Below are 60,948 nucleotides of genomic sequence, written 5' to 3'. Positions count from 1 at the left end.
AAACATAGCTGGGGGCCCAGAGCAGTAGAGAAGAGCCCCTCCCCAAGCCCCTTCAAGGTGCCCTAAGCCCCAGGGGGCTGAGAGCGAGCCCAAGCAGTCTTGTGGAATGAGTATCCGCCAGCTGAACTGCTCTGTGGACCTAGTAGGACCCTTGTCCCCGTCAGAACATAAACCCTTGAGGAGTAGGATGGCTCCCTTCTGTGCCAGTGCCTGCCTGGCAGACTGCCTGGCACGTGCTGGGGGCTTAATAAATGAGGGTGGAATTTATTTCCATTGAAAATGGAGAGAAGGCTAAGCAGGCAGAAATAGCCCCAGATGTGGTCCAGAGCAGGGAGGTCTCTGTCTCTCCACAAAGGCACAAAGTCAGCCCCGAGACAGGCACCCTCAGCACAAGCCATCTCCACCCCAACCAAGGTCTTCAGGTAGAATCTGTTGAGAGCTTTGACAGACAGGAAGTATTGGGGTCCATCCTGGGAAGGGGGAAGGGGCAGGGACAACCTTTGGAGGTGCCTTCAGGAGGAACTGAAGGGCCGCAGTGGGAGCCTGGACGGAATTTGGCTCAGTGGGTCCTGGTCCTGGATGTTCAGACTGGGAGGCAAAGCAGAGATGGGCAGGAACTCAATCCTGGGGAATGGGCAGTTCCAGTGTTCCTCCATCCAGATTCTCCCAAGGGATGGGATCCATTTGGGCTTCTTTGTAAATCCCACAGCCCCAGATCCTAGCTCCCCTATGGGAACTTTGTCCTTTCATCCTCTGGAAGAGGAAAGGAGGGGCAAGGTTCAATTTTAGGATGGGAAGTCCCTCTCTCCTTCCTCCCTTCCTCCCTCCCTCCTCCCTTCCTTCCCTCCCTCTCTCCTCCCTTCTTTCCTTCCCTCCCTCCCTTCTCCCTTCCTTCCTCCCTCCCTCCCTCCTTCCCTCCTTCCTTCCTCCCTCCCTCCCTCTCTCCCTCTCTCTCTCTTCCTTCCTTCCTTCCTTCTTCTCTCTCTTCTTCCCTCCTCCCTTCCTTCCTTCCTCCCTCCCTCCCTCCTTCCCTTCTTCCCTCCCTCCCTCCCTGTCTCCCTCTCTCTCTCTTTCTTTCTTCCTTCCTTCCTTCCTTCCTTCCTTCCTTCTCAGGTCTCTTGACTCCCCATCAAGCCCCTTCCCTCAAACCAGGCCTCAAACCATTCCTTCCTTCCTTCCTTCCTTCCTTCCTTCCTTCCTTCCTTCCTTCCTTCCTTCCTTCCTTCCTTCCTTCCTTCCTTCCTTCCTTCCTTCCTTCCTTCCTTCCTTCCTTCCTTCCTTCCTTCCTTCCTTCCTTCCTTCCTTCCTTCCTTCCTTCCTTCCTTCCTTCCTTCCTTCCCCCTTCCATCCCTTCCTCCCTTCCTCCCTCTCTCTCTTCCTTTCCTTCCCTCCTTCCTTCCCTCCTTCCTTCCTCTCTCTATTTCTTTCTGTTTGCCTTTCCTGCCACCAGATTCTGCTTGTTGGCTGTGAAATATCATTGTCTAGATATGTGGGAAGAGCCTTGAACCAGGGGTTAGGAAAGCCGAGCTGCAGCCATTGCTCTCCCAATAACTAGCTGTGAGACGAGGGGCTTCAGAGTCCTTCTTTCTATGACAACTTTGGATGAGACGACCTCTGATGGAGTCTGGGACCCTGGTGGGGCCCTCGGCACTCTGGAACACCACCCAGATGTGGAAAGTTGGGGCTCATTCGACTTCAGGGGACTGAAGGTAAAGCATTCCTCCTTCTCCTTGGCAGAGGGGTGGCGGACTACAGGTATGGAAAGCGGCATGCACTGGCAGACACGACCAATGTTTCGTTTGTTCGGCTTAACCATACTTTATTACAAAAGGAATGTGGGCCAGATGGGCTGTTCTTAGAAGTAACAACACTGTAGAAAATCAATCAAGCTTTTAAAAAAGTAAGTGGGCTTTGGGAAAAGTTGGGAGAGAGCTGGCCTCCGGCCTCCAGGAGAAGGGCCTGTGTGCAACAGAACTTCCTCGAGACCTTTCCAAACTGCCGTTAGCTGGGCACCAGCCATGACTAATGGGAAGAAATGGGCCGCTGGCTCGGTCCGTTGGGAAGTGTAGAAACTGAATGGAAACTGGCTCGAAACTGGAGTGCCTTGGGACTAGCTGGTTGAGGGCACTGGAGTGGGGCAGGTGTGGAGCCAGGGGGTCGCTACTCTTTATGGCTTGCTCCTGGGTGGCAGGCTCTGCCCCCTCACCCATCTCAGTGCCTGGGACGGTGGCCTCTCCCAGAGTTCCAGTCCCAAACAAGGAAAACATTCCTTTAATGAGGCTTATCCAACCCACAACTTTGGATCTGAAAAAAATAAACAATAAACCAAGTTGGTCTGCATAAGCAGAGGGGCAGCCTGGTTTGAGGGAAGGGGCTCGACAGGGAGTCAAGAGACCTGGGTTCAAATCCTGGATTTGCCTCAGGATAACTGTAACTGTGGGCCAGTGACTTCCCCTCTTTGACTGAAGTCTCCAATTCTGGGATGGAGGTTGACTTTAATGACCTCAAACACCCCTTATACCCTGATCTCTTGGGATCCTTAGTAGGAGGCTCCTTGGAGGGGGGAGTGGTGGAGGCTGAAAGGCCCCTTTACCCAAAAACCTCTGCTCTCCACTAACTTGTTTCCTGAAAAATCCCTTCTTTGGGTTAAGGTATGGCCAGCTCCCAGATCCCCTCTTTTGAAATGCAAATGAACGGAGGTGGGATTCAGAAAGACCAACAGATTGAACTGGTTGTCCATTTGCTTCCTTCATCTCTAAATGAGTGGCAGTCTGTCACTCCAGCCACTCGATGAGGGCTATTTGGAGGCTGTAGACCAGCCTTGCTGGACCCAGCAGAGGATGTCGTGACCTGAAGGATAGAGAAAGGCTTTTCAGCCCCCACCTGCCCAGCCTGGTCTGACATTTCCACTATCCTAAGCAGCAAAGGTGGGGCCGTTGTCTCCAGAAGGCTCTGGCTGCTACTGCTGCTGCCTCCCAGAGAGCCTGAAACAAATTAGATCCAACGAGCGAGCTGGCATTTAAGAGTCCTTCAACAGGGGGACTCTGGAGGGGAAGGACCAAGGAGGGCAGACCAAAGGCGAGCCAGTGAGTGGTGGGTGACAGCTGAGGATGAGAGCCAGGAGTGGTGAAGGGGAGGCTGTGGCACGAGGCTTGGGGCGGGCAGAAGAAGGCAAGGAGTGAGGGCTGCCTAGAGATACACTTCACCATGTTGAAAAGGACTGAGCTCCACTTGTAAGGAGGGGAGAGCTTATGTGAGACCTGAGGATGTGAGACCTTGAATCAGTCACTTGAGGAGACAGGCACCAGTTGGATGAGACAAGAAGAGCCCAAGATAGCTCCTGGAACTTCTGCAGAGCTGCCTTTCACTAGTCCCCTGCAATAGTGGACTACAAAGTCCTTGAAGGCAGGGGCTATGCTGTTTTTTGTCCTTGTATCCCCAGCTTGGAGTAGTGTCTGGTACTTAATAGATGTTGCATGAAGATTCTTTGAATGAATGAATGAATGTATGAGTGAATGAATGAATGAATGCAATCCCAGAGCCTCCTGCCAGAGAGGACTTGCCAGCCCCAGGGAGGAGAGGATGGGTCCGACAATGGTGCTGGGGGCACAGATGCAGCACATGCAAGGCCCAGGAACAGTTCTCCTGCCTGGGGGGCTGGCCCCCCACTTCTCAGGAGGTGGGTCCAGCGGGCTGCATCTCCATGGCGACGGTGTTGGGGGTGTCCCCGCCCTCCTTGAGCTCTGCCCCGTCTCGGAGGGCTCTCTGGAAAACCACTCGGAGGGGCTCCCAGAATCTCTGCTTCTCGTCTCTCCCCGCCAGGAAGTAGACGACAGGCTTGGCGCTGCAGTTCACACAGATGAACAGGTCTGTGATGTATTCGGGGAAGGGCGCCGGGATCTGGAAGACCCAAAAGAGGAACCAGTCAATGCTCAGGTAGATGGAAGAGACCAGGAAAACGGCCACGATGGACAGGATGACGTTGTTGAGCTTGGAGGACTGATGGCGGCGCGGCGCCCTGCACTCCGCCTTCACCACGAGGACCAGGCAAGCCAGGACCATCAGGGGCGCCAGGATGAAGAAGAGCAGGATGCCCAGGGTGATGTCCATGCGGGTGCAGTCCCCCGCCTTGGGGGTGATGTAGACGCAGAAGTAGGTGTGGACGGTAGTGAGCAGGAAGGCCAGAGCCCAGAGCAGGGCACACACCAGGGCCGAGGTGTGCTTGGGTCGCCGATAGCAGTACCAGGTGGGGAAGAGCACAGAGAGGCAACGCTCTATGCTCACAGCCGGCAGAAGGCTCACGCTGGTGAGGAAGGCGGCCAGGCTTAGGATCCTTGACACAAAGTGGACGTAGGTGGGAAAGGAGCCTGGAAAGGCCCCGGCCTGCAGGACGGAGAGCACCGCCTTGCAGAAAAGATAGCCAACGTCGGCCACGGCCATGTGCAGGAAGTAAATGGAGAAGGGGTTCCTCTTAATGGAGAAGCTGAAAAACCAGAGGACCACTCCGTTCCCCACCAGGCCACACAGGCAGTTGAGCAGAAAAATGTAACTCATGATAGCAGGGGGTGGGAGAGTCTCAATCTGGTCCATCGTCAAGAAGCCTCGACCATAGAGTTCTGGGGATTCGCTGACCCCTGAGCACACCTGTGGGCAGAGGAAGAGATGGGCATTAACCTGTGGCAGCTGCTGGCTCATGCCCCAAGTCCCCACCTCAGCTCTGGGACCTGTAGCGGTCTCCAGGTGTTGGTGAACCTGGTGAGAGACTTCAAAGGCAAACTTCTAAAGTGGAGGAAGGAATCTCTAAGTCACAAACACTTGGAGCAGGAAGGGACCCTCCTGAGTCTGAGAACTCCTTCCTTTCTAGAGTGTTTCCAACAAGTGGTCAGGCAGCCTGTTTGACCTTGGAACAGCTCTCAATGAGAGGAAGTTTTGTTATGTCAGACCTAAATTTGGGCTTTGTGTCATTGCCCCTACCCTCATGGTACCTGGTTGGGTGCTGTCAACACAGGAGAAGCTCAGAAAACACTGGCTCCACATTTGTTTTGACTGGAAGCCTCAGTGAAAAAGAGAGGTCTGAGGCAGGAGATGGCATAAGGTGGGGTTGGAGGAAGGCAATGGGGAATCTCTAAGGAAGTAACCCTTGAGGCATAGCTGTTCCATGAAGTGGGGCAAGAATGGCAGGCAAATAGTCTCTCCCCAAAAGGGGCCTCTTTTATTGTCGAGTCAGGAAGACTCAGGTTAAAAGCCCACCTCTGGCACTGGCTAGCTGTGGGGCCATGAGGTGGTCACTTAATGTCTTCCTCATCTGTCCAATGGAGATAATGGCAGCTTCTCTCTCGCAGGGCTGCCGTGAGACTTGAATGAGCTGCGGTAGATGAAGCATGTAGCAAACTTCATGCCATTATGGAATGGCAGTGAGGAGGGGGATGATGGAGGCTGGATAGACTCAGCCCTTCTTCCCAGAAGGAAGGGCATGTTGGCCAAAGGGGCCAGCTGCCCATGAGTTTGGGGCAGAGCTCCCAACAGGGAAAGACTTTTGTCAACACCTCCTGTTTATCCTTTCTGATCAAAGGCACCTGGGGGCTGCTCTCCCTGGAATCTGGCTCCATTTCTTCTAGGGAGTATAAAACAGTATTCCTCCTAATGTCCTGGGGCCATTTTGGATCAGCCTGCAGCCCTGGGCAGTTATTTTCCTGGGCGGTGGATCAGGTGATCAGCTAGTGGCAGCCAGTGGCTAGCGTACTAGTCCTGAAGTCAGGAAGAACTGAATTCAAATTCTGCCTCAGTAATTACTAGCTATGTGACACTAGGGAGATCACTTAACTTTTCTCTGCCTTGGTTTCCTCATCTGTAAAAGAAGGGGTCTCGGCTGCTCTAAATCTATGGATCCTTGTAAAGTTTTACTTCTCAGACTGAGAACAATAAAAAGACCTGGTGTTGGTCACGTATTTCATGTGTGAGCATAGCAGTGCCTAGGAGGGTGTGTGGGACCCAGAGCACATGCTACCTTTGGTGTTCCCCTTCCCTGGGGGGGGGGGATGAGTTGCCCTGGAGGCATGCCTGTGAGAGTGAGTGTCACCAGTGGTTTGGACATGATCAGTGAAGACATTGATGATCTTCAGTTGTCTCAGTGCTTTGAGATCCCAACTTGGGCGCTCGTGCCCTTCATACATCTATGCTGATGTAGCTTTGGCTCTGGTTTTCAGCTATCCACCCCCTTCCTATTTCTCTCTTAGTTGCCTGGTGGCAATCTCAGTGATCCAAAGCCAGCCTTAAATGGCCACATCGAGTCCTTTGAACCCACCCAGGACTCTACTAGGGAAGGGATATCAGAGAAGCAGGCGCCATCAGGGCAGATCCACCCCCTCTTCCTGGGCCCTCTCCTTGGGGAGATGAGCCTGGCTACCCTCTTTATATAGCTGGAAGTTCCATGTTCTTCCTTGAATTGACTATCCGACAGCTCTTACCATTGGACTACTCGTCCTTCTACCTAACCTTGGTGCAGCCGGCATAGAGCCCTACCTCAGTGGGTCTGATTAGCCTTTCCAGTATAAGAGAGGTTAGTAACTTCCACTCATTCAGGGTCAAAAAGGCTGTTGGTGTTTGATGCAAAGATCCCTGGACTTGCTGTCCAAAGGGTTGAGTACTATTGAGTAACTCTGTGCCTTGGACAAGACACTTCACATCTGCGACCCTCAGTTTCAGCATCTGAAGAATGGGGGTGATAATGCTTGTGTGGATCAAAGGAGACCATGACTATAAAGTGTCAGCTCTCATCGGAGAGGCAAGCACCAGATGGGGAGTCGGGAAGGTCTAGAGTTCAAAGCCAAGCTCTTCCACTGTGTGACTGGGCAAATCAACACATCTCTGACCCTCAGTTCTTCCATCTATAAAATGGGCATACCCCAAAGGACAAATACAAACTCTCCAGCTTGAGATCCTCTACAATTTCTTCCCACCTGGTTTCCCATCATTACATCTAACTACTCTGCAATTTGGCCTTAGAGTATGGCAGCCAAACTGGACTACTGCCTGTCTCCACACTTGCTGGCCCATTTCACACCTGTGTGCATTAGCACAGGCTGTGTCTAAGCCTGGACTCCCTTCCCTCCTCATCCCTGCCTCTCAGGGCCCAGGCATTTCTTCAAGGCTCAGCTTCTCCCGCCCTCAATCCCTCCTCCCTTGTATTGACCAATTAGTCTTGTTGTATCCCTGCCCTCTTTCTCCAGCAAGTCTGTTTCATTTTGTGTTTTGTATTTGGTGCAAGGGACAGAGCACTGGGCTTGGAGTCAGGAAAATATCTTCCTGAGTTCAGGTCTTGCCTCAGACTCTCACCAGCTGGGTGACCTCAGGCAAGACACTTCATCCTGTTTACCTCAGTTTCCTCATTTGTAAAATAAGCTGGAGAAGGAAATGGCAGACTGCTCCAGTATCTCTGCCAAGAAAATCCCCAAAGGATGGCCAACCTCTCCAGTACCTAGGACAGTGCCTGGGCTTATAAAAATGACGTTTGAACTTGGTTCTGCTTTGATGTAGATTGTAGGGGATTCCTAGCAAGAGTCTTCCTTCCCATTTCTGAGACTGAACACACTGTAAGGTTGTGGGGGGCCTCTGAGGATGAAATGATTTGCCCAGGGTCACTGAGATTAAAGTGTGAAAGTCAGGATGCTGGGCACAACTGGCAGTTCCTTCCTTGAGAGAAAGCACACACACACACACACACACACACACACACACACACACACACACAAGAGACAGACAGTGGCAGAGACAGAGGCAGAGAATGGCAGAGAAAGATAGAGAGACAGAGGTAGAAAGAGGGGGAGGGAGAGAGGGAGAGGCAAAGAGGAGGGGAGAAAGAAAGGGGAGAGAGACAGAGAGAGAGAGAGAGAGAGAGACAGAGAGAGAGAGAGACAGCGACAGAGAGAGACAGAGAATGGCAGAGAAAGATAGAGAGACAGAGGTAGAAAGAGGGGGAGGGAGAGAGGGAGAGGCAAAGAGGAGGGGAGAAAGAAAGGGGAGAGACACAGAGAGAGAGAGAGAGAGAGAGAGAGACAGAGAGAGAGAGAGACAGCGACAGAGAGAGACAGAGAATGGCAGAGAAAGATAGAGAGACAGAGGTAGAAAGAGGGGGAGGGAGAGAGGGAGAGGCAAAGAGGAGGGGAGAAAGAAAGGGGAGAGACACAGAGAGACAGAGACAGACAGAGAGAGACAGCGACAGAGAGAGACAGAGAATGGCAGAGAAAGAGAGACAGGTAGAAAGAGGGGGAGGGAGAGAGGGAGAGGCAAAGAGGAGGGGAGAAAGAAAGGGGAGAGACACAGAGAGACAGAGACAGACAGAGAGAGACAGCAACCGAGAGAGACAGAGAGACAGAGACAGAGAATGGCAGAGAAAGATAGAGAGACAGAGGTAGAGAGAGGGGGAGGGAGAGAGGGAGAGGGAAAGAGGAGGGGAGAAAGAAAGGGGAAAGAGACAGAGAGAGACAGAGACAGAGAGAGAGAGAGACAGCGACAGAGAGAGACAGAGAATGGCAGAGAAAGAGAGGCGGGTAGAAAGAGGGGCAGGGAGAGAGGGAGAGGGAAAGGGGAGGGGAGAAAGAAAGGGGAGAGAGACGGAGAGAGAGAGACAGACAGAGAGAGACAGCAACAGAGAGAGACAGAGAGACAGAGACAGAGAATGGCAGAGAAAGATAGAGAGACAGAGGTAGAGAGAGGGGGAGGGAGAGAGGGAGAGGCAAAGAGGAGGGGAGAAAGAAAGGGGAGAGAGACAGAGAGAGACAGAGACAGAGAGAGAGAGAGACAGCGACAGAGAGAGATAGAGAATGGCAGAGAAAGAGAGGCGGGTAGAAAGAGGGGCAGGGAGAGAGGGAGAGGGAAAGGGGAGGGGAGAAAGAAAGGGGAGAGAGACACAGAGAGAGAGAGGGTCTCAGGGAAGGCCTTTCGCTTTCCCCAGTTATCTCTGGGCTTTTAAAAGCTTTTCCCAACTCCATCCTCCAGGGCCGGTGACGGATGGGGCCAGCCCACCGTCCTCAAAGCCCGCCTCTATCTAAGGCACTCTCTGGTCCGGGTCCAGCTCTGTCGTCCTGCCCCAGCGCCCCGCTCTTTGCGGACAGCGAGCATGGCTGCGCTCGCGCCCTGGGATGACCTCTTCTCCTTCCTCCCAGAGCACTCCGGAAGCGCGTGGGGTGGGTGAGGCCCCGAGTCCCGGGTCCGACTGCTGCAGCTGAGGGACTTCCTCTCCGCAGCCCTTTGCTTGCTGCTCTGCGGATTCAGGGGAGGGATGGGGGTCCTCGGCTGCCAGAGGGAGGTCTGCAGACGTCTTTGGACAGGGCTGACGTGAGGACCGTCTTAATGGGCCCCACAGCGCTGTTCCCGCGCGTTTTCCTCTTTCTCGCCAGGGTGGGACGAGCGGCGAGTGGCCAAAGGACGAGAAAACGTCGTTCTGAGAAGAGAAACTCCAAACCGCTAAGAGGGGAGAAACACACACGGAAACAGCTCCGAGGCTTCGCGCATCCCGGGGTGTCACCAAAAGTGATACACAAAACCGGGCAAAGATGAGGGTAACTGGAAAGAGCCAGTGTTGGAGGGCCCGAGGAGACCAGACACAGCGGCCGCCGCGGCCATCCCTTCTGAACAGGACGTGAATTAAGGGGAAGTGACAGAGCTGAGCATTTTGGGAATGTGAATGGAAAGGGAGGGGAATATGCACTTATACAGCACCTACTGTGTACCAGGCACTGGGCTAAGTACTGTACAAATATTACCTCATTTGATCTTCTCAATAACCTTGGGAGTTAAGTGCTATTATTATTTCTATTTTACAGCTGAGGAAACTGAGGCAAATAGTCGTAAAGCCCAGAATCTCACAGCCAGAAATGTCTCAAGCCAAATTTGAACTTGGCTGGGTTTTCCTAACTCCAGGCTCTGTGTTTTATCACTGTGCCATCCTGCCACCTAGCTGTAATATATACATATAATATACATGTACACACAGATATATACATATGTGCATGTTTGTATATACAGATATGTGGCTAGGTCGCTTAGTGGATAGAGCTCCAGGCTTGAAGTCAGGGAGATTCATGTTCCAGAGTTCAAATTCAACCTCCAGATACTTAACTGTATTTGCCTCAGTTTCCTCATCTATCAAATGAGTTGGAGAAGGAAATGGTCAACACTTCCAGGATTTCTGCCAAGAACCCCCCCCCCAAGTGGGGCCACAACTGAAAATGATTAAATAACAACATCATACATAGACATGTAAATACATACACAATACATATATAAATACACACATGCATTTCTATGTACATATAATACACACATATGTGTGTGTTACAAATGTGAGGAATTCAGAGAAACATGGGAAGACAAATGAATGGATGGAGTGAAGACAGAGCCACCATGCTGTAAGCAAGTGCCCTGTTGAAGTGCAGAAAGTTGACTTCTGGGACCTGGGAAGGAGACCCCTCCAGGATCCCTTCTTTGGGCAGGGAGGTGAGGACCAGGATCCACTACAACATGTACTTACCGTGTCTTCTGTTCACATATGACCTCACTGGGGATTTCCTTGGCAGAGATACTGGAGTGGTTCGCCATTTCCTTCTCCAGCTCATTTGACAGATGAGGAAACTGAGGCAAATAGGATGAAGGGACTTGACCAGGGTCACCCAGCTTAGTAAGTGCCTGAGGATGGGTTTGCACTCAAGAAGATGAGTCTCCTTGACTCCACCTCTAACCACTGGTGCTCTAACCATTGTGCAACTTGGCTAAAGCAATATGCTCCCAAGTACACCTTACTTGACAGCTGAAACTAGCAGGGGCATCACATACTACCTTTTTCAACCCCTTTATTTAGCAGGGAAGAATTGGTTCTGAGCAAGGATGTCAAAGGAGCCCGCATCTAGCATGGGAGGGGCCTGGATCTCCATCAAATCCTTCATTTCAGAGGGGAGGAAACTGAAGCCCAAAGAGGAATAGTGACTTGTAAGCACTGCAAAGGAGGCTTTAACCCAGATTTTCCAACTTTCAGAAACCAAGATCTAGAGAAGTGCAATGACTTGGCTTACGTCACCCAGTAGTTTGGGTCAGAATCCAAATCTGGCCCCAAGACCTCCCCTTCAGGGATGAGGTCTTTCCACTGAACCATTCTGCCTCCTTCCCAAGTTCAAGCAGCAAGTCCATGGCCTGCCAGGTTAAAACATCAAACAGCCAGACAGGGAGATGCCTTTGGCATCATGTCCCACCAGCCCCCTGGACAGGGCCTGAGACCAGGCACTGTTCAGGTCAGGCGCCCTTCCCAGCAGACCCGGCGGCTGCTCTGTCCTAGCACTTGCCTTATTCCTGTTCTGGGCATGGATCTCCCATGAGCAATTCCCGGCCATCTCTGGGGAGTGGGTGGCCACTGGTGGGCAGACACTTCACCGCTGACACGCTGGCACCTGTCAATCAAGGAAAGAAAGAGCCGCATCGCGAGTTTTAATTGGGGGCGAAAGGATTGTCCACTGCCAGCAACTGTCCAAACCGTCCAGTAAGCATCCAGTAAGCACCTTCTGGATACAAGATGCTGGAAGTGGGCAAGGAAAAAACCAAGTCCTGTCCTCCAGGAGCTTCCACTCTCCTGGGGAGACACAGCTAAACACCAGGAAATGCATGGTATTGGGAGGAAGGAGGGTGGGAGCTGCCAGGGGAGCGGGAGAGGCTTGCTGGAGGGGAGGCTTCATGGAGCCGAGACCGCAGTGAAACGAGGGCGCTCTTCCTTACTGCCCAAATTGTCCTTGTTTCCCAGGCTCCAAGTGTGGGGTCATTCACTGCATTTCTGGTCTCAGCTCCTCTCTCTGTCTCTCTGTCTCTGCTTCTCTCTGTGTCTGTCTCTGCCTTTTTCTGTCTCTGTCTGTCTGTCTGTCTTTGTCTTTGTCTCTGTCTCTGCCTCTCTCTGTTTCTGTCTCTTTCTCTTGTCTCTGTCTCTGTCTCCTTCTCTGTCCCTGTCTCTCTTTTTCTCTTTCTGTCTCTGTCTCTCTTTTTCTCTGTCTACCTCTCTTTCTATCTGTCTGTGTCTCTCTGTCTCTCTCTGAATCTCTCTCTTTCTGCCTCTCTCTGTGTTTCTGCCTTTCTCTGTGTCTCTGTGTCTCTCTTTCTCTTGTCTCTCTCTCTCTCTCCCTGTCTCTCTGTCTTTCTCTATCTCTGTCTCTCTTTCTCTGTCTGTCTGTCTGTCTGTCTGTCTCTGCCTCTTTCACTTCCTCTCCCCGTCCATCTAATCTGTGGCCAGATCTTGTCAGACATCTCGAGTATTCTTAGCTTCTCTTTCTAGGCAAAGGCACCACCTTGGTGATGGCACTCCCTCCTCCTTGCTGGCTCTTCGGAGGGGTTGGCTGGTCTCCCGGCCACAAGTCTCTTCTTACTCCAGAAAATCCTCCATTTGGGTGTCAGAATGCCCTTACTAAAGCCTAGCTCTCAGCCAGCCTCCCCTGTCTGCTCAGGGATCTTCAGAGGTGCCTTATTCCCCCAGGATCATTTGGCATTTCTAGCCCTTCCATGCCTGGCCCCTCCTGATCTTTCTAGACTGCTTGTTCCTGGAATGAAACCTTCCAATTCCTGACTCCAAGTATTTGTCCTGGTAGTCCCTTGTGCTAGGAGTACCCTCCCTCCTCAGCTCTCCCTGGCTTCCTTTAAGACTCAGACACTTCCTAGATGTGTGACCCTGGGCAAGTCACTTAATCTCCTTTGTGCAGCTCTTACCACACCTGCCTTGGAACCAATACTTACTTAGTATTGATTCTAAGACATAAGGTAAACATTTTTTCTTAAATACCCTGGGGGCAGCTGGGTAGCTCATCAGATTGAGAGTCAGGTCTGGAGATGGGAGGTCCTGGGTTCAAATCTGACCTCAGACACTTCCTAGCTGTATGCTCTTGGGCAAGTCCCTTAACCCCCATGGCCCAGCCCTTACCGCTCTCCTGCCTTCTGTGAAAGGCCTTTGAGGCTCTCCCTTGCTGTTCAGCGCCTGCTCTCTGAGATCTCCTTCGGCTTGTCTGTATATAATTGTTGGTACCTCGTCCCCCCCCCCATTAGACTGGGAGCTCCCTGAGGGCAAGAGCCTTTATCCACCGCCCTCGGCACAATGCCTGGTGAACAGTAGGTGCCTAATCAATGCTCATTTTCCAGCTGACTCCCTGTGCCCAGTGCCATGTGGCTGGGAAGAGCTGGACAGCGCCTCCAAGCCCAGCATCTCCTTTGCCAGAGGAAGTGGCTGAAGTCCAGAGACAGGAAGCCCCTGGCCCAAGGACACACAGCTTTGAGGCTGGCCCTGGAGCTCTTCCCGTCAGCCTCCTGTCCTGGTTCAGCCTGTTCTGGGCAACAGCTGGGCCCCCCCACCGGGTGCAGGCTCCTCCACTCCTCCTCTCCAGGAGACTCCAGCTCATGCCGTCTCCATGAGAGATGCCACATCACATCTTCCATGACCTCAGTCCCACACACTCCCCGCTGGAGCTTCTCTGGCTCTCCCCATGGCCTGTCCCTCCCGTTCTCGATTATCTGCTCAGCCTTGTTGGATCTGGGGCGTCTGGTGGGCAGGGCCAGGGCAGCAGGGGCTTGTCTTAGTCACTCCACAATCGCCCCCTTTCCTCCCTCCCCTGGCCTGCTTCCCTTTGCCTCCGGGGGACGTGCCATAAGAGGATGCCTAGAGTGACAGCAGCTCAGGTCAGGAGAGCTGAGCTCCTGCTCCCACTCTTTGCCTGCCTGCCTGTTTGACTCAGTTTCCCCCCTCAGTCTCCTTTCAGAGCTAGCGTTCTGATGACCTGATTTTTCTGCTCTGCTTTCATCTTGGTGCTTTTCCTCCCTCTTGGCTCACTTTCATTCCTTTCCTCCTATGTTGGGGCGGCCAGGTGGCTCAGTGGGCAGAGAGCCAGGAGCAGAGATAGGATGTCCTGGGTTCAAATCTGACCTCAGACACTTCCTAGCTGTGTGACCTTGGACAAGTCACTTACCCCATTGCCCAGCTCTTACTGGTCTTCCGTAGTGGAACTGATACACAGTATTGATTCTAAGATAAGCCTCATCAGTACTAAGATCAATTAAGGGAAAGACTGTCGATGGCCTGAATCCCTCTCGTGCTTCCTCACTGGAGTGTGGGGTTCCCTGAATGGGGAGCCCAAAGAGGCCCTTAGGAGGGCCACACTGGGCACACATGGGCATTCGGGGGTGGGTGTGCTCTATGTGGGCATGTGTAAGTGGGCTCAGGTGTGCCAGTCAGACAGACAACAAACACTGATCAGGCACGATCCCAGGCACTCCAGGGATATAAATGAAGGCAGTCAAGGGTGGCTGGGCACCACAGTGGATAGAACGCCAGGCCTGGATCAGTTTTTTTTTAAACCCTTGTCTTCTATCTCAGAATGGTACATATTGGTTCTAAGACAGAAGAGCAATGAGGGCTAGACTTATCCAGGGTCCCCCAGCTAAGAAGTGTCCGAGGGTCAGATTTGAACCCAGGACCTCCCGTCTCCAGATCTGGCTTACAATCCTCTGAGCTACCTAGCTGCTCCCCTGAATTCAAATCTAATCCCTGGACTCTGCTCTGAAATGGAGGTTTTGGAGTTCATGGCTCTGCCCCCAGAGGGTGCTAAGGAGCCGGGAGTGGGTACGGGTACCCACAAGCACTTACTGAACTCCTCCTGAGACCCAGACCCTGTATTCTGAGCCAGGGATGCAAAGACAAAAAAATCCAACAGCCCCCGGCCTCAAAGAGCCGATAGTCTTCTCTGGGTCAGACTACAAAATCTCCCACAAACATAGGCAGTGACAGCAGCAAAGGAGTGATACAGCCGATACACAGAGATGTGTGAGCCAACAGAGAGCCTGAGCATCTCGGTACTGTGTCTGCTCTGACCTTATTTCCCATGGCTCGCCAGTACGTGCCTCTGCTCTTGTCGGGACAGCCTCACAGATCAGCCCAGTCCTTGGCACTTCTTCCTTTTCTCTGCCTCTCCTTTTTTCTGTTGGCCCCCAATCCTGCTTATTCCTCCAGGAAGCCTTCCCTGACTACAAACCCTCTGGGATTTTCTTCTGGTCAGTGCTGACTGTTATTGCTGCATAGAACTCCTAATTGTCATCTCTTCATGGGTGTTAACCTTCCCTTTCCCATTAGGCTTCACAGCCTGGGGAGGCAGAGGTTCTGCCTCATTCTCCCCCCTCCTCCCTACAGTGTCTAGCATGTGCTAGGAGCTCCAATGGACGTGTACCCTGATGGGTTATTGGGTTTCTGTGTGCATGTCTTTACCCGCTGCCTGGCAGGGACTTCTTGGGTTGGCGCCAAACATGGGCAGAGAACATGTTGGTCAGAGCCCAGTGCCAAGTCCCCAGGCAAGCCAGAGCTGGAACGGCTAATTAAAGCATATTGTTGGGATGCCCATCAATGGGAACATGACTGTGATGGAATACTATTGTGCTGTGCTGTAAGAACCACAAGAGGGTCACATTCAGAAAAACCTGGGAAGACTTCCATGAACTGATGCACAGTGAAGTGGCAGCACCAGGACAACGTGGCGCCCAGGCGCAGCCGGACTGTACAAAGATTAACTGCCTACGATTTGGCCATCCTCAGGGACGTGGAGACCCAACAGAATGCTGATGGGTTCCTGATGACAAATGCTCTCTGCCTCAGAGAAACAACTGAAGTCTGACTGCAGATGGAAGCCTGGCTTTTAAGCTTTCTCTATTATTGTTATTTTATCCAAAGAGATTTTATTTCCCCAATTACATCTAATAACGATTTCCAACAGTACAAGACCCTAATTGTCTCCTTCCCTCTCCCCTCTTGGAGATGGTGAGCAGTTTGATCTGATTAGACATGGATTATCATGCACAACAGACTTCCACATTGGTCATTGCGGAATTTCTTTATTTTCCTTGATCTTTTGGTCTGCGTTTTTTTTTTTCAGCATGGCTAATGTGGAAATGTTTTGTATGATTGCTCAAATTGTTTGCCTGCTCAAGAAGCAGGGAGGGAGGAGAGCAAGAGGGAGAATTGGGAACGGAACATCTTTTTTAATTGATTGTTAACATTTTTGTTTGCATGTAATTGGGGAAAATAAAACTACAAGTACAAAAAGCACATTGTCAGGGACTCAGCTGTGCATACACATGTGCCAGTCCTGGGGCAGGTGGAGTAGAGAACTCACAGACATGAGAGGCTATCAGGGATGGGAAGGATGTGGCTACAAGCAGGAGGACAGAAGGAAACCAAGACTATGGCTCCATCTCCATACACTTGGTCTAATCAGAAGCAGGAGCCTGGAGCTCTGGTTCTGGTTTTGTGCCAGCTTGGTAAGCCACTGAGGATTCTGGGATCATAGACCTAGAGGTGGAAGAAACTTCAGAGCTCAATGAATCCAACCCCCTTCACTTTGCAGATGAGGAAACTGAGTCCCATAGAGGTTAAATGGTTTACCTTGGGCCATACAGGGAGTAAGTGGTAGAGCAGGGATTTGGCCTTGGGGCATCTGCCTATTGCAGGTCCCCTCAGTTTCCTCATCTGTAAAATTGGAGGGGTTAAGCTAGGGGGCCTCTTTCTTGCTCTAAAGCTATGATAATGTTTGAAATTTCTAGAGGATTATAAAGTTGCAGCACACTTTACCTCCCTTGTAGGTGTCATTTGAGCTCCTGACCATCTGTGATAAGCATGACAGGTATTAGTAAGCTTATTTCACCGACAAAGAGAAAAAGACACAAATGGAGTGACTTGTCCAGGGTCACACAATCAGTAAGGATCAGAAGTGACACTCATTCTCACAAGTTCCTAGTTCAACACCTTGACTGTGTGTGTCCAGCAACCCCTCCCCTGCTCTGTGGGTTGATGATTCAAACCCTGTCTCTAACTTGTCCTGGGCAAATCATTTTCACCCCAGCAAGTCTCAGTTTCCTCTTCTATAAAATGAGGATAATAACACTCAGACTATATACAATATAAGGCTATTGAGAGAAAAGTGCCCCACAGACCTTAGAGAAGTGGTTGTTCCTTTTCTGGGGAATGTAGATTTTGCTCCTGATCTGTGTCTGCTATCAAGGAAATCGCTCATGCTCTTTTTTTCTCTGCTCCTCCCATTCCTAATATTTAATATTTAGAGACTTTCCAGAAAGCCCATCCTTGGTCATGGGGACCCAGAGGCACAAGTCTGGGATGGGGCATGAGGGATTCAAGGAATCAGAGATTGACTTTCAGCTGGTGCTCAGATGGCACTGGGGACAGATGGGCTATTTGGCACCAACTCTGCCTGAGTATTTTTCTTGCAAAAACTTCTAGAATAAGGAAGATCACAGAGCCTGTGCATGGATGGAAAGATGGAGGCAGGGTCAAGTTAGCTAGTGTTCATGAAATATATTCTATGTGCCAGACACATGCTGGGGATAAAAGGCAAGGCAAAAAACCAGAGAAAGTAGGATGGGGTTCCATGGGGCTAGCCAGAGAGGAAGAAGTAGAGCCTTGTGGTGTAAAAGCGGGGATGAGACAGAGACAGAGACACAGAGAAGAGAGAAAGAGAGAAAGGGGAGAGCCAGAGACAGAGAGAGGAAGGTGGAGGGGGGAGAGAGAGAAAGAGAAAGGAGAGAGAGAGAGAGAGAGAGAGAGAGAGAGAGAGAGAGAGAGAGAGAGAGAGAGAGAGAGAGAGAGAGAGAGAACTAGAAATAGAGACAGAGATATATAGAGACAGATAAGACAGATTAAAAACACAGGAAAGAAGAATGGAGAAAGATAATGAAAAGAGAGGAGAGAGACAGAAAGAGAAGAAAGAATGAGAGATGGAGGCAGTCAGGGAAGCAGAGGGTTAAACAGAGTGGGAGAGTTAACTAAAGGATCCAAAGAACGGATGGAAGTTTCAGGATTAAAACTGGGGAAAGCTGAATGTTGCAAATAAAATTCTGTCTGTCTGGCCCCGGGAGATAGAAAGTGCCTTCAGGACCCTGCCCTTCCCGACAGACCCTTTGAGAGAGTAGGGAGTGGCCGCGTCCCAAGGCTGAGGGTCCAGAGCCCTTTGGAGAGGTGTGTCCCCAGGAGGGGCTGCCCTTCTCTCTTCTCCTGGGCCATTTTCCCAGATTATCTCCCCTTCTCTAGTCAAGGAGCCCCAGCAGTGGGTATGCCGCATTTTCTGCTGCCCACAGCCCACGCCCTGAGGAAAAGCAGCCTTTTACTTACAGTTGGGGGAGCTGCTTGGAGATCCTCCGCGAAGGGATGGCGAGGAGCCTTCCTTGGAGAGGAGAGCCTGGGGTATGTCTCCTACTGCCCGAGACTCTATTCTCAGTGCCTTCCTCCAGAAGCAGACAGACTCATGAGCACACTAAACAAAGGGGAGCACACCAGTTTTGATGGGAGGGAGCTGGCTGGACCAACAGCCACCCTGGAGCTGAATTTCCACACGCCCTGGGACCTGCAGCGAGCTTCCCTGAGAGGAGGAGAGTGATGACACTTGGGAGAGGAATGCCTGGGCACAAGAGGAGCCAGCAGCCCCCCAGGGAAGCAGGAGATCGGGCTCTCCCTCCAGCTCCTGACGTCACACTGGCATTCACAGAGGACTTGCTAGCTCTTCTTCCCATCCCGGGGCAAAGCAGAGCTCCCAGTGGCCACAGGCAGGTCGGGCTAACTGAGGGAGTAGAAGGGCCACTCTGTCCCATTTGGCTTCAAATGGAAAGCCAGTTGGCCAGGACCCAGCTCTACTACAAGGATCAAGGAAACTGTTTCCTAAAATATTATTCTTAGCATGTCACTCCCTTGCTCAATAAACCCCAATGACTGCCTATTACCTCTAGGGTTAGTTTGGTATTTAAAACCTTTACAATGGGGCTCCAGTCTTCTAGTGTATTATTTTTCCTTCACACACTTCACTGTCCAGTCAAACTCTCCTGCATTCTGATCCTTTCACATGACACTTCCATCTCATGCTTTGGTACTAGCTGCCCTTCTGGAATGTAGTCCATCCTCGCATCCATCTCTTAGAATCCCAAGTCTCCTTCAAAGCTCAGCTCAAGGACCACCTCCTACATGAAGTCTCTCCTGATTGCATCCCCTCTCCAAAGGACCTTGTATTACTCGTGTGTGCTATTTAGGTTATTTTCCTGACACTATCACTTTTTTTAAAATGCCTGGTACAGTGCCTGAGACAGTAAGAATAGTAATTAATAGCTTATGTTTCTGTTTTACCTTAAGATTTGTGAAGTATCTTATATATATATGTTAACTCAGTGAACAACTCTGGTTGTGCTATTATTAGCTCTACTTTACAGATGAGGAAACTGAGGCAGCCAGCTGTTAAAGTGATTTTTAAGGTCACAGCCAGTAAGTATCTGAGGTATGATTTGAACTAAAGCCTTCCTGAGTCCAAGTCCCACCCTCTATTTGCTGCTATAAAGTAGGGGTTTAATAAATGCACATTGGTTGACTAGATCATAGAGTTCGAACTGGAAAGGAACTTAGAAGCTAAGTTGTCTATTTTACATGCAACTAGGTGGTGCAGTGGCTAGAGCATCCAGCTTGTAATCAGAAAGACTCATCTTCCTGAGTTCAAATCCAGCCTTAAGCACTTACTAAGCTGGGTGATCCTGGGCAAGTCATGCCACCCTTCTTGCCTCAGTTTCTTCTTCTATAAAATGAACTGGAAAAGGAAATGGCAGACCACTCCAGAATGTCTGCCAAGAAAACCTCAAATGGGGTCATGGAGAGTTGGACATGACTGAACAACAAAAAAAGTCTATTTTACAGATAATAAAATTGTGGCACAGAGAGAGGAAGGGACTCGCCCAACTGGGAAGTGAAAAGACTGAATTAGAATCCATGAAGTGAGGTTGTCCAGATAAACAAAATAGACAGAGCCTTATAGACAGCAGGTACTGAATAGATGCTTGTTGAATAAAACTGAACACGGAATCTAGCAAGATGATTTACTCTAACCCCCTCATTTTACACCGAAAGAAACTGAGGCCCCCTAGAATGGGGAAGGGACTTGACACAGCTAGTAACAGAGTCTAGGAGTCTGCATTTCTAGCCCCAGAGCTCCTTCTACTGTGTGCTACTCCATCTCCTAAATTGAGTTGTAGGGCTGCTCTCTTCCTCCCTCCCTCTCCCTCTCTCTCTCTCCTTTTCTCCCCCATCTCTCTCTCCCTTTCTCCCCCCTCTCTCTCTTTCTCTCCCCCCATCTCTGTCTCTGTCTCTGTTTCTCTGTCTCTGTCTCTCTCCCCCATATCTTTCTCTCTGTCTGCCTGTCTCTGTCTCTCTCCTTTTCTCTCCCCCTCTTTCCTTCCCTCCTCTATCTCTGACTCTGCCCCCTCTCTTATGCTAGGGACAGTTTCCCCTACTGGCCTCAGAGAAGGGGGCCACAGATTCACATCCTCCTCTCTCTTTCATTCTCCCTTCTTCCATTTTCCTCCTGCTGCTCTGGTTTCCCAAAAGGAGGTAAGTTGTTCCCATGCTGGCCAGGGCCCTTGGGATCTAAGGAAAGACCCAGGAATTCCCCCTTCTGGGGCCCTAATAACAGTCACATGGCCCACTGGAAAATCTAAGGAAAAACAAGAAGTTGGCTGCGATTGGGAATGCTGAGCTCACCAGCTGATGAATCAGCCTTTCCCCCACCAGAGAGCTATCCAGGGAGAGTTGGAACTGGGAGGAGAAGGATCAGAGAAAGTCCTGGGAGAAGGGGGGCAGAATGAGGAGTGGAGGGGGACTCAATGGGGGGAGCATTGAGAAAGGGAATACAGGAAAGTACTGGAGAGAGCAGAGGAAAGACTAAGGAGTGGGGCCAAGAGGGGCCAGAGCAGAGGGGAGAGAGAAGGGGGCACATTAAGGGAGAAAGCAGTTGGGGGAAGGAATATTGTGGGGGATCTCGGGGCAAGAGGAGCATTTAACCCTCCTGAGGCTGGTGCCTGGGGTCTGGGCACACATCTGGCAGCTTCGCTTCCATGTTCCCCAATGTTTGAGGTCCACCCCAGCTTTCCCAGTAGCCTGGAATGGGGCAGGGAGGGGGGTACTTTCTGAAAGCTGGAATAAAGTGGGGTTCTGGGGACTTCGTCCTTTGTCAGCTTTTAGTAGGAGTCTCCTGAGAATGGGTTCAAGGCTAATATGGAAAAATGCTTTATATGATTACACATGTAAAATCTCTATCAAATGGCTCACTGTCTTAGGGAGAGGGGGTGGGAAGGGAGGGACAGAGGGTCAGAATAAGAGAGAGAATTTGGAACTCAAAACTTAAAAGAAAGAATGTTAAAATTATTTATATATATAATAGGGGAAAATAAAATAAAATCATGCCTGTGACATTCAAGGGGAAAAAAGAGAGAGAGAATGGGTCCAAGGAGGAGGAGTAAGCAGAAGCCGGTTGGGTTTTTGGAATCACCTGAGGCTATCTCCCTGGCTATGGTACCTGATCACTGCCTGTGTGCCCAAGCCTGGAGAATGGAGAGGAAGTGGGTCACTGAGCTGTCCAGTCCTAGCTCTGAGAGACTGTCTCCTTCATGTGACATCCTCCAAGCTCCCTTCCCGGACACAGGACCCTGTCCAAGGGGTGCCTGTCCTGCTTGCCTTGAAGGTAGGGAGCCCAGCTCGGAACTGGCAGAAATTCTCATGCTCAGTCTTCCCATCCAGAGACTGTATTCTATTGACAACCACCTGGAGTGAAGGGGACCTGCAAGAAAAGGGGAGGTGGGGGAGAGGGAGAGAAAAGGAAGAGAAAAGGAGAGGACTGTATATGGATAAGAGGACACAAGGATTGAAAGAGAGAGAGATACAGAAATTGGAAAGGAGAGAAAAGGAGTCAAGGTGGAGAAGGTTTAAAGAGGGAGAGAAAACAGTGAGGAGGCAGGGGAGGAGGAGAGGGGAACTGGGAGGAAGAGAGAAAGAGAAATAGGAGTGGAGAGAGAGAGAGAGAGAGAGAGAGAGAGAGAGAGAGAGAGAGAGAGAGAGAGAGAGAGAGAGAAGGAGGGAGGGAGAGAGACAGAGAGAGGGAGAGAGACAGAGAGAGGGAGAGAGACAGAGAGAGGGAGAGAGAGAGAGGGAGAGAGAGAGAGAGAGAGAGAGAGAGAGAGAGAGAGAGAGAGAGAGAGAGAGAGAGAGAGAGAGAGAGAGAGAGAGAGAGAGACTGGGAGGGAGGGAGGGAGAGAGAGAAAGAACTCTCCTGGGGCTTTTGTTTATGGCTACACTTTCTGAAAGGCTGAGTTAAAGCCAGAGATCAGGGCAATGTAACTTGGACACTCAGAAAGGGCCGTTTCTGAGGCCAGGGCTCAAAAGCCTGCAGCCTTATTTGGGATGGAAATTTCTTTCTTTGAAAATAAGTAAGCGATGAGTGTAAATGGGAAAATCATTAGCTGTCTGATTTCTCTAAGGCAAGGATTCTCTATTCTCTTCTTTGCCTTCTCCTCCTCTTCCTTCCTTCCTATTTTCTTCCCTACCTCTCTCCTTCCCCTCATCTTTCTCTTCTCCTCCCCCTTCCCTTCTTCTTCCTTTTTCTTCTCCTTTTCTTTCTCTCCACTCTTCTCCTCCTCCCACTACCCTCTGGAGGGGAGAGATATCTTGATGATAGCTGGTCCCTCTGAGCTCTTGGGAAGTGAGTCTGCTTTGGACTGGGTTCAGTGTGATAAGTCCATCACCAGAGTTTCACTCCTGGCCCCCCTCCCATTTATTGCCCTCTTCTCTCTATTCAGTCAACAACCTGAATGTCCCTCCAACACCTACCCATACAGCAAGAAAAAAACCCATATTGAGAGGAAACATTTAGTCTGTACTTATGCCCCAGGAGCCTTAGTTCATCCCTGATCACTCCCTTGTCCCTGATCATGTCCAGCCTCCCCTCTCTACTCTACCCTATATTCCCTCCCTTTTTTAAACCCTTACTTTCCACCTTAGAATCAATGTTGTATATTGGTTCAAAGGCAGAAAAGGGGTAAGGTTTAGGCAATGGGGGTTAAATGACTTGTCCAGGGTCACATAACTAGGAAGTATATGAGTCCAGATTTGAACCCAGGACCTACCCATCTCTACATTTATCTCTCAATTCACTGACTCACCTAGCTGCCCCCTTGCCCTATTATAAATGGAAGAGACAAACTGGGGCAGGGGAGAGGTTCTAGCCAATGACAGTCTTATGCACACTTATGTTGGTCTAGCCCCAAGCATGTGTCCCCTCCCCTCCTGTGTTAGATTTTTATTATGGTTGAATTGAATATTTAATTTGGTGGCCACCAGGGATTTAATTTCTAAATCCCAAAATGAATTACTAAAGTTAAATGGAATTTATGGTAGTTTACTTTACAATAGAGGGAAGATATTAAGGAAGAGAGAAAAGAGGAGGGAGAGAGAGAGAGAGAGAAAGCTCCAGCTTCCTCTGAACCAGTTAGAAATTCTAAGGCACCAGTCAGGGGAAAGGAGTCTCAAAAGGATGGGCCTTTCTCAGAGGTTCACACCTCCAGAAAGGGCAAGGAAGGAAGTCAGCCTTAACACTCACCACAGTGACTGTCTAAAAATAAAGCAGTCTGAGGTCTCCTGCCCAAGCTCCTCCAGGGGTCCAGTTCCACAGCCAAGTGTCTTCCAGTCTCACCTCAAGTGTCTGTTTTCCCTCCAGCTCCAAGTGACTGTCTTCACTCCAAGTCAGAGTGACTGATTCCTATCATCTGTGTGTCTCCGTTTCCACTATTTAAAGACCTTTTTCTCTTGTGTCATCTCCCCTAAATTTTATGTCTACCAACCACAGCAGACGTCCTTTCCAGGACTGCCCACTCTTTCACACATGGGTCACAGACCTCCCACTTAATATATGAAATGGATGTTCATACCTTTTATGGTTATTTCACATCTTTTTGTAGTGAGTTCAGACCTTTTTGTGGTTAAAATGGATAGATTTATTTTTAGTACTGGGTTTACACCTTGGAGATTAGAATCTAAAAGTAGACAGGGGATTACAATTCAATCTTCACAATAAAGAAAGAACTAAGTACCTTCATTGTTACAATCAGGGGAGAGCCAAATCCAATCTTCACACCTGGCACATAGGTCAAATGAAGTGTCAGTGGGCTGGAGGGAATGTTCCCTCCAACACTCAGGGAAGGAAGAATGAAATGAGTGGCTCTTTGAGTTGTGTGGGATTGCCTAAAGAGGTAAAAGTACCTTTCACAAGGTCCCAGAGCTTGTGGGCATCAGAGATATTGTGGGAGCCTGACTCCAAGGTCAGCCTCCATTGGCTAGGTCAGGAGGTTTCTGGGGTACAGGGAAAGCTCTTGATGGATGGGATTGGAGATTTTGGATTGAAAACCCAGGATTATATATTCAGGGAGTAAAACTCTACCTCTTGGGTGGGTGAGGGTATTCTAGATTTAGAGGTAGAACAGACCTTAGAGGTAACTGTGTCCAAATCCCTCCTTTTCAAAGGAAATAGAATACCCAGAGGCATCCAGTGACTTGCTTAACATCACTTGCACTCTAAAGGAGTGTGTGTGTGTGTGGGCATAGTTCTCAGGAGCCAGCAGTGTATCAGGAAGGTCAAAGAAACTTCATTCTTTGAGGCAGTGTACAGAGGGATGGGTCTCTGCTCTGGGGTATTGACTTGGGGTGCTATAGATGGGATTCTTCCCTGTTTGAGTCCTGGGGCTTCTGAACTACTGATGAGTACAGGGAACTGAGGCAGCTAGAGAGGCTGGGTGATTCAGAGTTTGTGGTTATCTGAGAGTGACTTCAGATTTTGATTTCTGTCCATGTTGGAAAGCCTTGATAAATGCTTTATATAGATTGTGATATCTTATGAGCTTGGTAGACTCTTCAACAACTCTGAAATTAGGTCACTACATTATATCCAAACAGCAACATACCCATTTAGAAGCACCTGAGTAGTGCAATGCACAGGATGCTTAGCCTGGAATCAGGAAGACCTTAGTTCAAATCTGGATTCAGATACTTACTAGCTATCTGCCTTAGTTTTCTCAACCATGAAATGGGGATAATTATAGCACCTACCTACCAGGTTGTTGTGAAGAGGAAATGAGACAAATAGTTACTAAATAAATACTTGTTTCCTTTCTTTAGAATAGCTTGGGGGGGGGGGTAGTAAGGGCACTATTGTTTCCATTTTACAGATAAAGAAATAAGATAAAAATCTACAACTTTCCCCCATACTGAGCTCCATGTTGGAGCTGATATCCCTGGAACTGAGGGCTCCTGGTGCTGAAGCCACTGCCCTATTCCCTGGACCTCATTGCCTTAGTCAATTTGATAAAAAGACAACTTTATTAAATATGGAAATAGTATTTGAGCGATAATATAAGTATAATCGAGTGAAATTGTTTGTCAGCTCCAGGAAGGGGGAGGGAAGAAGGGAGGGAGACAACAAGAATCATTTAACCATGGGGAAAAATTTAAAAACAAAATAAAATTGTAAAAAAAAAACAACAGCTTTTTAAAGAGCCTACCAAATACCAACCACAATGCTAGAAGCTAGGGAAACAGACAAGAAGGAAACAGCCTCTGCCCTCATGGAGCTTCCAGTCTACCATGTTCTAGTCCATTGCTCTTTGTCTTGGGCTCATCATTATCTTTTTATATATCTCTTTCCTCAGGTGTCCAAGGCCTTTAGGGCCCCTGAGCTGGGTCATGGTGCATGTGTATCAGGAGCAGACACAAGATACCCTTTCCTTGTGGCCAAAGCTCACACTTCCATCCCATCCTTACTTTTGTTACCCTTTGCTGGTGTGAATTCCCCCCCACCCCAGCCCCTTTTCATCCTGGTCCAGTCATTTCTTGGGTCTCAGCCCTTCCAACTTGGGCATCTGTGCTCCTTCTGTGTTTCTGGCCACTGTGATGATGGTGGTAGTGCCAATGACCCATTCTGGTGTCCCTCAGGTCTATCCTGAACCTTGGAAAAGATTTATTGTGCTCCCAGCACTGATCACACACAACAAACATGTTGCCACCCCCTTTCCAACTGGCTGAATTTCTCTTGGGTCCTTCCCAATTTTCTATTAATTCCTTCCTTGGATTTGAGGCCCCTTGCGTGATTATGGCAGATCCCAGAGTCTGTTCCATCTGCAGTATCTTTCTGGTCTGGGCACCAGATTGTTCTGGACTGTTTCGGTGTAGGGGAAGGGAAGAAGTCCCCCTCCAAACAGCTGCCCAGGGTCCCTGGATGCATTCTTCTAGGTTCAGGAGTCCTGGCTCAACCCCCAACTGAGAAATTCCTGAGAAGACTGGTCTGGCTCCCCAGCTCCCCATTTGGACTTCTTACCCACTTCTGCTAGGACCCCAGAGATGTAATGGGGTTTCTGGGATCGATCTAATCTTACATAGGGGTTGGGGAAGGGGAGTCATAAGATCCATAAGTTATAACTCAGTCTCTTCTTTGGGTCTCAATTTTCTCATCTGTAAAATGGGGCGGGGATCAGAGGGTGTCCAAGGCCCCTCCCAGTCTCTGATCAACAATTCCACTCATTCAACAAATATTCACAGAATACCAGTTACAGATCAGGAACTTTTATAATCCCTTGAACATAGGCTGAGCCTACAGAGATCAAGCTCTGAGAGCCACTGACTAGAAAATTCAACAAATGTTTAAAGACCATAGTTCTTGCTTGGAGTCCAAGAGGGGGGTAAATTAGTCTTTAACTGTAGACAAGGCTTTCAGTGCTGTGCCTCTGTTCTATACATGAGGGGCAGTGTGGTATAGTGGACAGAGTTCTTGGCTTGGAATTGAATCCTGCCTTTGGTATTTGTTAGTTGTGTGACCCTGGCCAAGTCTTTGAGCTTCTGGTTTCTTCTCATCTGTGAAATCAGGATCATGTCTATGGTATTAACCTCACAGGGCAGTTGTGGGTTCAAGAGAGATGTCTGTAAAGAATGAAAACTTGGAAGAGTTCAGTGGGACTTCAGTTATTACTACTATTATTGTTATTGTTGCACCCAAATTATAAATTCAATGATATATTTGCCTCAGTTTCCCAGGAACAAAAAGACAGGGGAAAGGTCATGTCTTCTTTTACTGAAGGCTTGGAAAGTTGCAGAGATCCTTGGTGAGAAAGTCTTCACACAGGTAGCTTTAGGACTACTTCTGTTGGTCCTGCCTCCTCATGGTCTCTGAGCTGGTGGTAGGGAGTGTCACTCCATCTTCTCTCCCTTGGAAATCCTCTTTGAAGGCTCTTGAGAGAGTTAGCTTTAGGGACCGTTTATTTTTTCTCCAGAGGTTGCCAACAAAGACATAAATGCCAGGGTTGGCACTGCTGTTTATGGAGGAGAGAAGCTCAAAGATACTAGAGACAGTCAGGGAGGTGTCCACCTGGAACCCAAAATGGACAACAAACCACACCTTCTGGGGAAGGCCAAAGAGAAGGAATACAAGGATGGTCACCAGAATGGTGACATGGAGCTTGGCGGGATGATGGTGCTGGGATCGACGCCAGGACTTCAGGAAGAGAACCAAGCAGGACAGAACCATCAGAGGTGTAAACACCAAGAAGTTGAGGAGACAGCTGAAGACACTGATGATGGATCTCCCTCTCGGGTGTTCGTCCCCCATGTAGACCTCAAAGAAAAACTCCAGAACTGCCATGAAGACTGAGAGGAGCCAGAGGAAGGCACAGATGGAAGGCGATTTCTTTTTCAAATGGTGGTATCTATACCAGAGGGGATAGAGCATGCACAGGCATCGCTCCACACTGATGGCCGTCAGGAAACCCAGCCCTGTGTTGTATACAAATATGTTGAATACTAGTGTTCCATGACATATGTAGAACATTTCACACTTGGTAAGAAGAGTGCTAGAATATCCATAAAGAATCTTGGTAACATTCCAAACCACTCGCCCCAGAAGGAAGCTGAAGTCGGCAATTGTCAAATTGAGGATATAGATGGTAAAGTGGCTTCTCTTAATGTGGAAAGCGAGAAACCAGAGGACGATGCCATTTCCCAGGAGCCCGCAAAGGCAAATGGTCAAATTAAAGAAGGCCATGATGGTAAGGACTGTGCCAGAATCATTGTGAGGGCAACAGGTTCTCATTTTCTGGCTACCATTACTTAAATCATTACAGACCATCTTTTGAATAGGCAGGAATTGTAGTCGACTTTGGAAAAGGCAAATGTACTGCCGGAAGAAGTATTAGGTTCCCCCTCTTTGGAAATCTTTAAGCAGAGGCTCACTGACCACGTGGCTGTGTTAAAATGGGGCTATCTTTTGTGCATGCGTTGAGGAAGATGCCTCTGAGGTTCCTTCTAATTCTCAAAGTCTGATTCTGTGGTGCTGCCTTGGTCTTGGCTGGAAGTAGCGAAAGGTAATAGGGACCACCTTCTGGACCTCTCTCATATACCTGCTAAAACGAGAAGAGAGATGTGAGCTGACGATTGTGGGGCTGGATCTACAGCTTACTAGAAAAATGCTGGTGGTACCCAAACCAAGGATCCAAAGCACACTCCTGCAAAAAAAGTAAGACAAGTCATAACAAAGGGTCTCCGCAATGTATTTGTAAAAGTCATTCATTAAGACCATGTTGGAGTTATGCAAGATATGAAAGAGTAATTCAACATTAGGAAAATAATTAGCATTCAATAATTGTTCATGCAGAGAATAAAATCACAAAAAGCTCCAAAAAATAGATCTACAATTTCATTGGCATTGGGCCCTTCAGATGAGTGTCCAACTCCCTCTACCAATGTAGGTCAACAAGTGCTAGGCAATTTATAGTCTTTCAGCATTGCCTCAGGTCAATGAAAAGCTAAATGTCTGCTTAGAGTCAAGACTTGAACTCAGGTCTTTTTCAATGTCAGATCTCTATCCATAAAGTCACACTTCCTCTCCCTCAGGTAATCCAGAATACTTAACGTTTGTTTAAAACCTTAAAAAAGCATAGAGATGATAAGTCCCTTCTTCAATAGGATCAAGGAGGAGGAGGCACTATTATTTCCCATGGTGAAACACAGGAAGCCTTTTTCGAATATACAGGGACAGCACAAGAATGAACCTTCCACCTACCACTTTTTTTTCCATTTGAATTAATTTATTTAGTCAATTTAGAACATTATTCCTTGGTTACAATAATCACATTATTTCCCTCCCTTCCTTCCACCCACTCTCCCACAACCAACTCGAAATTTCATTGGGTGTTACGTGTGTCCTTGATCAGAACCTATTTCCATGTTGTTGTTTGCACTAGGATGTTCATTTAGAGTCTCCATCCCCAACCATAGCCCTTGGATCCATGTACAAGCAGTTGTTTTTCTTTGGTGTTTTTACTCCCACAGTGTTTCCTCTGGATGTGGATGGTGGTTTTCCTCGTAGGTTCCCCCTAGCTGTTCAGGATACCTACCGCTTTTTGACATAATTCAGGGCATGCTTTGGCAATGATATGAGAATCAGGAGCTAAAGATAGAAACCCCAACAAAGAGGAGTGTGAAGATTGGATTAGACTTTCCCCCATTGTAACAATGAAGGTATTTAGCTCTTCCCTGATTGTGAAGATTAAATTGTTATCCCTTGTCTATTTTTAGATCTAACCCCCAGGACTTGTGACAGAGGCTGGCACATAAGAAAAAGTGCCAGGCTGAAGAGTGTGTGAAACTGATCACCTCAATGGGGGAGGCCCCCAGGACGTTGCCCAGGAATCTTGAGGAGGAGAAGGCTTTGGCTGTGAAAGAAGTTGGTCTCTCAGTCTTGGAGAAGTGGAAGAGAGAAGCTGGAAAAAGACTTTCTCACTTTTTCCTGCTGGAGATTGGACATCTTTCCCCCCAATATTTCCCAATTAAAGGGAGGTCCTGAAGAGAAACCTGAGCAGACTTTACGGCAGCTTCTGTTGCCCAGGGGGGAGTCAAACTGACTTTCTCTCAGGGGTTTGGGCTGCCAAGGCTTGAGTTCCCCCAAACTTGAGGAGGGAGGAAAAAGGGTTTAGATAGAGACAGGGACCCCTTTTCCCCCACATTCCTTTACATTAAAAGTTATCTATTCCCCAAGATGAGTGTGAGTGAACGGATCTAGGGGAGACCCTTTGGTCTCTAGAGGGACAAGATCGAATTGGGGAGAGCAGCTTTAGCTAAGGAGGGAAGGCAGAAGGGGGAACATCTTCAAACCTCCTCTCCTCTCTCTGAGCCAAGCCTAAACATCTGCTGTTTCCCCCAACCCAGCTTTGAGAAGGGGGGTCGCCTCTCTTCCCGCCTCTCTATACTGAAGTCTTACCCCTCTAGTACAAATCAATCCCTTTATAGTGTAAAGACCCTCCTTAAAGTTGAGAATAGAGATCTGTCGAGTTTTCGATTTCAATCCCCATAAGTGTAAACCCGGCACTTAAAAGTTAAGTAGAGATCTGATTTAACCGGAAAAGGTGTGAACACCCACAGGTCCGAGACCCAGGTGTGAAGGAGGGGGTGATGCATCAGAATGGACCGCCTGCCTTCTGGGCAGCCCTAGAGCCGAGCTGTGATCGGTAGCGGTAAAGATTAGGGGGGCGCCGCCAGAAGAAAGGTGCTTTAAAAGAAAGTGACGAGGACCTGCAGGCCCAGAGTGCTTCTGGACGCACTGCTGCTGGCGGATCTCCTGGTGTGGAGAATACATTCTGCCGTCAGAAGAGCGCTGGATGACCCTGTTCTTTGAACGGACGCCTGGTAAGTTAAAGGCGGCAGCCTTTCCCCTTTGGAAAAGCCCCCCATCTGGAGCTCCTTTCCCTTGGCTGGGACCTCGGAACTCCTCCAACAGAGGGCGGTTTGGAGAGTTGACGGAAGCGACCAGAGCTCCAGTGCTGGGACCTTGAGAGAGACGACTCGGTCCCTTTGCAGCCGTCCCAGGACCATGACGGAGCTGGACAGCAAAGCGGAGACGGTCCTGCTCAGGGAAAAGCACATCGGGCCATCCTGTGCGCTTTTCTTCAGGGAGGACCCCCTCAAGATGGTGCGGGCCAGGGGCCAATACATGTTCGACGAAGGCGGGCGACGGTACCTGGATGCAGCAACAACGTGGCTCACGTGGGCCACAGCCACCCCGACGTGATCAAGGCTGCTGGAAAACAGCTGGAGCTGCTGAGCACGAGTTCTCGAGTCCTCCACGACAGCACGGTGGAGTACGCCAAGCGCCTTGCCCAGACGCTGCCCGAGAAACTCTCTGTTTGCTACTTCACTAACTCCGGATCTGAAGCCAACGACCTTGCCCTGAGCCTGGCCCGACACTACAGGGGCCACCAAGACGTGGTCACGCTCGACCACGCCTACCACGGCCACGTTTCTTTCTTGCTGGACATCAGTCCGTATACATTTCGGAAGGGAAAAGACGTCTGGAAAGAATTTGTGCACGTAGCACCAGCTCCCGACACCTACCGGGGAAAATACCGGGACGACCACCCAGACCCAGCTAGTGCGTATGCCGACCACGTGAGGCAGATTATCGAGGAAGCCCACAAGGGCGGGAGGAAGATTGCCGCCTTCATCGCTGAGTCCATGCAGAGCTGGGGGGTCAAGTCATTCCATGGGCCGGCTACTTCCCCAAAGCGGCAGCACATGTGGGGGGGGGGGACTTATAGCGGATGAAGTGCAAGTTGGCTTCGGCCGAATCGGGGAACATTTTTGGGGCTTCCAATTGTATGGCGAAGACTTCGTGCCAGACATCGTCACCATGGGCAAACCGATGGGCAATGGGCATCCCCTGGCCTGTGTGGTGACCACTCGGGACATTGCAGAGGCCTTCAGGGCTTCGGGAATGGAGTATGGAGGGAATCCCGTGTCCTGTGCTATCTATCGGCTTGGCCGTCCTGGATGTCATTGAAAAGGAAGATCTCCGAGGAAATGCCACCCGGGTTGGCAATTACTTAATCGAGTTACTGAATCAGCAAAAAGCAAAGCACTCCTTGATCGGGGACATCAGGGACGTCGGTCTCTTCATCGGAATTGACTTAGTGAAGGACCACCAGCAGAGAACCCCCGCGACCGCCGAGGCCCAGCACGTGGTCTACAAGATGAAAGAGCGCAGGGTGCTTCTCAGTGCCGATGGGCCCCACAGGAACGTTCTCAAGTTAAAGCCGCCCATGTGCTTCCCAAAGGAAGACGCCCACTTCATGGTGCAAGAGCTGGACGGAGTCCTCACCACTTTAGAGGAGGCCCCCGGACCCAGGACTGAAAAGCTTAACGGGCCCAGCTCGGACCGCACCAGGCAGGCGGAAGAAAACGCATGCAGCCGCCAGATGGGAAGGGAAGGAGCCCAAGTGGCCCGCACTTTTCTTGAATGTCCTCGTGTTAATCACTGCCCACGTACTTTCTGATGGGTTGCAGAGAGCCATTTTTCATTCTGTTTGAAGTTGTAAATAGCCTAATCAATAAGTCCTGGGCAAACCGGAACTGCTAATCCAACATCTGTTCTAGGAAATCCTTACTGGACCTTTGGGAATGCGAGTGCTTCATTTGTTGTGCTCTTTGAGAAATTGAAATCCGGGAATTAAACATCGAATAAGTTCCTCCCCTCCCCAAAAAGAGGAGGCCAGAGCAGCTCTCTCTCTCTCTCTCTCTCTCTCTCTCTCTCTCTCTCTCTCTCTCTCTCTCTCTCTCTCTCTCTCTCTCTCTCTGTCTCTTTCCCTCTCTGTCTCTCTCCCTCTCTGTCTCTGTCTCTGTCTCTGTCTCTGTCTCTCCCTCCCTCCCCCTCCTCTTTCTCTCTTCCTTAATGTCTTCCCTCTTTATTGTAAAATAAATTACCATAAAATCGATTCTGACTTTAGTAATCCATTTGGGATTTAGTAATTAAATCTCTGGGGACCAAATAAAATATTATTCAGTCCAACCATAAATTTAACAGGAGACACCATTATTCTGGTTTGTATGTGACCTGATGGCTTAGATTTCCAAACCCAAGTGAAAAAGTCTTGCAAGAAGAGATAGAAAGAGATGCACCATTTAAAATAACCACAAATAGAACAAAATGTCTGGGAGTATGCCAGACAAAACAAACCCAGGAGCTACATGAACATAATTATAAAACATTTTTACACAAGTGAAGTCAGACAAACAACTGGGGAAATATTCATTGTTCATGGATGGGCAGAGCCAAATGGCAATCCTACTCAAACGAATCTACTTATTCTGTGTCATCCCAATTAAATGATCAAAAAATATTTTATTGATAGACAAAATAATAAAATGTATTTGGAAGAACAAAAGGTCAAGAATATCAAATGAATTAAGAAATCAAAGTCACATATAGATATATTAAAACATGTTCTAAATCTCTACTGATTAGAGAAATGCAAATCCAAACAATTCTGAGCTATCATCTTGCACCTATCAGGATAGCTACAATGACCAAAGGGCAAAATAACAAATGTTGGAGGGGATATGGAAAAATAGGGACATAAGTACACTGTGAACTGTTAACTGATCCAACCATTTTGGAGGGCAATTTGGAATTATGCCAAAAGAGTTATAAAACTGTGTATACCTTTAGTGCTAGCAATAATATTGCCAGGTCTGTTTCCCAAGGAGATCAGGAAAAAAGAAAGTAAAAACCTCTATGTTCCAAAATATTTCTAGTAGCTCCCTTTGTGGTGGCAAAGAACTAGAAATTGAGGGGATGCCCATCAATTGGAGAATGGCTGAACAAATTGTGGTATATGATTGTGGTGGAATAGTATTACAACATAAGAAACAATGAGCTGGCTAATTAAAAAACAAACAAACTTGGAAAGAACTATAGGAGATAATGAAGAATGAAATAAGTAGAGCCCAGAGAACATTATATTCAGTTATAAATTGATATTTGAAGACTAACTTATGTTCATCCTCAGAGAAAGAACTAAAACAGAAACAGGAGAATCATAATTTTATATATGCATATCTTTTTTATCAAGAGATGTCTTCAATGGGGTGGGGAGGGCAGGGAGGGCCTGAGATACTTGGGAATAAATTCTATTTTAAAAAGAAAAAGCGGGCAGCTGGGTATCTCAGTGGATTGAGATCCAGGCTCAGAGATGAGAGGTCCTAGATTCAAATCTGACCTAGGACACTTCCTAGCTGTGTGACCCTGGGCAAGTCACTTAACCCCCATTGACTAGCCCTTACCACTCTTCTGCCTTGTAACCAATACACAATATTGATTCCAAGATGGAAGGTAAGGGTTTAAAACAAGAAAAAAGAAAATCCAAATGAATCCATGAAGAAGCTAATTTATCTGATTAATAGTGTTAGCAAAATAAACAAAAATCATTAGCATTTCTATATAAATAGGAACAAAAATAATAATAGGGAAACCACGATAAGAGAAAGTATATTTAAAATAATTACCCCAAGTGTGAAATATCTTGGAGTTTAAAGGAAAACAAATGGGCAGATCTTGGTAGTTTATGAATGAGTACTATATATGAAAAGTATTATATATACTACTATGGTAGGAGCCATATCCTGAACTCTGTCCCTCTTATCCATCCATCTTCATGCAAGTTAGATACTAAGTGTCACTGAACCTGGAATCAGAAAGATCTGAGTTCAAGTGTGACTGTAGACACTTGCTAGCTATGTGACCCTGGGCATCACTTCACCTCTGTCTGCCTCAGTTTCCTCAACTGTAAAATGGGGATAAGAACAACAGTATCTCCCACTCAGGGTTGTAAGGACCAAATGAGATAATATCTGTGAAGCACTTAGCACAGTGCCTGGCACATAGTAGTTACTATATAAAAGTTTATTCACTTCCCCCTTCCCCTTTGCTTCCCATCATCATGCAAAGTGGGCATTTTTTTTAAAGTTACAAATGGCACTGAGATACTGCTGGAGACTCGGTTGCTGAGAGTATTAAAGGTTCAGATTGACAGGATGGGCAATGATGGGGGATGCAGGCAAGGGAGCTGAGCTCAGCTGCAATAAGTCAAGGTCTCCTCAACGCCCAGCCTTCTTGAATAGCCTTTTGCTACTATGGCTAAGTGCATCTTTCCTTTTTGCTTTTTAAAAACATTATTTCATTTTTTTCTCCTGTTACACATTTGAACAGTTTTAAAGAGTCTTTTTGGGTCAAGTTTTGAGTTCCAAATCCTCTCCCTTCTTCAGACCGACCCTCCCTCCCTCCCTCATCCTCAATATGGCAAGCAATCCGATATAGATTCTGCGCGTGGAACCCAACATATCTTTTTCTTGACTGTTCAGCCGTCTTAGGAGAATCCATGTTGTCCCAGCGTCCCTGGAATCCATTAGTTTGTGAGCTCCTCGGAGGCAAGGACTGCCTTTTGCCTCTTTCTATACCTCCAGTGCCTGACTCCTGGGAGTATTTAATAGATGCTGATTGATGGATATCAAAGCTAAACTCCTCGGGGATCGGTGGACTTAGCCCAGCCCCGCCTCAGGGTGCCCAGACCAGTCCCCAGAGTGACTTAGAGAGGCAGAGGTTCGAGAGGATGAGCAAGGAAGGGTTGGCTCTGGATGCTTCCCTGGGGGAATTTTGGGGGTTGAAGTCAGGTTCAAAGAAGAAGCTAGCTCCTACCAAGGCAGATGGAAGGCTGGGGGAGCCGGAGTCCATCAGTGAGTCAGTTAACAAGCCGCTACAGAGAGGAACTGGATGAAGAAGGCTGGGCAGAGGCGCTTGTCAGCAGGAGGGGGGCGGAGACCCCAGGAGCAAGGAGCTGAGGGCAGGCAGCTCAGGGAGAGTGTCAGGACAGACTTTGGTGCTGAACCCCGCCCCCCCCCCCCCCGAATTCTGTATCTCCTTGGGCACAGAGAAAGTCTGTTTACTTTCTTTCTTTTAAACATTTACTTTCTCTTTACAAACAGTGTTAACCGCAGGCATTTGCTGTCTGGGCGTGTTCTCTGGAGAGGAGACTGAGAGGAGGCAGCAGAGTGGAAGAGAAGGAGATAGACCCAAAGCCATATGTTTTCTCAACATGCTTTTGCTGGCTGGGGATTCAAAGCTAGAAAAGACGAAGAATTCTGACCTTTGAACACAACGTTCTGGATAGGGAAGAACTATTTCTTCTGGGAAGTCCATCTAGCAGTGAGTCAGCACTGGGGTGAGAGGGGGTGCTGCGGAGGAGCGGGGGAGCAGCCCTGCCCACCAAGCCTCCTCAGCACGGGGACAATAATAGAAACAACTGACTAATGCCGAAATGGAATCCCCTCCGCTCAGGCCCCAGTGTGGGATGGCACAAACGCTGCCAGCCTTGGGCCCCGGGACGTTAGTTTTACGTAAGATTGTTCCTTGGTGTAAGGAATAAAAAGACCATTCCAAACCCAACGGAATTGGCAGGGAATGAATGAGAGAGTTGGACCAGGGTGGAGGCAATATCGTCCCTAGATTCAGAGCTGGATCAGACGACTGTGATCATCTCGCCCAACCTCTCCATTTTACAGATAAAGGAACTGGAGCTCAGGGTGGGGTAGTGGTAAGACTGGAATTCAAACCCAGATCCGTGGAGTCTAAGCTCAGCACATCCTTTGAGGGAATCTTGGGCCAAAGGAAGCCTGGGTTCAGTTCGGAGGCTCCTACGACTTCCTGGGGCAATAATTATACAAGATTGATGTTTGGTTCTCAGGTGTTCCCTGGGTGCCAATTCTCAGCTGGGGTCTATCAGTGAGGGAGGGAGGTCTAGCCTGGCTTTTGGTCCATGGTTCCTTTAGTTGAAGTCCCAGGCATTTCATGCCCCAAACCAGCTTCCCCTTCTCTGGAAAGTCCTTCCTGCTTTTGGGCTCTGTTCACTTATGTTGAAGAGGTTCTAGTCACACTAAAAGCTCACATCTAAGTAGCCAGCACTCTACAGTGGAGAAACCCCTGTGACCAGAGAGGGAACTACCTCCCTTTACATTATTCCCATTAGACAGATAGGGAAACTGAGACCCAGACAGAGGATGGGATCAGCCCAAGGCTATACAGCTAATGAATGGCAGTGTCAGGACTGGAAACCTCTGTTCCCATATAGAATGAAGGGGGATTGAACAGAAAGACATTTGGGAACACCTGTCCTGCCTCTGGGAACACCTCCTGGGGGTTTTCCTGGTCCATTCTAAGGGTGTCTCTCTCTGTGTTAAGACTTCCCTTTTTTTTTTTTTTCTTGATCAACAAATATGATTGAATGCTGTTGCTATCGATGTCCTCATGCTGGGGGAGCAGAGAAGGAGGAAGAGGAGAAAAAGAGAGAGCAGGAATGGCATTGAATTTGATGTGACCTTTATAGTTCTATCTTACTTATCTTCCATATGCATGGATCAGAGGATTCACTAATTAAATTATAACCTCTAGATACCTGTCCTTCCCCACCAGCTCCATCCCTGGAACCCTCAATACCTTTGGGTTGAGTGAGGGTTGATTTGGGTAATCTCTTATGCCAATCCTATTTGAGCCCCCATCAAGTGCATTCCATTTTTTATAGCTTCTGTATGAACCAGGGGCATATGTGGTATTCCTCCAGAAGAAGGTAAGCTTCTTGAGGGCAAGGACTCTTCTGCTAGATAGTTTTTCCTTTTACATCCTTAGTATCTAACAGAATGACTTCCACTTTTTTCCTGGAGGGACGTGTTATGTCCTGGACATAGAATTTCCTCAGCAGAGAGAATTTCTGTTGAGAAGACACCCTTTGTCAATGCAGATCAAGCAGCTTGTCCGTATTTTACCCTAAAGGCAAGGGAAAGCCTCTGAACCTTCTTGAGCAGGACAGTGATGGGATGATCTGAGCTTTAGGTCTGTTACTTTGCATGGAGGGGGTATTGCAGAGAGGAGAAACTGGAGGCAAACAGACAGACCATGCAGGAAGCTATTGGAATAGTGCAGAAGAGAGGTATGGGGGGACTGACCAAGGCTAGTGGCCAAATCGGTAAGGAGAAGGGGACGAATTCAAGAGATATTATGGAGGCAAAACTGACAAGATTTGACAAGCGATTATCTCTGGGGTGATAAGGGACCGATGAACTGAGGGTGGCTAATTCTCAACCTGGTAACCAGGGAGAATGGTAGTGCCCTCAAGGACAGTAATAAGGAAGTTGGGAAAGGGGAGGTTTAGAGGGAAAGACAGTGAGTTCTATTCTGGGCATGCTGGTGTTGAGATGTCTATGAGACCTCAGATGTACAGGAGACAGTCTGTGACTTTGAACTGAAGATCAGGGGAAAGACTAGTCTTGGATCGAGAGATGGGGTTGTCATGGAATCTTTAGATCTTTGGTAGAGAAAATGCAGGAAGAGAAGGGGCCCCAGAACCGAGCTTTGGGGAACATCCACCATTAAGGGATTGGGCAAAGGGGACTGAGAAACCCAGGGAAGGTTTCTGGGAGGTGATGGTGATTATCAATCCTTCAGTATTTTTTAAGTTCCTACTATATGCCAAGCATCAGGAATCCAAATACAAAGAGAATAAAACAATGATTGAGGACAAGGAGTTTTCTAATTAGGAAGCTGACCAGTTAAAATGTAGATGAAATAAATATAAAGAGAATAAATGTGAAACAGTTTTAAATACAAGGCAGTAAGGGAGGAAGGGCACAAGTAGTCAGGGAAAAAAGCTTCCAGTAGATGTTTAGGCTGTATCTTAAAGGAAAAGGGGGACACTATGAGTAATTGGGTTAGAAGTAATGAGATTCAAAACTAAGGTGGGAGTTTTGGAGGTGGAGAAAAGAGGTCAGCTGCAACAGATGTTAAGAAGTCAGAAGAGGCAAGATTTGGCAACTGATTGGATAGATGGGGTGGAAAGATGAAGGCACCTGACCAAAATAGGAAAGTTTGGGAAAGGGGTGGTTCCAGGGGAATGAAAATGAATTTAAAAAATAACTTTAATTGATGTTTTTGTTAACTTATTTTATCTTTTGTAATTATCTCTCTCTTATTTGATAAAGAATAAATTTCCTGCCCATACTTAGAATGCATTTTGGAGTATGGTGTAAGGTATTGGCCTAAACTCAATTTCTGCCAGACTGCTTTCCAATTTTCCCAGAAATTTTTATCAAACAAATGGATTTGTTCTAGGTAATTTATGTTTTCCACTTACTTAAACAATGAGTTAATTAGTTCCATTGTTTCTGAGTCTCCCTTATTTAGATCTTTCCCTTTTCACCAATTTTTTCACCAATGGTTTTGATGACTGTTGCTTTATAATATAGTCTGAAGTCTGGAAATGTTATTCTGTTCTTATCTCTATTTCTTTTCATCATTGCCCTTTGTGAATGAGAATTCTTTACTCTATTATCTATCTTCAGTTAGCACTTACTTAAGTACCTCACTAGATTATGAAGACAGGATTAACTCTCCTTTGTCTACCTTTTGATTGAATCAACATAAACTTGAACTAGGAGGAGGATCTCAAAGACCACTTAGTGAATTCACACCCTACTTAGTGCTAGGTGAGAATCCAGCAAGATACTTGGAAGAGTTCCACCTTTTTTTAACTCAACCAGTCAGAAACTTGTGATTTTTTTTGAGTTCACACTCTCAGAAATTGTTCAGTCAGGAAACTGTGAACCCTTCTGATGAATATTCACCCCTCCAGAAGGTGTGAACTGGTTCCCACAAACACTGCTCAGGCAGTGATAGACAATTTGGAAGCTATGATTAACCCCTGTGAAGAGGGGAGGAGACAAGAAGCCAGTATAAAAGGCCCTGAATTTCTGAGGCTAAAGGAAGTTGACTCTAAGAAGGCATTCAGCTTCAATGAAGAAGATAGGCTCAAAGAAAATAGTTGGCCTCAAGAGTCACCTTCAGCTTGAGTCATTGTCTTGACCTGCCTCTTGGAGGGAACTTGAATGAGTGGGTAGCTGGCTTTCCCTTCCTGTCTTCTGGAGAGAGTTTAATTTCAGGTTGAAGATAATAAGCCCTGGCTGAACCAATCACTAGAACAATATTTAGTTAGATAGGTTAATGTCTTCTCTACTCTTGTATTTCTCTTCTTTTACTATTTCCACCTCCTTTGTAAATAAAAGCTGTTAAAAGTCACTTCACCTTTGAGCAATAATACTTTAGATTGGACAATACCATATTATTTATAATTTTCATATATTTAACCAAACCATTAATTTTAACACTTACAACTTGCTGAACTAGATGTTTTGTTTTTCTAAATGAATGTCATTATTTTTCCCAAGTTTGATGTAATATCCACTTGTCAATTTGATTGATGGACAATGAGTTCTTTTTTTCCACATGGAATTGGCAATGTCTGCAGGCAATATCCATCTTGAAATACCCAATAGTTAATTGCTGATGCAAGATTGATGTTCAAGGGAGAAGAAACTGGGACTAGATAATCTGGAAGTCATCTGTGTAGAGATGAAAAATAAACCTGGGCAAGTTGATGAGGTAATTGAGAGAAAGGAAACAAGAGAGAATAGAGAAAGGGATCTAGGACAGAGTCTTGGAAAACAGCGAATCTTGCTTTTTTCTAGAAGTGTGACTGAGACAGGAGAGAAATCATAGGACAGGAGAGGATCTGGCAGAGTTTAATGATGAACATTTCTATAGCACTTATTTGTGCTTTATAAGTATTATCTCAGTTGATTTGCACTTGAAAAGCACCCTGGGAGGTAGGTGCTCTTATTATCTCCATTTTATAGATGAGGAAACTCAGATAAAATAAGTTAAATAACTTGCACAGGGTCACAGTGAGGAAGTAGCTGAGTCTGGATTTAAACTCAGGTCTTCCTGACTCCAGATCTGGACCTAACTGGTGAAAGTTTTTTAAGGATGAGGTGGGGTGGGAGGAAGAAGGCAATAGAGGAGGAACCAGTGGGTAGGGAAAGGCTGAAGATGAGAGAGAGAGAAAGAGGTTGACCGTGTCTAGAATGGCAGAGGGAGTGAGGAGGCTGAGGACTAAGACAAGACCCAAAGTTCTGGCAATGGAAATCTCAAGGGTCACTGTAGAAAGAGCAGGTTCAGTTGAGTGATGAGGTCAGAGGCCAGATTATTGAGGAGTGAGTGGCCATTTGAACGTGGGGGTGATATTCCCTTGTAAATAGATGGTGATGCATATAAAGAGGAAGTTCTCAAAGAAAGAAAAGCAAGCTATCAGTAGCCATATGAAATAGTAAATCTCCCAGCTCTGAGGTTTCCCAGAAAGGGGCTCTGGAAGAAGAGGTGCTGAAGCATTGTGGGTTAAAGCTTGGGCCAGCCATTCTGACTAACAATTTAGAACTATACCTGAAAGTTTACTAAACTGGGCATACCCTTGGACCCAGAAATACCATTACTCAGCCTCTATACTAGAGATATCCAAGGTGGAGGGAGAAGAGCTATGTGAACACAATTATTCAGGGCAGCTCTCTTTGTTGTAGCAAGTACATGGGAGCCAAGAGGGAAATCAACAGGGAAATAAGTGAATATACTACAACATAGGAATGAATGAATGAATGAATGAATGAATGAATGAATGAAAAAGAATCTAAGTGCTTACAATGTGTTACAGTACTGGACCAGGCACTGAAGACATAGAGATGAAAAAAGAGACAGTTCTTGCTCTCAAGAGCTTTCTTCTCTCTCTCTCTCTCTCCTTCCTTCCTTCCTTCCTTCCTTCCTTCCTTCCTTCCTTCCTTCCTTCCTTCCTTCCTTCCTTCCTTCCTTCCTTCTTTCTCTTTCCTTTCTTTCTTTCTTTCTTTCTTTCTTTCTTTCTTTCTTTCTTTCTTTCTTTCTTTCTTTCTTTCTTTCTTTCTTTCTTTCTTTCTTTCTTTCTTTCTTTCTTTCTTTCTTTCTCTGTCTGTCTCTTTCCTTTTTTCTTTCTCCCTTATCTTCTGTCATAGAATCAATATTGTGTATGGTTCTAAGGGAGAAGAGTGGTAAGGGCTAGGCAATGGGGGTTAAGTGACTTGCCCAGGGTCACACAGCTGGGAAGTGTCTGAGGTCAAATTTGAACCTAGGGGGGCAATTGGGTGACTCAGAGGATTGAAAGCCAGGTCCAGAGAGGGGAGGTCCCGGTTTCAAATCTGGCCTCAGACATTTCCTAGCCATGTGACCCTGGGCAAGCCTCTTTAACCTCCACTGCCTAGCCCTTATCACTCTTCTGCCTTGGAATCAATACACAGGATTGATTCTATGATGGAAGGTGAGGGCTTAACATTTTTTTTGGACCCAGAACCTTCCAATTTTGGGCCTGGCTCTCTATCCACTGAGCCACCTGGCTGCCCTTCTAAAAGCCTTTTGACTGGCTGCAGCCAGAATTGAGAGTGTATACCAAAGGCTTGAATCACAGACAAACTCTTCTCTCTTCCCCTGTGGAGGAGGGAAGGGCTGCTGGGAGCTGCTGAGTGTGAAAATCCCAGCCCATCAGTGTTTTTGTCAAAGCATTCATTTCCTTACCATTTATTAAGTGTCTCCTCTGTGCTGGGCATCGTTCTAAGTGCTGAGGAGACAAAGAACGAAGAGTCCCTGACCGCAATCTAATTGTAAATGGTCGTAGTAGTCTATTACTTGGACTAATTCAATGGATCATGAACACACAAAAGGAAGCTGGGAAGGAGGGGTGGGGAATGGTACATTAAGAGGTACTCCTGTGGGCAACTAGATGTCTCAGTGGATAGAGCTCCAGGCCTGGAGTCAGAGACCCGAGTGCAAATCCAGCCTCAGATAATAGCTAGGTGACCTTGTACAAGTTACTTTACCTTGCTGACCTCGGTTTCCTTATCTGTAAAATGGGCTGAAGAAGGAAATGAATGATAAACCCCTCCAGTATCTTTGCCAGAGAGTTAGATATGACTGAAGGACAACCATTCCCCTGTGGAGTTCAAAGCAGGCGGAGCTACAGAGGCAAACAGAGAATGGGTCGAGTCCAGATCCCTGCCTTCTCCTGCAAAGGAGCTTTGGGAGGAGTCACGGGCTCCCATTGGAGGGGGAGGCCGAGGGAGATGGGAAGCTGTGGAGTAGCCCCGGGGAAGGGCATCTTATTCCATGGAGTCCCGCCCAGCGAAGCTTGGTTTCTCCCATGGACTCTCGAGTTTCCCCAGCCTGCCGTGCGAATTCTGCTCCTCAGTCAGTGGATGTCGGAGAGGAAATGGGGCCGAGTTAGGAGCTTCCGAGGGGCAGAGCAGCCCCATATGGGCGTCCAGCGCTCAGTCTGCCGGTAGACATGGCCTCGAAGCCCGGTGAGGGGCCACCCACGGCGGCCTGGACGCACGGGCTGTGGGGCCGGCACAGGCCACTCAGGAGCGCCTTGGCGTGAGGCTGGGGGAGGACGTCCTGGGGCCACTTCCTTGGGAGTCCTTTCTCTTCCGGGGGCCAGAGGATGTGCAGGGCGCCGGGACGCCACCTCCACCAGCTTCTCCGTCCTTCCTGGCCAGGCTCACAGGCTGGGATTCCGGCTTCCTTTCTGACTTCTCCCTCCTCGGCTGCCCTTCCTCCCGCCATCGCCCACGAGCTCTCCACTTCCCTTTTCGTGACCCCCTGAAAGTCCCCTCCCAGCAGCCTCGCCTCCTCCCTCCGTGCTCCCCGGCTTTCGCCATCTCCCAGCCCTTCCCCATCTGGACCTGCCTCGGCCCTCCCCGCTCTCTACTCTCTCTGAGCTCTCTTGGAGAGCTCCTCAGCCGCCAGTTTCCGCCCACTTCAGTCAGGTCTGGCTCTTCGGAACCCTCTCTGGGCCTTTCTTGGCCAACGTCCTGGAGGGGGGCCATTTCCTTCTCCAATGGATTAAAGCAGACAAGGCTAAGTGACTTGCCCAAGGTCACACAGCAAGTAAGGACCTGACGTCACATTGGAACTCAGGTCTTTCTGCCTCGGGGCTGGCTCTCTATCCAAAGCACCACCCAGCTGCCTCCCCTTCTCCTCTGGTCTCAAGGATATTCCGAGGCTAGCATTGTCCTCTTTCATGAATGTCTCCATTACCTGGCTTGCTACACATTTGCCCATAGACACCCGGCCCATGGGCTCCTCCCAGAGGCTTTTTCTCTTCCTAATGACCCTGCGAGGTGGTTTGTCCGGTGAGGAATCTAAAGACCAGAGAGGTTAGGCAGCTTGCCTCAGAGCACACAGCATGGGGCAGTGGACTGTGGGCAGGCGTTGGAGGTTGGAATCTCCCTCTTCTCCATTGATTTAGAGCAGAAAAGGGTCCTTGAGGTCACTGAATCTGTCCTGCTCGTTTTACAGATGGGAAAACCAAGACCCAAAGTCATGGGATTGACCTCTTACAGCTAGGAAGTATATGAAGCAGGATTTAAACCCAGCTCCCAGAGCACAAATTCTTTGCTCTGTCCACTGCCTGTGTGACCTTGGAAAGATCACTTCTTTCCTTTTCCTGCCAAGTTCTTCCTCTGTAAGGGGAGGTTAGCGGGGAGGAACTCTGGAGACCTCTTTCATATCTATGCCCTTAAGGGGTATGATTTGAACCCAGCTCGTCCTGACTCTAAGCCTGGGGCTTTCTCTGTTACTCCAGGTCCCTCCTCTAAGGCTCCATCTACATGGCTGTAAAGTGAAGAGGTTGGATTAAGCAGCCTGAGGCTCATTGGGCTCTGAGTTCAATGACCCTCTTCCACCTCTGAAGACTGATCAGCTTTTCTCACGAATGGTTAACCACCTTTGGGCTGTTAATGGTCCATATATCCCTCCATCCCATTATCTGTGTCCCACCTTCCCCGAGCCTTAGCTTCCTCATCTCTAAAATGGGGATAATGACACAATAGTACTCAAGGAACGCACTGTCTCTCTCTAAGCAACTTTGGAGGCTCCAGAAACGGCACCCGCCAACATGCCCATCACTTTGATCGTCATGAAAAGGATTGTGAAGGAAGCCGAGCAGGCTCATCTTGAAGGCACTGGAGGGGCAGAGACAGAGACAGAGGGAAGAGACAGACAGGAAAGAAAGAGACACAAAGACATGGGGGGCAGAGATACAGGCAGGTTGAGAGAGAGACAGAGACAGAGACAGAGACAGAGAGGGAGGGAGGGAGAGAGAGAGATGGAGAGAGTGGAAGAGAGAGAGAGGGAGACAGAGAAAGAGGGAGAGGGAGGGAGAGAGAGACAGAGACAGAGAGAGACAGAGAAGAGGGAGGGAGAAAGACAGAGAGAAACAGAGAGAGAGAGGACAGAGAGAGAGACAGGGAGAGGGAGGAGAGAGAGAGGGAGAGAGAGAGAGAGAGAGAGAGAGAGAGAGAGGAGGAGAGAGAGAGGAGAGACAGGGAGAGGAGAGAAAAGAGGAGAGAGAGAGAGAGAGAGAGAGAGAGAGAGAGAGAGAGAGAGAGAGAGAGAGAGGGAGAGGGAGAGGGAGAGAGAGAGAGAGAGAGAGAGAGAGAGAGAGAGAGAGAGAGAGAGAGAGAGAGAGAGAGAGAGGAAGAAAGAGATAGATGGAGAGACTGATAGACAGAGATAGAGAGACAAAGATCAAGAGAGAGAGATTGAGAGAGACCAATAGACAGAGACAGAGATAGTAAGAGGCAGGGAGGGAGAAACAGATAGAAAGTTAAAGAAACATTGAGAGAAACACAGACAGAGAGACAGAGTGAGACTGAGGGTCAAACACAGACAGAGATAGAGAGACTGAAAAAGACAGAGACTGGGAAACAAACACAGAGAGACAGAGAAAGGGAAATACAGTGAAAGTGAGAGGGAGAGAGAGAGAGACAGACAGAGAGACAGAGACAGACAGAGAGACAGACAGACACACAGACAGAGAGACACACAGAGAGAGAGACAGACAAAGAGACAGAGAAAGGGAAATACAGTGAAAGTGAGAGGGGCAGAGAGACAGAGACAGAGACAGAGACAGAGACAGAGACGGGAAGAAACAGATAGACAGACAGAAGGCAAGGAAGAGGCCGATGCCAGAGGAAGCCTGAAGGGAACTTCACTGGGAAGATGCCCGGGAGGCAGACGGAGAGAAGGCTTCCCCACCCTGCCCTTTCCCCTAGGCTGGCTCACCTTCTTGGCCCTCTGCTTCTGTGAGGGCCAGACCCACAGCTGTGGCCACTCTGGGGAGGCTAGACGAGGCTGGAGCAGGGCAGAGCTCTCTGGGCAAGGATGTGGTGGGTCCCCCAGAGTGAGAGCAGAACTCGGGACAATGGGCAGGTCTGGAGGAGTTATCACTGGCTTCTGGGCCGGCTGGGACTTCCTGGGCAGGCCCACCAGCCAATGTGTGCCCTGGATCTGTGATCAGATGTCCTCTCAGATGCGGGGCATCCTGTTTACTGCAGAGCTACTAAACGGTTGGCTTTCATCTGATCCTGGGAGCTTCATGAGGAGTGCCGGACTGTCCCCTTCTGCGTTGGGTGGCTGAAGCCAAGCATCCTCGGGGCCCACCCAGGCAAGAATGGCCCCTCCAATGCTGGGCCATTCGGACCTTGAGTCAAGGGAACCAGCCCTGCCCAGTGTGGGTGGCCTCTGCACTCACCCACTCCAACGCAATGGAGGCAGAAGGCTAGAGAGTGGTTTGGGGTGGGGGCGGAAGGGCGGTGAAGGTGGTGAAGGCGAAAGGTGGGGGAGGCAACAAGGTCCTTCATAAGGCTTCCTCCTTCCTCCAGCCATCACTTATCCCTGAACCACTCAACTGGGGTTGTTCTCCAGGGATCCATTCAGGGGGCTCTTAATTGCGGAACCTGGTAGCTTTTGAGTGGGTGAATCCTCCTTCCTGCTAGACTCTTGGCCCATTTTCCAGAGAATCTCTTCTCTCCAGCGTCTCTCAGCTAAGAGCAGCGATTAGCCAAAGTTCCGGCTCTCTAACACAAGCCGTGCTGGGTCCCCCCCTGCCTTAGCCAACTAGGGCTGTGCCTTAGTCTGCCACATCAAGGAGTTGGCCCTGGTGGTCTCCAAGATCTCTTCTGGCTTCGAAGGCTAGACCTCAGGGAGAGTCTGCTCTCTTCCCTCTGAGGTCTGTCCCTGTTGGCCCAAGCCGGGAGGCTCTCACCCCACTGGAGCAGGGATCCATGGGATGGCCATCAGGGCTCTTCCATGAAGTAGATCCCAATGGTGCCTCCATGCTGGTGTCTGCTTCTCCTTGGTCCTCCCCACCTACCTGCTTCATCCTTCCTCCCAGAGGTCTTTGCTCCTCCCGGGGCTTCTTTCTCCTGATTCCTCCTCCGTCATTTGCTTCTTGCCTGGGCCTCATCATGGCCCTTTGGGTGGTCCTGGTTTGTGGCCCATCAAACACCAACCTAAGCAGGCACAGGCCAGGACAAGAACAAGCCAGCCAGCTGGGCTTCAAAGCAACCCAACTGATGATCCCAAAAGATGCCAACAGTCACCCTGGATGGACCAAACCATCCTCAAGGACCAGGAGGCCTGTTTGGTGTGGGCACCGATGCCGGGGCTCCACCATCTCCCAGGTCAGCAGCTCCACGAAAGGTCCCTTCCCCACAGCCAGCTGGACTCAGATGGTGCCCAGATCCAGAACATCCAGTGTTTGGGCTCTGTGGATCCTGGGCCAGCAGGGGCAGGCGACCCAAAGATAACACTACCAACATGGGTCTGTGTAATGGACCTGGAGCTCTTCTCCCGCTGAAGTTTTTGTTTTCTTTGGAAAAACTCTTCTCTCTGGTCTCAGACACTTCTTAGCTGTGTGACCCTGGGTAAGTCACTTAACCCCATTGCCTAGACCTCACCTCTGATTCTAAGACAGAAAGTAAGGGTTTAAGGAAAACAAACAAACAAAACCCCCTTCTCTTCCATCCTAGAATCAAGGCTGTGTTGGTTCCAAGGCAGAAGAGCAGTGAGGGCTAGGAAATGGGGTTAAGTGATTTGTCCAGGGTCACATGTCTAGGAAGTGTCTGAGGCCAAATTCGAACCCAGGACCTTCCATCTCTAGGCTTTGCCCTCTACGATTTAAGCCACCTAGCTGCCTTGAGGTTTTGTAAATAACTATAAGAAATGTTAAATCTCAGTTAGAAATCCTAGTTCATGGATCTCTCTTGCACCCCAGGTGAAGGACATCTATTTATTCATGTCCTTTTAAAACACAGCCTCCAGACTTGAACTCAGTACTCCACATGTTGTTTCTCCAGGCAAAGGACAATAGGAATCTCCCTAGTCCCAGACACAAATGGCTAAGGATAATCAGACACTTTATAAAGTTTGCAAAATGCTTCAAATCCATGATTTCATTTAGCCTTCACAGATAAGGAGATGGGAGCTATGATCATCCCCATTTTACAGATAAGGAAATTGAGGCCAGGAATTTGCCTGTCTGACTGAGGCTGGCTTTTAGCTTCCTTCTTCCTGATCCCCAGCCTGGCATCCTCTTGCTGTGCTAGGCTTTTCTGTTTGTTATTAAAGACTTTGGCTCATTTCCCAAGGGCTTGTCAATACTTTGTGTTTCTTCTTCCTAGAAGAATTCCTTCTGGGAACCTTTTGGTAATAATTGCATGTGATCCCAAGGAGGAGGGAGAGAAACCAAGGGCCCCTCTGCTGCCATCTGCTGCCTTTTCAGGGCACTAACGAGGGACAGTCTCGGAGACTCACTGGCCTCCCTGGAAGGAAACACTCTCGTGTTCATTGACCCATTGGGGATGCACCTAGACGATGCCACTTCCTAGAACACAGAGGGAAGGGGCTGAAAGGACCCTGGAGGAGCAGCTAATCCAACCCCCTACTTTTCCAAGGTTAAATCTGGCCTCAGATGCTTACTAGCTATATAACCCTGGGCGAGTCAATGAAGCCCATTTGCCTCAGTTTCCTCATCTGTAAAATGAGCCAGAGAAGGAGACGACAAACCACTCCAGTATTTTGGCCAAGAAACCACCAAAATGGGTTCAGGAAGAGTCGGGCATGTCTGGATAACAGTAGAGATGATGACTAGTGAGGATAGGAGACCATTCTGAATGCATTTGTGCCTGGCCAAGGGTTTGGGTGTGTTTGCAAGAACCCCCAGGAGAGACTGAAGAGTTAACAAAAGAAAACTGAGGCACCCCAAATGTGGGGCTGCTTGGTGATTATTGGGCAAATGAGCCATTGGCTGCTGCTGACTCAGTCTGTGGAGATCATTGATCCACCAGCACAGATTTCGTTGGTTCTTTGGTTCTTGTTTTTCAGGCCCCTGGAGGAGCCATTCTGTTTGCTGCCATTTGGAGTTTCAGAGTTTCAGAGTCTCTCTCTCGCTGTGTCTCTGTCTCTTTCTGTGTCTCTGTCTCTCTCTCTGTCTCCTCTTTCCTTCCCTCCCCCCCCCCCCCCGTCCCTCTCTGTGTCTCTGTGTCTCTGTCTCTCTCTCTGTCTCCTCTCTCCTTTCCTCCCCCCACCTCTCTCTCTCTCTCTCTCTCTCTCTCTCTCTCTCTCTCTCTCTCTCTCTCTCTCTGTCTCTCTCTCTGTCTCTCTCTCTGTCTCTCTCTCTGTTTCCTCCCTCCCTCCCTCTGTCTCTCTGCCTCTATCTCTGTCTCTCTCTCTCTCTGTCTCTGTCTCTCCCTCCCTCCCTCTCTCCACCCCCAGGAGGTAAATAGTCCCATAAGGGGATACCAGTGTTTTCATGCAACATGTAGATCCATCTTCTGCCTGCTGGGACAGCAGACACACCATTAAATGTCACACACACTATTAAGAAACTCCTGGAGGAAATAAAGTGAAGGATGGAGAGCTTTGCTCAGCCTCCAACAATTCCCTCTGGCTGCCAATGGTGTTTCTCCTGGGGAGTCTCCTGGGGTTCTCTTGGAACCTTGTTTTGCTGCTAATGGATTCCTCTTTCACAGTAATTACCAGTGATTTATTAAGTCCCCCCTGTGTGCTTGGGACTGGGCTAAGGTGCTGGGGATGGAAGCATAAAGAACGCCACGATCCCTCTTCTCAGGGAACTGATGTCTTCGTAGGTAAGACAAGTACATGCAGAAATCCGTACAACATAGTTAATAAATCTATTACAAAGTAGTTAAATAAGGGGTAGTATTGACTTCTAGGCAGCTGGGTGGCACAGAGGATAGAGTGCCAGGCCTGGAGGCAGGAAGACTTGAGTTTAAATCTGGCCTCAGTATCACCCTGGGTAAGTCACAGTTTCTTTTTGCCTCATCTTCCTCATCTGTAAAATGGAAATAATAATAGCACTTATGTCTCAGGGTTGTTATGAGGATCAGATCATTGTAAAGTGCTTAGCATGGCATCGGACTCATAATAAGCATGATATAAATGTCAGCTATCATTATTTTATTACTAATCTGGGAGGGGGGCCTGAAGAATTGAGGGGTTCAAGAAAGGCTTCATCTTAAAGAGAATGCCTAAGTTACATGTTTAAGGAAAAGAATGTGGCATGCAAAAAGGAAGGAGCACATGCTAAGCACAGAGTATGGCCTATACAAAGGCATGGAGGTGGGAAATGGGAGAGAAAGCTGGCATAGCTGTGTCACAGACTATGGAAGGGTGAAAAGGGTCTGTTGAAGTTGGAAAGAGTGGTGGAGTCTAGATTGGAAAGGGCTCTAAGAGCTTAGCAGAGGAGTCTACAGAGAATGACCAGAGAACAATGGAGCTGGCTGAGTGGGGGAGTGCCAAGATTTGGACTGTGCTTGAAGAGCATTTTGACTGCCATTTGCAAAAATCAAGGCAACAGATGATGAAGGGCTAAACTAAAGGGGTGGCTCTGTGGGTGGGATACTTACTGCTGGAAAGACGGAAAGAGCAAGACTTGGCAGTGGGAATGTGAATCAAGGAAAATAATAAGCTTCTGAAGCTGGGAGAATGGAAGAATGGTGGAGTCTCCAGCAGAAAGAGAGAAGTTGGAAGGGTGAAGTCTAGGTGGAAAGATGAAGGGTTGAATTTTGGACCTGCTGAGTTCAGGATGTCTCCAGATTTTGTCCAGCGGGCTTTGCCACAGCAATACCACTACTAGGTCTGCATCCAAAGAGATCAAAGAACAAGGAAAAGGACCCATCAGCACAAAACATTTCTAGCAGCTCTTTTTGTGGTGGCCAAGAATTGGAAATGGAGAGGATGCCCATCCTTTGGGGAATGGCTGAACAAGCTGTGGTATATGGTTATGATGGAGTGCTGCTGTGTTATAAGAAATGGCCAGCAGGCAGATTTCAGAAAAACATGAGAAGATTTGAATGAACTGATGCAAAGTGGTTGAAGACAGTTCTGGAGAACTTCTGCTTCCAACTATGCCTGCCTTGCTTACTTGGACATCCATTTTGTTCATCCCCACCCCTCTACTCTTATTCTCCTCTCCCTCCTACTTCTCCATAGGGTAAGGTGGTTTTCTATAACTGGCTGAGTGTGGATGTTAGTCTTACTTTGAGCTGATTCTGATGAGAGTAAAGTTCGATCCTTACCCGCCATACTGTCCATCTTCTCTGCTGTATTGACTCTTAGGCATCACTTCTGAAGGACTTGGGATGAAAAATGTTATTCACTCCCAGAGAAAGAACTGATGGAATCTCAATGGATATTAAATCAGACTCTCTTTTTACCTTTTGTTTCAAGGGGGGGGGGGGCAGGGGAATGGGTGGTCTGTTTTCTCTCACAACATGTCCAGAATGGAAATCTATTTTGCATGATTGTGCATGTATATCAAATTGCTTGCCATCTCAAGGAGAGGAGAGGGGAGTGTAAAAGAGAATTCTTTATTCTATTGTCTATCCTGAGTTAACACTAACTAGTCACTAGTCTGAAGACAGGATTAACTCCCCCTTGTCTACTTTTGAATTGAATGAACAAAAGATTAAACATCCTACTTAGTACTAGGTAGGAAGTTAGCAAGGTACTTAGAGAATTCACACTCTTAGAAATACAATCAAATCAGGAAACTGTGAACCTTTTTGATGAGAGGTTAGCTTCAGAGGGTGAAAGGTCGATCCTATGGACACTGCCCACAGTTTGGAGGCTGTGATTGGCCCCTGTGAGGGGGGGGGGAGGTACAAGAAGTCTCCATAAAAAGCAAGCCCCAAACTCCTCCAGGAAAGATTGTCTTTGAGAAGACATTGTCTTCTGGAAATAGTTTTAGATAGTCTTCTAGGGAGCTTTCCTGGAGACTACAGCTTGGATTGTGAGCTCTGAGCTCGGCTTCTACTTGGAATCTGACTTTTGGATTACTTCGTTGGGTGAGTAAAAGGCTGACCCCTTTCCTAGCTTCTGGAGAGACTAGCTTCCATCTTGGAGAAAGCTGAATGGTTACACACTACCAGCCTTCCTGGCTGAGAGCTAATTAATTTTTGCCTGAATGAAGCAGACCTAGAGTAAAACATTTAGGATAGATAACTTCTCTATCCCCACCACATTTCTCTTCTTTTTTTGTTTTCTCTCTATTTGTAAATATTGAAAATAAATTTCTGACTCAAGATATAATAAATACTGGTGATCATATAATTTCATATAATCATTGTCCAACCATTAATTTTAACCTTTACAGGAGGGAGGGAGAGAGAGAATTCAGAACTCAGCATTAAAAATGAATGTTAAAAATTGTTTTTTACAGGTAACATGGAAACATGTAACATGTTTACATGGAAAAAACAAAATATTTAAAATAAAGAAGAAGAGATCTCCAGGAGTTCAGTTTAAAAGAGGTGCTTGATGATATGGAACTGAGACTTGGGAGGCAGAGGGGGGAAGCCTGGGGCTGAAATAAAGATCCAAGAGTCATCTGCATAGAGGTGATGATTAAATCCATGGGCTCAGATGAGATGACCTATAATAGAGTATAGAGAGAGAAGAGAAGACCTGTGCAGAACCTTGGGAGACACTCAAGGTAAGGAACATGGACCAGCAAAGGAGAGTGGGGAGAGGAGCATCACGAAAGTCTAGGGAGGAGAGTGGTATAGATGAAAGGGTGGTCATTGGTGCCATTTGCAGCAGAGAGGCTGGGAAGGATGGGGACTGAGAAAAGACTGTCAGATTTGGCTATGAAGAGAGATTGATGCTAACTCTGATGACGTCAGAACAGAGACTGCAAAGACCTGAATGAGTGAGAGGGGGAGAAATGGAGGCAGTGAGTGTAGCCAGGTACTCTGAGAACCACTGGGGCCAAGAAAAGAGTCCTCTCCAAGCAGAAATTGTAAGGGGTGGTGATGGAGGTGGGAAAAGGACAACCTGCATGTACAGAAGTACACACAGGATCCATAGACCTTTAAAAAAACAAGAAGAACCCTTCCTTTCCATCTCAGAATCAATACTGTGTATTGGTTCTAAGGCAGAAGAGCGGTAAGAATTAGGCAATGGGGGTTAAGTGACTTGTCCAGGGTCACATAGCTAGGAAGTGTCTGAGGCCAGATTTGAACCCAGGACCTCCCATATCTAGTCCTGGTTCTCCATCCACCGAGCCTGGATCCATAGATATTCTGGAAGAGCAGCCTAGATTTTTCCTTCTGCCTCTCTCATACTATAACCAAATCAGTTGCCAAGTCCGTCATTTCGTTCTCCCGGAGCCCCTAGCCCCGGCCCTTACTATCTTTCCACTGGACTTTTGTAAGCAGCCTTGTAATTGGTCTTCCTGTCTCTAGCTCTCCCTTCCCAATCCATCCTCCATATGGCCTCCAAAAGGATTTTCTTAAAGTCACCCCCACTCTCTTCCCCAATAAAGTCTAGACGTCTTCTCTCCCTCTCTTCCAAACCCTCCATAATCCGGCTTCCAACGCATCCCGCAGTTAAAATGGCTCTCTCCAAAGTTACCCATGATGGGGGACAGAAGTATTCAGAGCAGCTCCTTGTGGTGTCCCTTCATCAGGGAATGGGCTGAGCAAGTTCGGGCATATCAACCTTACTGGGCTCCAGGAAACGACGAAGGGGATGGATTCCGAGAAACGGGAAACTGTACTCCATCCATTGCCCTTTCCCCATCAGTTCGAAGGATTTCGGACCCCTCTGACCAAGGGGGAGGCTAATTCCCAGCTGATCCACACAGGAAAGACTGTTTGCCTGACCCCAACCACCTCCCAACCCGACGGTTTGCATTCATTCATTGAGACCAAACAAGGGGCTTGTGGGATCATCTCATTGGGACGTGACGAGGGCTCAAACTAGGGTGAGAGGAGAGAAGGGCACCCGAGAGCCTTTGGAGAGGCAAAAGCAACAAAGATCGGCACCTGTTCCAGAATGTAGACTGAGAACGAGTGAGGCATCCAGGATGGCCTCAAGGATATGAAGACTCCAGGAGGGGAGGAGGACCGGAAGAACCGCCGAGCCCCTGGCAGAGACGGGGACAAGAGGAAGACGGGCGATCCTGGCATGAAAGTCCACGAGTTTGGTTTCAGACAGGTTGAATTTGAGATGCTTATGGGACACCCGATTGGAGAAGGCCAACAAGCAATTGGTAATGTGGAAATGGGGCTCAGGAGAAGGGGCTGGATGAAGATCTGGGAGTCATCTGCGGAAAGGTGATCACTGAATTAGGGAGAGTAGACAAAATCGAGTAGGTGGCCCAAGACAGTCTTGGGGTATTCCCAGAGTGATGGGGCTAGGACAGCCATCCAACAAAGGAAGCTGAGTAGGTGTGGCCAGAGTGGTGGGAAGATAACTGGACCGACAAGCAATTATTTAATGCCTACTATGCGCCAGGCACCATGCAAAGATACGAAAAAGGTAAAAGGCCGTCCTTGTTCTCAAGGAGCTTGTGGTCCAGTGGGGGACACAACGTGCAAACATCCATGGACAAACAAGCTATAAATTTAGGGTCAGTTGGAGGCAGTCTCCTAGGGAAGGGGCTGGCCTTGAGGGGGGACAAGGAAACGCTTACTATATAGAAGGTGGGCTTTTAGCTGAGACTTCAAGGAAGCCTGGAGGTGGAGGTGAGTAGGGACAGAATGCTAGGGATGGGGGACAGACAATGTAAAGGGAAGGAGTTAGAAGATGGGGTATCTTGTTTGAGAACCAGGGAGAAGGCCAGCGTCATCATATGGTATGGAGGGGAGGAAGGGACTGAGCTATGAAGACCTTTAAAAGCTAAATACATGGTGGAGGTAATAGGGAGCCACTGAAGTTTACTGAGAAGGGGGTGGCATGATCCTACCTATACCAGCATTTATATGGCACTTTAAGGTTTGTTAATCATTTGCAAAGATATCATTTGATCCTCACAGCCCTGAGAGATTTGTGTCACTATTATTCCCATTTTTATATGATAAGGAAACTGAGGCAGATTCAGTGGCTTGCCTAGGGTCACTTGTCTCCATCTAGTTTCTCTATGGCTCTACGAAGATCTCTTTAGCAGTTGAGTGCAGTGGGGAGAGCATGGAAGCAGGAAGACCCACCAGAAGGCTATTATTACAAGAGGAAAACATAGTGTCGAGGACTGTGGGGCCATCAAGAAGGACAGGAACTCAGAAAAGTCCATTAGATTTAGCAATGGAGTGATCAGGGGCCACTTAATTTTTTTTCAGTGAACAAAACTCTATTTTCTCTCCCTCTGTCCTTCCCCATCCCCACTGAAAAAACAGAAAAACCCCAAATCCGCGTATCCTATGTACAGCCAAACAAAAGACGTTTCTGCATTGGCCATGTCCCCAAACGATCTCATTCTGCATCCTGAGCCCATCAGGTCTCTGCCAGGAGGTGGAGAGTAAGGTTCTTCACTGGTCCTCTGGAATTGTGGTTGGCTAATGCATTGATCATGGAGAGGGACTTACGTCTTTCTAAGTCATTTGTCTTTGCAGGGTTGTGATGGACAAATGGTTCTCTTGCTCCTGCTCACTTCTGCATCAGTCCATACAAGTCATCCCAGGTTTCTCTGAATCCGCCCCCATCGTCACTTCCTAGAGCCCAATAATATTTCAATGCCCCAACTTGTCCAGCCCATTCCCCAGTTAAAGGGCACCGTCTTGGCTGCCACAAAGAGCTGCTATAAATGCTTCTGTTCATAGAGCATTGGTAACTTTGGAGAGAGCAGTCAGTCTTGGTTGAGTGACCAGTTTGAAAGATGGATTATGGAGGGCTTGGGAGAGACTGAGAGAGAAAATGGAGGCAATAAGAGGTGGACAGCTTCTTTTAGCCAATGAACTCTGAAAGGAAGGGGGGATGTAGGTTTCTGGAGGATGGTACGGTCTCATGACAATTTGGGGGAATGGAGGAGACCTAGCTGTGTCTGAGAGCAGGTGGAAAGGAGCTGGGAGATAAGGATAGAGTGAGGAGTAGATGAGCTTAAAGACACATGGGGAACTGCAGTTTTGTGGAGAAGGTCACATTTCCATGAGGTAGTGAGTTCCTCAAGAAGAAACATTTATTTTTTTGGTCTTTTACATTTTTTAAATTTTGCATCCTCAGCACTTTGCACAGTGCCCAGCACACAGCTCAATAAATGCTAATTGACTAGACTTCTTATCAGAGAATGGAGTAAATGAAGAGAGCAGGGAATGATGTCTCAAGGGGTTTTGAAATGTGGAGAAGGGGGAAAGTGGGAGCTCTCAGTAAAGGGGTTCTGTTTTCTTGTTCAAGTATGAAGTGAGGACCACAGAGCAGAAGTAGAAGGAGGGACTCAAGGCATAGGATGTTGGAGGACAGAAGAGAAGATATGGAACAGCTACTATGAAGAGTGAGCTGGAGAATCAGCAAGGAAAGAGCTGATGTTGCCAGGATGGCCTGATGGATTAGTGATTTCATTACCAAAGAGGATGATCCCACCACTGAAGAAATTCTTGGCCCACTGCTGGCCCTCCATCCTGTGTGATTCTTGTCTGTCTATGACTACATCTTTCCATAAATTCACCACCCATGAACTCTCATAGTTGTCTGCAAAAATGAGGGGGTTGCATATATGTATAAGGCTTCCATGCTGAAGATCACAGTGTTAAAGGAGTTCAAGGATCAATTTTAAGATACCTCAAAGGTGCTGGGGGGGGGGAGGTAGAAGATTCATAAAGAATGGAAAAGAACCTGGATAGAAAATTTATATCTTCTCTCTCCCCAAATAGGAAGGCATCAGCAAGTACTGACCAATACACTCACTTTGCCATCTCTATAACAGCTTTACAAGAATGATCTACACACACATTGAGGGTAGCCTTGATGAAATTCAATACAATACAATTTGATTCAAGAAATCTCTTCCAGTCACTTGTTCTATTGGAGGCACCAAGTATTCAGCTGGGGATATAAAACCAACAATGAGACATGCTGTCCTCGAGGTCCTTCCCTTCTACTGGAGACACAACATAGACAGAGATAAGTATGGAATACCAAGTCTGAATTTCAGCAAGTGGGAAGCAACCAATAATGGGATCAGGAGAGGCTGAGAGAAACAGAAGGGAACAGAACTGGCTTTTTTTTTTTTTAAGAGTAATTCCTCCCAAGCATGGTGCTTTGTAAACAAGAGGCAGTTAATAAATACTTGTTGAATTGAGTCTTGAAGTTGACCAGATCTCCCAGATGGAGAAGGGGTTGACAGGAGTTTTGATCTTCATTGAAGGCAGGCATTCAGGCTTTGAAGAAATCACCTGTCAATCCATAAGCAATTATTAACTGCTTACTGTGTGCCAGGTACTGTGTTGTTTTATTCTGGGGAAAAAAAGAAACAGCAACTAGTATTTGTCCTCAAGGAACTGATATTTGAATAGAATTAACATGTACATAAATAGCAGCTGAGTGGTACAATCAAATCCTTAGAGCACCCGGCTTGGAGTCAGGAATTCTCATCTTCTTGAGTTCAAATCCAGCCTCAGACACTTACTAGCTGTGTGACAAGTCACTTCACCCTGTGTGCTTGTTTCCTCATCTGTAAAAGGAGCTCCAACTCCTCCAGAAAACCCCAGATCCAGGCAGGAAGAGTCAGATGCAACCAAACAGCAACAAAAGAAAGGGAGTTAGGCTCAGCCTAAGGACTCCTCCCAGCTCTAGTTCTGTGCCCCAGCCTACATACAGCCCAGACACCAATCAGATGTAGGGCGGAGTCCTTGGAGCTGGCTCTGGCTGGTCCACATGGAAGGGTTTGGCTCAGATGATCCCCTTCAGCTCTGAACCTCCCAAATCCTAATTGGGGCTCCTCCAGCTTTAACTTCTGGGCAGATTCCCTCCAAACCAGAGAACAAAAGGGCATTGTAAAGAAGGGCTAAAAGCTGGCATTTGCAACTTGCTTTAAGGTTTGCAAAGCACTTACATAGGTCATCCCATCGCATCTCCACAACCACCCTGAGAGGCAGGTGCAATTTATGATTCCCATTTTATAGATGAGAAAACTGAGGCAGAAGTAAAGTGACTAGCCTAGGATTCAAACTCAGGGCTTCCTGACTCCAGTATGCAACCTGTCTGCCATCTGGTTGTCTACAACAGAACTTGGTTGGTGAACTGGCTAGGGATGCCCAGGTGGTGAGCCCGGGTGTTTCCAACAGCCAAGGAAGGACACAAGGAACAAACTTCCTTACAATTTGAAGAGTGTGTGTGTGTGGCAATGAGTGGCTTTTCTTCCTCTCCCTTTCCCTTCCTTCTTCCTTTTCTTGTCTTTTCTTCCTTTCCCCTTCTTTCTTCCCTTCCTTGTCTTTTCTTTCTTTCCCCTTCTTTCTTCCTTTCCTTCTTCCTTTTCTTGTCTTTTCTTCCTTTCCCCTTCTTTCTTCCCTTCCTTTTTTCTTTTCTCTTCCCCTCTTCCTTTCATCTCTTCTGTCTTCCTTTCTTTCTTTTCCCCTTCTTTCCTTTTCTCTTTCTTGGCTTATCTTCCTTTTATTCCTTTCTTCCTCCTTTCCCCTTCTTTCTTCTCTTCCTTCCTTTTCTCTTCCCCTCTTCCTTTCATCTCTTCTATCTTCCTTTTATTCCTTTCTTCCTTTTCTCTTCCCCTATTCCTTTCTTCTTCCTGTTATCTCTTCGGTCTTTTTATTCCTTTCATCTTTTCCCCTTCCTTTTCTCTTCCCCTCTTCCTTTCATCTCTTCTGTCTTCCTTTTCTCTTCCCCTCTTCTTCCTTTTATCTCTTCTATTTTCCTTTTATTCCTTTCTTCCTCCTTTCCTTTTCTCTTCCTTGTCTTCTTTTTGTTCCTTTCTTCCTCCTTTCCCCTTCTTTCTTCCCTTTCTTCTTCCTTTTCTCTTCCCCTCTTCCTTTCATCTCTTGTCTTCCATTCCCCCTTCTTTCTTCCTTTTCTCTTCCCTTCTTCCTTTTATCTCTTGTCTTCTTTTTATTCCTTTCTTCTTTTCCCTTTCCTTTTCTCTTCCCCTCTTCCTTTCATCTCTTGTTTTCCTTTCCCCCTTATTTCTTCCTTTTCTCTTCCTCTCTTCCTTTCTTCTTCCTTTTATCTCTTCTGTCTTCCTTTTGTACCTTTCTTCCTCCTTTTCCCTTCTTTCTTTTCTCTTCCTTGTCTTGTCTTCCTTTTATTCCTTTCTTCCTCCTTTCCCTTCTTTCTTCCTTTTCTCTTCCCCTCTTCTTCCTTTTATCTCTTCTATTTTCCTTTTATTCCTTTCTTCCTCCTTTCCTTCTTTTCTCTTCCTTGTTTTGTCTTCTTTTTATTTCTTTCTTCCTCCTTTCCCCTTCTTTCTTCCCTTTCTTCTTCCTTTTCTCTTCCCCTCTTCCTTTCATCTCTTGTCTTCCATTCCTGCTTCTTTCTTCCTTTTCTCTTCCCTTCTTCCTTTTATCTCTTCTGTCTTCTTTTTATTCCTTTCTTCTTTTCCCCTTCATTTTCTCTTCCCCTCTTCCTTTCATCTGTCTTCCATTCCCCCTTCTTTCTTCCTTTTCTCTTCCCTTCTTCCTTTTCTCTCTTGTCTTCTTTTTATTCCTTTATTCTTTTCCCCTTCCTTTTCTCTTCCCCTCTTCCTTTCATCTCTTGTTTTCCTTTCCCCCTTATTTCTTCCTTTTCTCTTCCTCTCTTCCTTTCTTCTTCCTTTTATCTCTTCTGTCTTCCTTTTGTTCCTTTCTTCCTCCTTTTCCCTTCTTTCTTTTCTCTTCCTTGTCTTGTCTTTCTTTTATTCCTTTCTTCCTCCTTTCCCTTCGTTCTTCCCTTCCTTCTCCCTTTTCTCTTCCCCTCTTCCTTTCTTCTTCCTTTTATCTCTTCCTTCTCTTCTATCTTCCCTTTATTCCTTTCTTCTTCTTTTCCCCTTCCTTCTTCCCTTTCTCTTCCCCTCTTCCTTCTCTCCCCCTCCCCCCATCCGGATCTGGAGGTAGTGAGCCCTCCATCCCCGGTGATGTCACTGGTCTTGTTTGAAATCCAAGGTCGAAGAACCACAAGAAATTGTTTCTTAGCCAGCTGGGTCTCCCGGGCAGTCCTGGGCCGCTTTAAGTTGGGCCAAAGCCTTTAACAGACAGGATCTCACTCGAAAGCAGCCACCAAGGGCGGGCCAAAGTCGGGCCATTTTACAGTTGAAGAAACTAAGGCAGGCGGCGAGAAGTAGAGGCTGGGGGTGCGTGAGAGCGTGACTGGCCCCCCCCCCCCAGGCTTATGCTCCGAGGGGAGGCCCTCCCCCCTCTGCCCTTGCCTTCTGCCTTCCCCCCAGGCCCGCGGTAATTGACTAGTTGGGAGTTTCCGGCTACGGGGGCGGGGCCTTTCTCTCCGACTTTGCCGGGTTCCCGCCGCCCTGGGGGACTAAGGGGGCTCACAGGGGCCCCCTTCGGCCTGGGGGCGGGGTCGGGCAGCCCCGCCCCGTGGGTCACGGGACTCCCCCCACGCTCATTGGGTGGCTCCCTGCGGGGAGCCCCGTCACGTCACGGGCTGCCCCGCCCTAGGCCGGCCCCGGAGGGCGGCGGAGACGCTGCGGGGGACGGCGCTGCGGCGGGGACCCGGCGGCGAGCACACGCGCGGCAGCTGCCCCGGCCCTATGGAGGAGAGCCAGCCCTTGCTGTCCGGGGGCCGTAGCCCCCGCGCCTCGGCCTCGGGTCCCCCGGGCGAGGTGCTGGGAGGCCCCGGCCCCGAGCCCGCCCCCCGCTCTGCCCACTCGTACGGCGGCGCTCCAGGCCGGCCAGGTGAGCTGGAGGAGGGGCCAGGTGGGGGAGGAGGAGGCCAGGCGGGGCCGGGGCTGTTGGGAGGGCCGCGATCCGGAGGGCAAACTGACCTGGGGCTGCCGGAGCCGGGCGGAAGGGCTCCAGGCTGCGAGGGGAAGGGGCGGGGAGGGGGCCGGGCCGGGACTCCTAGTCTGCTCCGCCCCCAGGTCCCTCGGACCCTGGACTCGGCCCTGGGGAGGCCTCGAGAATTGGCCGAAGGTGGCCCAAAGTTGGGGGGAAGGACTGGGCGCTTCGTGGGCTCCCCTTTAGAGGGGCCCTGCGGGGGTGGGACTGGGCTCTCGCCCATCCCTGCGGCTCTGACG

General features: G+C 48.3%; 3 protein-coding genes and 1 pseudogene across 3 annotated transcripts in view; 2 read left to right on the top strand and 2 right to left on the bottom strand.

Annotated features, from left to right (window-relative positions):
* Nucleotides 1-1,793: 1,793 nt before the first annotated feature.
* MRGPRF (MAS related GPR family member F) lies at nt 1,794-19,442 on the bottom strand. Its single transcript, XM_056801181.1, has 3 exons — nt 18,188-19,442; nt 11,337-11,441; nt 1,794-4,644 (listed from the first exon to the last, which is right to left on the bottom strand). Exons 2-3 carry the CDS (start codon nt 11,382-11,384, stop codon nt 3,673-3,675), a joined length of 1,020 nt encoding a protein of 339 aa, XP_056657159.1. The 5' UTR covers nt 11,385-11,441; nt 18,188-19,442; the 3' UTR covers nt 1,794-3,672.
* Nucleotides 19,443-27,056: 7,614 nt separating this feature from the next.
* LOC100019115 (mas-related G-protein coupled receptor member H-like) lies at nt 27,057-27,959 on the bottom strand. Its single transcript, XM_056803576.1, has one exon. The coding sequence runs from the start codon at nt 27,957-27,959 to the stop codon at nt 27,057-27,059; it is 903 nt and encodes a 300-aa protein (XP_056659554.1).
* A 2,823-nt stretch (nt 27,960-30,782) lies between these two features.
* LOC100019155 (ethanolamine-phosphate phospho-lyase-like) lies at nt 30,783-32,241 on the top strand (annotated as a pseudogene).
* Nucleotides 32,242-60,306: 28,065 nt separating this feature from the next.
* Nucleotides 60,307-60,948, top strand: part of TPCN2 (two pore segment channel 2) — a 13,435-nt gene continuing 12,793 nt past the window's right edge. The window contains exon 1 of the mRNA XM_056801180.1: nt 60,307-60,607. Within this exon, the coding sequence (XP_056657158.1) occupies nt 60,463-60,607 (145 nt within the window). The 5' untranslated portion in view covers nt 60,307-60,462. The remainder of the gene's footprint in view (nt 60,608-60,948) is intronic.

Source organism: Monodelphis domestica, chromosome 6 (genome assembly GCF_027887165.1).
Source record: "Monodelphis domestica isolate mMonDom1 chromosome 6, mMonDom1.pri, whole genome shotgun sequence".
Taxonomy (NCBI): Eukaryota; Metazoa; Chordata; class Mammalia; order Didelphimorphia; family Didelphidae; genus Monodelphis; species Monodelphis domestica.
This window is presented reverse-complemented; position numbering and strand designations above follow the sequence as displayed.

Coding starts and splice junctions, on each gene's coding strand:
- LOC100019115 (XM_056803576.1), bottom strand. CDS start 27,959: ATGGCCTTCTTTAATTTGACCATTTGCCTTTGCGGGCTCCTGGGAAAT.
- MRGPRF (XM_056801181.1), bottom strand. CDS start 11,384: ATGGCCGGGAATTGCTCATGGGAGATCCATGCCCAGAACAGGAATAAG. Junction 4,645..11,336: donor ATGCCCAGAACAGGAATAAG/GCAAGTGCTAGG, acceptor CTCTGCCCACAG/GTGTGCTCAGGGGTCAGCGA.